The sequence below is a fragment of the Chrysemys picta genome, chromosome 12 (assembly GCF_011386835.1).
Source record: "Chrysemys picta bellii isolate R12L10 chromosome 12, ASM1138683v2, whole genome shotgun sequence".
Taxonomy (NCBI): Eukaryota; Metazoa; Chordata; order Testudines; family Emydidae; genus Chrysemys; species Chrysemys picta.
The window spans coordinates 14,394,750-14,466,311 of NC_088802.1; the positions used below are offsets into that span (position 1 = coordinate 14,394,750).

Below are 71,562 nucleotides of genomic sequence, written 5' to 3' on the forward strand. Positions count from 1 at the left end.
GCTCAGAAGAACTTAGTTCCCATTCAGGCACCAAATTAAATGGTGCCCATGGATGAATTGAATCTGATAATGACATCAGGCTCATGATAGCCTCTAATGGAAGGAACTGTCATAACTCAACTCTATAGATGATCAGGGGAAAAAAGTCCCATTATTCACTGCTCTGTCGATCTAAAGTGTCTATATGGCTGCCATGACTGCAGTATCTGAGCCAGGAGATCTCAAAAACATCCAATCCCCATGTTTTCCAATGTATAAATCGCAGGGTTCACCAAACAACATTTTCACAGAAAGTCTTCACTGTCCTTGAACATTTTCTCTTTTTCATTTAAAGAAATGAAAACTGGAAAAACAAATATTTTTGGCTGAAAATTGTATTTTTAATTTAATTTAATTGAATGGTTTTTTTGACAGTTTTCAGAGAAAAAAGTTCAGTTTTGAGAATGTTGGGGATTTTCATTGACAAAAAAAAAACACAAAAATTTCATGAGGAAACAAAGTTTCCAACCACCTCTGTTTTAATCACTAACTCTTTAATATATTTATCCTCACCCCAACCCTACAAGGCAGGGCAGTACTGTTAGATCCATGTTATAGTTGGGAACTGTTGTCCAGACAGAATGACGTGCCCAGGATCACGAGGGCAAAACAGGTAGGTGAGCTGGGTCTCTCAGGTTCCAGGTTAGCGTCCAAACCACCTGGACCATTCTTCCTCAGTCATTGCTGTCCCGCTGTCTGGAATGGCACACAACCATGAGTGACAATCTCTGGTCAGACTGTCAGAACACGGGGCAGACACCCCAAACTGGTGGTAGAGTCTATCATTAGATTTCACCAAGCCAGTAATAAATGTGAACTCCTGGATCACTATATTAGTATTACCATGGAGTCACAGACAGTCCCCTAGGCTCTCCAGCCAACCTTACCACCCAGATAAACTGGACTTTGTGATAAAAGGTTATTAAAACAAACAATCACATTATATTAGGTTACTCCCAACCCCAAAGGGTCAGTCACTTATCCCAGGTCAATGGATACTCTTGATCTCACATCAAAGGCAACACTGGTAGCAAATGTCTCTAGTAAACTAACTAAAGGTTTATTAGCTAAGAAAAGAAATGAAAGTTATTGAGAGGTTAAATCAGGTAAAACACATTACCAGGTTTGGACAGTCCAAGTTTGTCAGTCCAAAGTGACAGCAGAGATGTGGTGATCTGCTAGTTTTCCATAAGTCTCTCAGGGTTACCCAAGATAACTTTGGGGATCTCTGTCTTGCATCTGGAATGTTCCCTGAAAGTGTCCATACAGCTCAGAGATACAGAACCCTTCCCTGGATCCATTCTTATAGCCATCTTCCCCGGAAAGCAATCTGGCAAGTGTTTCCATTACAGCATGGGTTTTTCCCCTGTTGACTAAACCCAGACAGGGTCAGTGGATTTCCCTTTGTCAAACACAATGACCCGTGCTTTGAAGTTAGCATGTTCTTCATTTACATTTCCAAGGCTCCAATCGCATTTGATGAGCAAACGTAATTACCGGGATACATGGGATGTAAAAATGTAACAGTATACAACAATCCTTCCTTAGTTTTCATGAAGTTCACATATCAAGTAAATTCACACTGTGGATCTAGGGTTAATTAAATACAGGGATATACATAATGTAAAGGGATAGCATTCAACAGGTTACAGATAAATGAAGGCAATATGATTCCCATTTTCTTTGAACTAAATTAACACTCGAGTGAATTAGTACACTTAACATTTCTTTGATATTCACACGTTAGTGATGGTAATATAGTATGTAGGCCTATTTATTTGCCTGAGATAGAATTTTGGGTTTTGTTTGCCCACTTGAATTTTGAAGTTTTTAAAATATAATTGTTTGTGTCTTATACCCTTATCAACATATGTGAAAAAGGGGGAAAAAAACACCGTGTGTTGCTTCTGCCTAGAGCCAGATGGGTTTTTTTTAGTGCAAAGAGAAAAGATAAGAAATAGAATTAAAGTGTTGCTGGATATGGTGGGAGTTTGATATACAGTGTATAATTGCCGGCTGCCTGACTCCTCTCCCAAGACAAGGTCAAGTAACCAGTCGTGAGGAGCCAGGGAGATGGGGGGAAGCTATAAGGAACACTAAAAACCAATAAAAATGGTAACCCTGACCGGTGCATAACTTCACTCCCTACCCCTCCCAGGGGGTACAAAAGAGGTGGTACCGAAGCCTCCAGACTCAAGACCCTCCAAAACGGAATAGGACCATAAATTGCAAGGGTGGTACCAGGGGCGTACACTACAGGTATAATTAAGTCCACTACAAAGAAGGAGGGAGAGGAAGCTCTACCGGTATAAAGAGCTGTGGTTATGCTTGCTTGTTAACCCCAATAAACATCGCACTGCCTGCATTTTGGACTCTCGCTATCTGCTTTCTGTCTGCGTGACAAGACCCAAGGGAGGGTAGGGGAGCCCTAACAACACACAAGTGCATTGGCCTATTGGGGGGACGGATAGCTCAGTGGTTTGAGCATTGGCCTGCTAAACCCAGGGTTGTGAGTTCAATCCTTGAGGGGGCCACTTACAGATCTGGGGCAAAATCAGTACTTGGTCCTGCTAGTGAAGGCAGGGGGCTGGACTTGATGACCTTTCAAGGTCCCTTCCAGTTCTAGGAGATAGGATATCTCCATTATTCTTCTTTCTTTCTTTTCTATTGCTCTGACCTGAGCTGGCCTGTCAGTGTCACAATTGCTACATGATCAGATGGAGCAACATTACTAAGGTCTGTCTTCACAGGGATAAAAAAAACATGGCTGGCCTGGGTCAGCTGACTCAAGCTTATGGGGCTTGGGCTCCGGGGCTGAAAAATTGCTGTGTAGACATTTGGACCCTGGCTGGACCCCGAGCTCTGGGATCCTACACAGCAATTTTTAGCCCCACTCCCCAAGCTCTGCAACCCTGAGTCAGCTGACCCAGGCCTGCCGCAGCCATGCACAGGGCTTTTATCCCTGTGTAGACATATCCTAAGGGACTGGGACTCATGACACCCGGGTTATATTCCTCAGAGCTGCTGTGTGACCTCTGGCCAGTCACTTCCCCTCTCTGTACAATCTAAAAAATGAGGATGATGATACTGACCCGGCTTGATAAATCACTTTGAGATCTACAGCTACGTTGTATTGTTATCTAGATCGACAGGGGAACCAGGCACAGCGCAGGGAGAACACTTGATGAGTGCAGCTGGGTGGGAAATGGGTTTCCCATCCTGCAAGACTTTTCAAGATTTTGAGAGAGACAAAGAAGTTGAGGTAACATTTTTTATTGAACCAACTTCTGTTGGTGGATGGGACAAGCTTTTGTGCTTCACAGAGCTCTTCCTCTGGTCTGGAGAAGAGACCCATAGTGTCCACGATCAGTACAAGGTGGGACAGATTGTTATGTGTAAGGGGATCAAACATGTTGTAGGAGACCAATTAAAATGAAGTGGGCGATTAACACTCTGCAGAACAGGCAGCAGGGCCCATTGACTCCAAAGGAGCTACAGCCAATTTACACCTGCTGGGCGACCAATGTGAACTAAATGTTTTAAAAAGTCATTCAGCATCGCATCTGCCGCCCACTGAGCTTTTTAGTGTAGTGCTGTCTGTAGTAAGAGAAAAATTAATGTAATGGCTGAGAAAGAAAGGTAGATTCTGGGCCATTCATCCCAACAGAAGTTGAAGATCAGATATTTGAAAACCGTGCAACACTGAATTCCTCCAAAGTTCTCTCCCTAGTGGGACTGAACCATTCTCCGTCACCAACAAAAGTTACACTTGTAATTAAACCCATGGGGCAAAGAGCTAAGAAAGTGTGGACCGGTTCAGAACTTTTGAATCTGCTTCAGATCAGATTGGCAGGCAAAAAATCTGGATTTATAGCCGTGTAATGGGCTAGATCCCCAGCTGATGGAAATTGACATCGCTCGATGGAAATCAAAGACCCAGATTCCCAGTTGTCGTAAATAATCCAAACTACCATGAACTCAATGGAAGTGTAACAATTGATACAAGCTCATGACCTGGCCCTTAGTTTTTAGTCTTCACCGCTGGGTACCTCTTGGTGACTGACTTCAAGCAGACAGGGCAGCTCGAGCTGTGGGTTTCTCTAGTGGATGCATCCCAGGAGCTGTTGATACAATGCAGGAGGAAAATATCCCTGTTTTATTTTGCAAATACCTTGGGACATGCTTTGGGTCTCTGCCCTGCTTTGTTTTTAGTCAAGGGTCCTTCCAGCGATGCTGCCATCATGTGAGATCCAGGGCGGGTGCTGTTCTCCCTCTGTGGGGTTAGAGTTGGGCAGGTTGTCAGGGTGGTTTGCTCCAGAGGTGAGATCAGAGCTGGGCTTAAAGCCTGGGAGACTGGATTCAACTATTTAGCCCCAGAGCAGGGACATCCTGGGCTGTGACCATGTCTGAACCCTGCACAAGCCAGGATCAGCTCTAGAGCTGGGAGGAGTTTTCAGTCTCTGATCCCATTTAGTCCTTCGTCTCTCAGCCAAGCCTGTCCAAGGAGGTGAGAAGGGAGCGCCCATCTGTGGAGTGGATCCAGAGGTGAAAGTGTGCTGCACTGGACCGGCTTCGGCGACGGTGATTGAAAGGGCCCAGGGCTCCAGCTACTGCGGGGAGCCCTGGGCCCTTCAAATCCCCGCCGGAGCTCCGGCAGCCGGGCTTGAGCAGAGATTTGAAGGGCCCAGATGCCCACAGGGAGGCAGCATTGCACGTGCCTAGAGATTCAAGCATAGCTGCAAATGGAACTTTTACTTCAAAAAACTTAGGGGCCAAGTGAATTTAGGCACCTACAGGTTTGACAGAGGCTTTGAGCATCACGATGGTGCCAAAACCAGGACTTAGTGCTTAAAATAGGGACTTAGGAACTTGACTCTTTGAAGTGTTCAGCCCTTCATCCATATTTGGCCGAGTTTGAGAGGCTGTGATGGGGTCCCTGGGGTGCAACCTGGACTGTGGGATCACTGAACCCCCTTTCCCACCAACCTGGGGCATCCTTCTCATGCTGTGATACTGACGTCAAGCCACAAAACTCTGGCAGGTGCTGCACTTACACAGACATTCACAGGCAGGGACACACCCAACTGAGTTACATGAATGATCTCCCAGACACTCATGAACTATCAATAGGGAGACTCCAGCCAATTCCCCCCAGCTCCCCAGCCTTGAACCCCAGAACTGTGTTGTCCTGCCCTGGTCAGAAGCCTGGCCAATATAAGGTCATTACCCAGTCTGCCCCCTCCGTTGATGTGGAGAGGACATGCACTCACCTTCATAAACTGAGCTGAGATTTTCCAGGAACTTCAACCAAAACACACACTTTTAGATTAAATATCAAACAGATTTATTGACTACAGAAAGATATATTTTAAGTGGTTATTTGTAGCAAATGTAGAGATCAAAGCTGGTTAACTAAGAAATTAAAATAAATTCACAGGCTAAATTCTACAAACTAAACAGGATTTGAATCAAGTAGTGTCTCACCCTGACAGATGGTCTAGTTCCTCAATACACAGGCTAGGACTCTTTTCCAGCCTGGGACCCCCTTCTGTTATAGTTTCTTCCAGCTTGCTAGAAAGATCTTTTGCTGTGACATGGGGGGGTCAGTCAGTCCCCATTCGTCAAGCAGTCTCCATTGTACACAGTTTCTGAATAGTGGATTCTTTCTTTGGTGGGTGTTGATGAGCCATTAACCGGTGTCTGTCTACTCCATTGTTGTACCTGAAAGGCTAGTTGTGGTGTTCCCAACCTGACAACATATTTTAGTAACACATATAGCAATAATTCATAACTTCACATACAATCCAACAGATCAAGACTTTCAAAATGATACCTCACAAGGCATACTTTGTACAAAACATTTCATAATTATCTGACTGGTGAATATGGGGGTTCCAGGATGCTGCTTTGAGGTACAGAGGCCTTACATTCAACTCAATGCATTTCACCTCTCTGTCTGTAACACAAAAATGGTTCAATGTTGCATCTGATCAATTCCAACACTTCAGCAAATGTTCTAGGCATCAGCGGGTAGAACTGCACTGATTGTGTCAGAAATCTGGAAGCAGGAAGTGGGAGACACTTGGGGCCCCTGGCACTGGGAGCGGTGGGCAAATGTGGGACCTTGATGACAGAGTTGGGGGTAACAGCACCTTTAATCCCCTCTGTGGGCTATTGAGAAGCCACCTACAGAAATGGGGGGACAATAACTCCTCATGGGGAACCCGCTGTCATAGCCAGTTTGGTTCTGGTGAACAGGGCAGGGATTTCGCAGGAGGTCTCCACACACCCTGCCGTGATGGTGGATGGTATTTACACCTGTTGGTGAAAGTCTCCCTCTAACTCCTCCCAGCTGCGAGTGATGCAAATTCAGGAGAAATTTTGCCCAAGTTCAAAATCAAGGCAGACTGGAGAGGTGAGAGCCTCCTAGAGATGGAGCGGGGGTGGGATGGGGGGGCTGCAGCAGCCAGGGCAGCTGGGAGAGGAGCAGGGAGGGGAAATTCAGTCTCATTCATTCATTTCACAACAATGGGCCTCACCTCATGACACTAGCTACAGGCAGAACAGCCCAAAGCCTGGAGCTCTGGCACTCTAGGGCCTGTGCACAATTGATTCTGCTTCCCCCAGGATCTCTCCTTAGACTCTCTCCTGTTGCACTGTGTGTTCGAGTGCGACTCACCAGGGGCTCTTGCTTAGGGGACCTGGCCCTGCAGAGACCTGTCACCAGCAGGGGCAGCTCCTCCTTGGGGGAGGGTGGAGTAACTGCTGTGCAGTGCAGCTGACACACTGTGGGGGGCAGCACCACCTGCTGCCAACTGGGGAATCCTGGAGGCGGCAATACACCAGGCTGCTACCGATGCCTGTGCCTCACTCAGTCTGCAGGCAGCACAGGGAGAGGCCCAGAGCAGGGCACAGAGGTGGCTGTGGGGCTGTTTCAGCTCATACGCACTGAGAGGTCTCGGGGGGCTTGGTGATGCAGGGTTCCCAGAGGCAACATGGAATAATGGGGTGCCCGGGGCTGGCCCTGTGGGGATAGTTCCCCAAAACCACAGATCTCACTGCCGGGATGTTTCCCCAGAGACTCAGCCTCACTTTCCCCTTTGTTAATTTCTCCCCATCCCCCCTGCTCTTTTTGCCCCTAAATTCTTTATGTTTAAAAACAGAACCAGAAACAACAGAAATCCCCAGATAGTGGCCACAGAAAATACTGACCTTAGGACCAGTTCTCCATCCACATCTCACACTCCCCATGAGACCCCCCCTGTTCTCAGACATATCTCTGACCACAGTCCTGCATGTCTGGATGGGTCCCTCCACAGCTGTGATGTGCAAATCCCTAATGCAGCCCCCTCCCCGCACAGCTAGGATGGGGGACTGTCTGTGGAAAGTCTGGAGGATGCAGCCACATTAGCATTGGCCTCCCCCCTCCTCAGATGCAGTTGCTGGGGACAGAAATGAGGACACCCCGGGAGGGGGTTCATACAGGATCTCAGGCCAGGCAAATGTCCTGTTTCGATTGGAATTAACTTTACAACCCCTGCAATGAAGTGAACCTGAGGGGATGGCTCCCTGTTAAATCAAACACTTTGCATCTTTACCCATGTTAAATACATCTGAAGTGTTTTTAAACATTGGCCAAGCTAATTGTTTATCATTATCTGTATTTATTATTGCTGCACAATAAAGCCTTTAATCAGCTATAACAAGTGCCCATGTGAACTAATGATATCATAGTGCAGCAACAACTTCTGTTCACCATTGTGCTGGCAGAGCATCAGGGGCAGCAAGTTTGTATAATTTTTTTGGTGCCCAGAACAGGTCCATGTTCTGGCACCACCCCCTTCCTCCCACACACACCTGTCTTGTAAGCCAATCTATATTTTTAAAAATAATGTAAAAATGGACTGGAAACAGTAAGCGTTTAACACTTTCCCTCTATTGCACAATATCACTATCGTCAGAAAAAAATATTTAATTAAGAATGTCAACTTGATTAATACTCTTTTGAATATGGAAACAACCCAGCACTCTTGGATCAATAACCCTCAAAACAAAAACAAAATGTAGCCCCTTCTTTTGTGATGTTCTTCGGGAGGCAGCAAACACTTTTCATCATTGTTCAGTGGGGGATGGGGCTGCCCCTTGCCCAGCCTGGGGCAGGAGTGGTGACTGCAGGCAGGGGGAAGTGGGGGGGTAGGGTGTCATGACACTCACCCAAGCCCCAGCTGCTCAGGTCCAGGAAGCCCCCTCGCCTCTATTGTGGTGAATGTCGGAGGTGGGGGGCTGCTGTCATGTGTGCACCTCCTCCCCTGCTGCTGCCCCTCACCGTAGCCTCACGGGATGGGGCTGCCCCATGCCAAGCTTGGGGCAGGAGTGGTGACTGCAGGTGGGGAGGGGGCAGGGTGTCATGAGTCCGACACTCACCCAAGTCCCAGCTGCTCAGGTCCAGACTCCAGGAAGCCCCCTCGGAGTTGGAGTCGTCTCCCGGTGGGTGCTGGGGGGAGAGGGGGAACTGCCATAACATGTGTGCCTCCTCCCCTTCTCCCTCTGCAGACGCAATAGCTCCCTCAGCCTGCCACCAGCGCTGGTCCCTTTCCTGTGAGGTAGCGCGGCACGGAGCAGCAGGGCAGTAGGGTGACCAGATGTCCTGATTTTATAGGGACAGTCCCGATTTTTGGGTCTCTCTCTTGTATAGGCTCCTATTACCCCCCACCCCTGTCCCGATTTTTCACACTTGCTGACTGGTCACCCTACAGGTCAGCCTTCTGCTGCACAAGGCGCAGGCAGGGATGCTCCAGGGGAGGCACGTGAGGGTGGCAGGTGGGGCAGTGGGAGAGACCCGGCCTCAAACATTGGTGGAGTTGGGCCCCCAGGCCCTGAGTATTGCTGGAGCCCGGGCACCATGGGCCTATATCACTCATGGCCCCTGCACAGCGTATTTATGCAAGTTTTCAGTTGCAGAAGTTGGGCCTGTATTTATTTACTTCTGAAAAACACCAAAAGTTAGATTCTGACTGTGTGGAGACATCAACTATTATAGAATCCACATGATAACATTTACTTTGCTTACTATATATGGGATTATAACAAAAATGTCACAGGAAAGATCCAAATTATAACTCTAGCCTTTGTTCTTGCACATATGTTGTTAAACTGTGGGAATTGCTGGGAGCAGATTGAATCGGGCTCTATCCAGTACCACAGAAGCGATACCAGTTTGTACTGACAGCTACAGATGATTTTTCAAAATAGGCAGAAGAATTTCCATTTAGATCTATGACAGCACATGAGGTGGAGAAGAAGACATGTAAAATTATATATCAACATGACTGTCCAGAGCAGATACTGGCAGATCTAGGTTCTGAATTGAATAATGAGGTCACAGTTTACATCTGGTGTTATTTTCACTATATGGTCAATCACAGAATGATGGCCGTGTGACGGGAACTGTTAGCAGCTACAAACAGAGCCCTTTGGAAGCCAGCACCCTGGTCACTGAGAACACCCAGGGCACCGGGTGCAGTTAGAGGAGGAGGGACTGAGTAGTTTGGGTTTGGAAGGGCAGAGGGGATCACTGGCACCTGTAGGGAGCCTGAGGAGGTCACTAGCTCAGCGTTGAGAAGAAAGCAGCAGTATGAAAGTCTGAACCAGGGGGCAGGAAGGGGGCTCCTCGTAACTGCTGCTCTGTTGTGATGCACCATAAAAAGTCATAAGGACACTTGGTGGAAGTTCCCTGGCAGACTGCCTGCTGCTTCATTCACAGAGAGGTCTGCCAGCCAGGGGTTGCAGGAACTGATGGAGGAGCCCATTCATAGTTAGAAATTTAAAAATGAACATTGCTGCAATCTCTTCATGACACTTCATGCTGTCAATTGTGAGTGACAACACATTTTTATGTCTTGTCAGATAGTAAAAACCATGTTGTATATTAACCTATTTGCCAACATATTTCCCCATGTAATAACACAATAAGATTGGACAAGAAAGCACAGTAATTACACATAATTCAGTGAGAAATAGGGAAAGGAACGCAGATATTTCTGAAGGAAATTTTAGGGAAAAATTATCTATTTTTAGATTAAAATTTCCCTCTGTTAAAAACTAAGACGAACACTTAGCTTCAGGAGCCCATGCCACCTAGACACCAGTAGATTGGATAAAAAGCACAAATCCATCAAAAGATAATTTTAGGGTATTTATTTTCAAATAATTAATGTAAGTTTAGGGCACTCTGCCATGGATGGCATATTGTGAATAAATCTTCAAACTGAATGATTACATTGAAAATGTTCATAACACATCACGTTTAAAACAGAAAGTAGTCCTAGCAATGCCATGTGATGTGCCGCCCTCAGACTCTGCTCAGCTCGCTCTTCAAGAAATTAGGTTCAATCACTAATTTCAAGGAATTAGATCAATCGGTCACTATTTTTACAGAGCATTAGAGAAGGTGGTGGACAGAACCCAGAGGAATTGTGATGAATTTCCTGGAGCAACTTTCTATTCTTTGCACTCTAAACCTAACATGACAACAAAAATATCACCCTTTCAACTGATTTATTGTCAAAAAGAAAGGTTTGCCAAAAAGCTTCACCAAATTTCATGTTGTGTGTCATTAAGTGCTGGCGTCTTTAACGCAATTAAGTTAATTTGTGATGATTCAGTAAAGGAATACAACCCCTTCTCTATTTCTTTATCAAAGTGCATTTGTTGTGTCCTTATAACCAAGAACATGAAGAGCCCGGCAGTATATTGAAATCAACAGTGGACACTGACAGTACATTGCCTGCAAATACTATGCCTAAAGAAAAATAAACTAAAAAATGGAGATTGTAGAAGAGATTTCTGTGCGTAGAAAGATAGCATTTGAGGTTGGGGACTCGGTTTTGTTAATTGATGTGAGAAAAAGAAAGGAAGGGTCATATCTTGATTACCAATTATATGTAGCTAGAAAGTTAAAAATCACATGAATTAATGCTGACAGAAGTTCAAAGATTATTTTATAATCTTGTGTGAGTTAATTTAAATATATTGCTTAATTAATTCTACCATTTTTTCAACTATTAATTTTCAAAGGTGTAATGCAGGAGGTGGGTGTATGTGCCCTTCCTGCCAGAGCGAACCAGTTAAGACAATCAAAGGGGGGGGGGAGAGAGAGAGAGAGAGAGCAGCTGCACATGTGTGTAGTTGTGATGTTTATGACACATGTACATTGTAACTGAACACCCCAGTCTGACAATTTAATAGTTTATTTTGTTAAGATAAATATTTTGGATTTCTTGAAATTCCACAGTTGAAATACAAATGACTTTATTTAGAGAAGTTAAACTTCACTATAGATTTGAGGGGGGAAAAATGTAAATAATTCCATTTCTACAAATATATTTATATCCTTGTTTTTGAAATACTGTTGAAATGTAAATTAAAATATTCTTGTATTTACACCTTGTTACAATAATATTTTCTAAATTAAAATAATCTTTTTTCTTTCATATTTTATATTGAGATTTCACAGGTGTAGAAAATTCTGACAGAAAACCAGACACCTGGCAACCCCCCAGCCCTCACCTTTCCCCATCCACCACCACCTTCTGCCCCTAGGCAGGGGACGGGGAAAGGTGAGGGCTGGGGGTTCCCAGGTGTCTGGTTTTTGACTGGAACCTCCAGTTGAAAAGGGAAACTGGCAGCGTCCGGTCAGCACAAAAAGTCCAGTTGCTGCAGTAACTGGCCCCCACCACAGGGGAACGGGAAGAGCAGCAGGGCTGGGAGGGGACAGTCTGTGCCGCGGGGTCACTGTCAGGGACAGAGATTCCCTCCGGCCTCAGCTGGGACCGGGCAGATTATCAGGGGAGCCGCGTTTGTACCCCCAGTGTTGAGACCAGGACTGAAATAAGGGCGGAGCGTCCCGGAGAAGGTGTCAGTGAAAGTGAAGAGATGGGACCTGTCAGTCACATTGTAAAATGAGACCTCGCCCGCCTCATAGTCCAGGAAAATCCCCACCCGGCTGGGCCTGACGTTCACGGGGAGGGGGGTCCAGGAGGAGGTGCAGGCCTCGTATCTCCCATACCACAGCCGCATGGCCCAGTATCCATCCTCAGGTGTGAATGTGACCTGCCCCTTCCTGATCACAGATTTCCTACAAACCCCGAGAGCCCATCTCGGCTTGTCTCCCACCTCCACCTCCCAGTAACGCCTCCCGCCCGCGAACTCCTCAGTGCCCAGGACACAGGGACAAGGATCAAATCTCTCAGGGTTGTCGGGCAGATCCTGGCGTGTGTCTCCGCGTCTCACACGTTTCCGATCCTCAGACAGGACGAGTTTGGGATTTGCCGTGTCTGGATCCAGAGTCACGTCCACTGGGGAGACAGTCACAGAGTCAGGGCCGGGGGCTGGGGCTGGTCACTGGGATCAAAGGGAAATTAACCTGCATCCCCGTTAATCGCTGGGGGGGAGGGGACTGTTGCCTGAGGGGAGTCAGGGCCCCTCTACCTGTGAGGAGACAGTGAGGGGAAAGGGCAGAAGGAGCAGGGGAGGGGGTGAGAAGGTGTCAGTGGAGACGGGGGAGGGGACAGGCTGATGCTGGGAGATAAAAGGGGAGGGGGCGGTGACAGGAGCAGAGGGGGTGGAGGGAGGGGCAGAGGGGAGTGGTACAAGGGCAATGGGGGGACAAGAGAAGGGGTGGGCACCAGGAGGAGAGAGGGGGGTGAAGGGCAGGTTCCAGGGAGATGCAGGGGGTGAGGGGAGGGGTGGGCATCAGGGCAGAAGAAGGGCATGGATCCCAGGGGGCACAGGGAAGCAAGGGAAGGGGCTAGCACCAGGGGGCAGAGGGGTGTGAGGGAGCTCCAATGGGGCAGTGGAAATCAAGGGGATCGTGAGCTGATGAGGAGTGGGGTAGGTGGAACCATAGGGGGGGAAGTGAATGGGCAGGCACTGGTGCCATAAGGGCAGAATGGGAGGGTGAAGGAGCAGGTGAGCAGAAGGGGGCAGAGAAAGGGGTGTGGAGAAGGGCAGGCCCTGGGGGGAAGAGGGGTGTGAAGGGAGATGTGGGCACCAGGATGGCAGAGGGAGGATGAAGGGAGGGGTGGGACCCAGAGGTTAGGAGAGGGAGAGGTGAGGGGTGGGGCAGTGCTGAGGTGAGGGGAAGGGCTGAGACCAGGGGTCACAAAGGGGGGCAAGGGAAGGGACTTGCATCAGACAGGCAGAGGGGGCAAAGGAAACAGCAGGCACCAGGAAGGCAGATGGGGCAAGGGTAGAGCTGGGACTTGGGGCAGAGGAGGAGCTGGCACCAGGGGACTGGAGGGGTGGTGAGGGGTACAGGTGTCATGGAACCAGAGGTTGAGGGGAGAGGCAGGGGTGAGAAATAAAGAGAAAGTGGCATGGGTGATGGTGGCAGAGGGGCGAGAGAAGAGCAGGGTCAATGGGGCAGAGGGTGGTGTTGGGGGTGGGCACCAGGGAGTAAGGGGACAAGGGGAGGGTCAGATGTTGGGGGCAGGGGGAGGAAGGGAAGGGGTCGGCACTAGAAGGGTGCGGTGGGTAAGGGAAAGGGCAGGTGCCAGGGGGATTGAGGGGGTTGAGCAGAAGGGCAGACACAGGGAGGGCAGAGAAGGGAGGGATAGGCACCAGGGGGCAGAAAGGGGTGAGGAGAGAGGCAGGTGGGTAGAGGGAGGTGTTAGGAGAGGGGACTGGGGAGAGGCAGGTGCCAGGGGGTCAGAAGGGGGTTAGAGGAGGGTTGGGCACACGGGGGTGAGGGAAGGGGCGGGTGCCAGGGGTCAGAGAGGGTGGGAAGAGGGGCAGGTGCCAGGAGAGCTGAGGGGAGTAAGAAGGGCAAAAGCCAGGACAGCAGAGGAGGGTGAGGGTTGGGGTGGCCATCAGAGGATGGGGAGGTGATGGCAGTGGTAGGCACCAGGGAAGCAGATGGGGGTGAGGGGAGGGGTGGGAGACATGGCAGCAGGGGGGAAAGGGGTGAGGTGGATGCCAGGACACAGCGGGGGTGTGAAGTGATGGATGGGCTCCAGGGTGCAGAGGATGTTTGGGGGAGAGGGGCAGATGCCAGGACAGCGGGGGGAGAAGGGATGGGGTTTCCAGCAGGGCAGAGATGGGTGGAGGGCAGGGGCACGTGCCAGGAGGCAAAGTGGGAGTAGAGGGGCAGGGGCCCAGGGGAGCAGAAAGGGAGTGAGAAGAAAGGGAGGGATGTGGGTGAGGGGGCAGAATAGACGTAGGGTCCAGGTGGTCACAGGTGTGAGGGAAGGGTAATGGAGGGGCAGGAGCCAGAGAGGGGTGAGGGAGAGGCAGACCCCAGGGAATCTCTCTTGCTTTGGGGTCATATGTGGTTGGTTTCTCGCTAAGAGCAGGTTGGTGTTGTCCCCACACACACTGGGGGTGCAGCCCTGCCCCAGGGGGAGCAGCTGGGACTCTCCATGCTGGCAGGCCCCACGGGCCCCACCTTCCAGCCAGGAAAACCCCACAGCCAGCCCCTCCCGTCGCCGGGACCAGCCCCACCCCCACGGGGGCAGTGGTCTGGGTTGGGCTTACTTGCGGGGCATTACAGTGGATGATTCTGGGGGGGGGGGGTATAAATGCATACTAATGGGCTGTTTCTAATGAGGCCAGGGCAGTGGGGATGGGAGGGGGCATTTCCCCACTTCATGCCCCCTCCATCTGGGAGAAGCTGCACCAGGGACCAGTCCCAGTTCACAGGCACAGAGCGTGTCTGCACTAGGGATTTGCACCAGTGCAGCTACATCAGTGCAAGGAAACCCCGGCAGACATGGCCTGAGAGACTGCTGTGCCAGGGGCCGTAACCCGACCTCTCACTGGGGTTATGGATCAATAATTACAGGGTCACTGGAGCAGGGGAGCTGGACTCTGGGCTCCCAAGTGGGGGCCCAACCCACTGGGCTGCAGAGTGGTTCTCACTCCCACGCTCTGGCCCAGTGACCATGGCAATGTTTAGACACAGGGGGACGTCATCAGACACCTGGAGCCCAGCAGTTTAAGCCCTCATGGCATCACATGGGGGGATTGAACTTGGGGCTCCCAGCTGAGGGCCCAGCCACTGGGCTAAAAACTAGAAGGGAAGTGGCAGAACGTTTTTCTCTTAATTGAAACTCGACAGCAAACTCGACGTGGATTCGCAAATAGTTTGTTGACCCGAAATATAATTTTGCAGCAAATAAACTATTTGTCCAAAACATTTCACCCAGTTCCACTGCAAACCTGTCTGAGTAACTTAGGAGCCCGAATCCCAGTGACTTGCAGTGAGTGACTGTCAACATCCCCAGAAACACAGTGTTACAGGCAGGCCAGGTTCAGGACACTCCAGAGCTGCTGTTTAATTTGCTCTTTGCAGACAAATGCCCCCTGGGCCCGTGATCTCACCCCCACAAATCAGGCTGAAAATGGAGACTTGACTCCAACCGAACTCTCTGCCCAGAGCCATTTGTGCCATGGATGCTGTGAGTGGCACAGACCCTCTGCAGCTGCACCTGGGCGTCTCCCAGAGCAGATAATGGTCACAGAGACCGTCTCAGAGCCCGGGGCTCAGGTGTCTCCATCTAACGACCGCGCCAGCCGCCCCCCCACTCTCATTAACCAGCCCTGGGTCAGACACGCTGGCAACTTTCACACCCAGACTCTGGAGACACTTTGGGTCCTACTACACTAGGGTGACCAGATGTCCCGATTTTATAGGGACAATCCCGATATTTGGGTCTTTTTCTTGTATAGGATCCTATTATCCCCACCCCCGCCCCAATTTTTCACACTTGCTGTCTGGTCACCCTATTCTACACAGCCGACAGCAGCGAGTCTTGGAACGGGCTGGACAGATTCAGGCTTGTGGGGCTCCCTCTTTGGAATTAAAAATAGCCGCGTAGACGTTCAGGCTCAGGCTGGAGCTCAGGCTCTGAAGCCCAGGGTGGAGCCAGGTCTGCCCCTCCCAGTGCCAGCCGGGACATTGTCTGTGTCCATGTCCCCTTCACCCCCTTCTTGGGACAGGAAACAGCAGCTCCAGGGCCCCTCCCTTCACCGCTAGGGCAGGGGAGCGAGAGCCCTCAGCCTCCTGGGCATTGGGGCCTCCCAGCATGGACTCCTGGGTGAGTGTGAAAGTGTCTCCACCCAGAGAGCTTTGCACACCTGGCAAATACACAGATGTGCCCGTGGATCAGGATCCAAGATGGTACTCCCCAGGGGTGATGGAAGCTCTCTAAAAGTAGAGGGGTCACCCACTCATGCCAGCCCTTCTCCCCAAGCTCCTGCCCCCGCACCGCCCCTTCTCCCTGAACCCCCGCTCTCACACCGCCCCTTCTCCCCAAGCCTCTGCCTTCACACCACTTCTTCCCCGCAACACCCTGACCCCCTAATTGCTCCTCTCGGCCCCTCCCCTCGTCGCTCACCCTTACAGCTGGTAAAAAGTGGGAGGGAATAGCCCTCCCATTGGTAAAAGTGATTGGCTATGGCCCCTGGCCCCCCTCTTCCAGTGCCCCTTACTCACCCGTTCCCACCCCAGGAGGAGAGCGGTCTTGGGGCAGTGTCAGTGAGTTCAGTGCTGGGGATACGAGTGGGGTTTACACGGCAGCTGTTGGAGCTCTGTGTATCGAGGGTACGAGGACATCACAGCGGCCGTGTGAGCCCCCCACACTGTCCTGCCAACGTGGCTCAGCCCTGATAACTGCAGGAGCCTCTCCCTGGGGAGGAACCGTCCCTGGGGCCCGTTCAGGCCTTGGCCTCCCTGCGGAGGTGGCCAGCGAGGCTGCCGTTAAGGTGAGTTATGATGTGAGCTCCTGTCCGCTGGGAACCGGACTCTGAGCCTGGGCTGAGATCAGTGACTGGGGAGTGAAAGGCTCCAGCTGCCCTCACAGCCCCCCTGAGCCAGCTGGTTTCCCTCCCCCCCACAGTGCGACACCAGCGATGCTCACACTTGGTGACACCCCCAGTGGGCCGGGCGAGGGCCTGTCCAAGGAGCAATGGGCACAATCGGCAGCAAGGGAGGTTGAGGCTGGAGATGAGGAAACACTTTCTAACTCTCAGGGCAGTGACGCTCTGGACTCAGCTCTGAGGGAGGTTGTGGGATCCCCATCACTGGGGTTTGTAAGAACAGGTTGGACAAACCCCTGCCAGGGATAGTCTAGGCCATGCCCCGGTGCAGGAAGCTGGACTAGGCGACCTCTCGAGGTCCCTTCCAGCCCTCCATTGCTATGGTTCTAGGTTACAGCTGTCCTGGGGCTGGGACCACGGGGCTCTAAGCATGGTGTGTGGCATGTGACAGAGTTAACACTGTTAGGGACCCTGGCAGCTCAGCGTCCCTGCCAGGGGCCTGGGCTGGCATGTGGCTACCTGTACCCAGCTCAGCGGGGTGTTATTGGGCCATGTGGACAGGACCTAGGGGTTGCCAGCTGTCCGGTTTTTGATTGGAAGGCCTTGTCGAAAAGGGAGCCTGGTGGCTCCAGTTGGCACCGCTGACTGGAACATTAGAAGTCTGGTCAGTGGCGCAGCAGGGGCCCAGGGCTAAGGCAGGCTCCCTGCCTGCCCTAGCTCCATGCGGCTACTGGAAGAGGCCACCAGGTCCTGGTGGCCCCTAGGCACATGGGCGGCCAGGGAGGCTCCTTGCACTGTCCTCGCCCCAAGTGCCATTTCCGCAGTTCCCGTTGGCCAGCAACTGCGACCAATGGGAGCTGCAGGGGCAGCGTCTGCAGGCGTGAGGGCGGCACGCAGAGTGTCGCTGGCCACTCATTCACCTAGGTGCAGCAGGGACCTGGTGGACACTTCCTGGGACCTATGGTAAGTGCTGCTGGGACCCTGAATCCCATAATGCACCCCCTCCCACATCCCAACCCCCTATCCCAGCCCAGAGTCCCCTCCCGCACCCAACCTCCCTCCCAGATCCTGAACCCCTCACCCATCCCAACCCCCTGCCACAACCCAGAGCTCCTTCCTTCACCCAAACCCCTCATCCGCAGTCCCACTCCAGAGCCCACATCCCCTCCCTCACTCTGAACCCCTCGGCCCCAGCCCAGACCCCCCTCGCACACTCCAACCCCCGCCCCAATCCAGAGCCCTTTACTTCACCCCAAACCCCTCATCCCTGGCCCCACCCCAGAGCCCACACCTCCAGCCGAAACCCTAACTCCCTCCTGCACCCCAAGCCCCTGCCCCAACCCAGTGAAAGTGACTGAGGGTGGGGGAGAGTGAGCAACGGAGGGAGGGGGGATGGAGTGGGTCTTGGAGAAGGGGAAGAGCCACAGGGCAGGCGTGGGGGTTGGTTTTGAGCGATTAGAAAGTTGGCAACCCGACCTGTCCAGGTTTTCCCAGGATTGTCCCTTTATCCAGGTCAAGCTCCTGGGAAATCTGTGAGTCTGCCCAGGACATGACCAGTCCTAGATGTGTCAGTGGCTGTAGCTGGGGAGCTGCCGGGTGGGTGTCTGTGCCTATGCAAAGGGAGCTCTGTGTCTAGATTGCCTGGGAGCTGCAGAGATGGGGCACTTTGAAACAGTGAATGAGATCGGGAGCTCAAAGCCAGTAGGGCCCAGTCACCACTGTGCAGGTACCAGCTGTGGGGGGTCACCACTGGGGGCAGCAGGGTAGATCTGGTGCCATGTCTTGCTTGGTGAGGCTGATACTTGGGGCAGGCCAGGAGCAGGAGCCTCTGATGGCTTGTGCCCTCTGCCAGGATTCGGATGGGGAGACAGTGCCCGGGTGAGGGGACAGGTGGTGTACACGAAGAAGGCAGATTTCCTGTTTTGTTGCACCTCAGAGGTGGTGACACTAACAGGACCCCCAGCGTTGTTTGTGTAACTGCCCTAGGTGCCCTCCTCCCTCCCAACTCTGTGTGGTAGGATACTCCAGAGTCCATGGACCCCTGGGCCAGTGGTGATGCAATGTGTGTGTGTGTGTGCATGTCCCCTGGGCTCTCTGATCCCTCCTGGAGCTGGCTAGACTTTCCCAGCATGCACCAGGGTACACACACACGGTCAGGCAGCAGGCTGGGAGCACACACACACACACACACACACACACACACACACACACACACACACACACACACACAGTTCAGCCACGGCTGTGAGGCCGAAAAGCTGCCGCATGGGCACAATTTGTTGCATCTGGGTCAAGGGAGCGTCACAAGCTGGTTGTAAAAACTTGTCTGCACCTTGCAGTGGGGACAGGGCCTTCCTCACCCCAAATCCAGGGGGACACTGAATAGCTCCTGTTTGGGAATGTCATGCTAGAAGGTAAAATTGTGGGCTAAAGCTTTGTCTGAGTATAGACACCCTGCTGCTGGGAAGAGAGAGCTGAGCAGTTCAATTCAAATGATGGCCAGATAAGAATGTCCAGCCTGCAGAGCCCAGGTACCGCCCTGCAAAGGTGACACCAGGGGGCAGCATTTCATCACTAATCAGCCCTTTCCCAAAGGGGGCATGTCCCTGCTCTGCAATAAACCTGGGGTGTTGCCTGCCCCTTTCCATCCACCCCAGTGACATTGCTTTTTCTAGCCTATTGAATGTCATAGGAAAATGCTTTATGCTGGGAAAGGAGCAGAGAGCTCCCAGGGGGAGGTGGGGCCTCACCATGGATAAAATATCAGTGGTATGTACAGTACCTGCGTAGAGCTGGGCCCTTCTCCACCCTGCAACCAAACACAGACAGAGGAGTGAGAACGCCCCTGAACACTGACACACTGAGCAGGAGACAGTGTCACACAAGGTGATACGGGGGGAAATGGAACTTACTGAGCTCAGCCTGGAGTTTGTCTAAAAATAAAACAAAGAGAAATGAGTCAATATCACATAAAGTGACCAGATGTCCCGATTTTGTAGGCACAGTCCCGATATTTGGGGCTTTGTCTTATATAGGTGCCTATTACCCCTCACCCCCATCCTGATTTTTCACACTTGCTGTCTGGTCACCCTAATATCACATTATCTTTAAGAGAAGTGAGTCAAAAAGACTTTAAAGCAGGGAAGTTAAAATCCTTAGACTCAGCCTGGAGGCTACGTCAGCAACCAGAGCCTGGCACTTCTTGAGCAGCAAAGGAATTAGCAAGGGGAGAAATACAGTAACCCCACCCGGCCAGGCACAAGAGGTTGTTAGAGCCAAACAGGGATCCCTCAGCAAGTGGAAAATATTAACCCTGTGAAGCCAGCAGAAAGGAGCATACAGTACCTCGGGTGAAGTGCATGATGGGAATTAGGAGCTAAAATGGAATTAGCAGAGTGATAAAACAAATACCAGGGAATTATTTCAGTCCATCAGAATCAGGACTCTGAGAATCAATGGGTCTCCTGGATCAGCAGGGGGGGAAAAAGGAGCAATTGGGGAGGGTAAGGACTATGCTGAGAGACTGGCTGATTTCTTTGCATCAGTTTTCACCACAGAGAATGTTGGGGAGAGACCTGCCTGGAGCTGCTCTGTTGATGGAATAAATATCAGGAATTGAGGTGTGAAGACGAGATATTGGAACAACTGATAAGTTAAAGAGCCAGCAGCCACCATGAGCAGCGTAGATCCCTGCCAGGTGCCAAACGCCCAAGAGTTCTGAAATGACGACAGAGCGATATGGCTGAGCTGCTAACAATAATACGCATCTCTCATTAAAATCAGCTACACTTCCGGAGATTCAGACGGTTGGGAATGTTGTCCCCAGCTTTAAAAATTTGGCTGGAGTAATTCTGAGAATTACAGCCCAGTGAGCCTTACCTCAGTGCCTGGTAAACTGGCTGAAACAAGAACTAAACCAGAATTCTAAATCAGCTGTATGAGAATGATGGGAAGAAGTCCAACTAGCACATCTGGAAAAGAAAACTGTGGGTATGTCTACACTTAAACCTCTACGGCAGTGCCGCTGCACCACTGCTGCTGTGGGGCTTCAGCATAGACACTACCTATGCTGAGGGGAGGGATTCTCCTATCATCATAGTAACCCACCTCTCCCAGAGTCAGTAGCTGGGTTGATTCTTCCGTCGACCTAGCACTGTCTACACTAGGGGTTAGCTTGGATCCACACTCCAGAAAAATGTAGCTATACCAATATCAATTCCTAGAATAGACTAGGAATGTGTAGGGTTACCATATTTCAACACTGAAAAAAGAGGACACTCCACGGGGGCTCTGGCCCCACCCCAACTCCACCTCTTCCCCATCCCTGCCTCCGCCCCCTCCCCAGCCCCATTCCAACCCCTTCCCCAAAGTCCCCACCCCAACTCTTCCCCCTCCTCTGAGCATCCTGCATTCCCCCCTTCTCCCTCCTGCTCTGTTCTTAGTTGGGGGTTGCTAAGTGCTTCATAAACTGTAAAACATTTGTAAAACCTACAAAGTGAGGGTGAAACAGAGAAAAGTCTGTGAGCAAAACAAGCTGCTAGTGAGGGAGACATGGTTATCTATATGAGATTTTTTATTTAAGAATTCATGGTAATACAAATAGTAATGATGATGATGGTGGTAATGCTACAAATAAGCAGTTAAGATTGGGACCTTATTCTAAACAAGAAAATAAATCTAAACAATGGAGAATGTAGTGAAAATTAATATTGATTATTAGGAATAATGGCGAGGTAGGAATAGCATCATGATGGTCAAGGAGAAGGGATTCTGCTAGGGCCAGGTAGTAACCATGGTTCTATTTAGTATTTGTGTCAAAGCACATTCACCGCTTAAATACAGTTCTCTCGTTTAGTTATTTGGTACAGTAACTTGCAAACCGTGAAGCCGGTAGCGCTCCGGCAAAAGACGCTCGGGGGACCCCGAGTGCGAGTGGCTGCAGCAAAACTAACAACTCGCACCGAGATGATGTCACAGCGGGCGACCCCCACACACAGACACGCACAAATTCGGAGAGCCTTAATATAGTTGAAATCCAAAAATCTGCAATTCAGTGTATGGACAGAATGGAAAAAATAGTAGCTATTTTGCTAAAAATGAAGGACAGCTGTTAGTGTACAGGACTTCTGGCACTGCATTTCTGACTATACCACTGCCTCATTCGGTGACCCTGGGCAAGTCACTAAGGCCTGCTCTACACACAGATTTTGTGCCAGGGTAACTATTTTGGTTAGGGGTATATATTTTTTTAAACCAATTTAGTTATCCCAGTACAACCCCAGGTGTGGATGTAATTCTATACTGGTACAAGCACTTTGATACCAAGTCCATGCCAGGAAGTTGTCCCACTTTCATTATACTGGTACTGTTAAAATGAGAGATTTTCCTGTGCCACCAAGGCCTTACACTCGATCTGTTTCCACCTATTTATGATTTTCCACTTGCCGCTTTGTGATGCTCACACTGCAGGAGCTCTACAAGCATAAAGTATTTTTATGGCTGTGTATCACGAGTGGGGTGCGTGGCTAGGAGCCTGACCTTTGCCTCGCCTCACAAGATATGGAGGTGCAAGACCTGGGTAACGTTTCCCCTGGGTCATGGTTTACGGACAGGACTCACAGGGCACTCAGCAGCCCGATTGATTTTCACCAGTTCCATTCAGGAAAGTAAACGGAGACACGGGGAGGGGAAGGGCAGGATCCTGCCCCACAGACACACCCCAACAACATCCTCCAGGCAGCTCAACCCGACTAGCGGCTCCTCTCATGCCCCAGGCTCGCCAGCCGCCCCGGACTCTCCAGCTTGCCCTGTGACTGGTGCCCGGGGCCGGGGGCGCAGCTCCAGCCCCAGGGGGACACAAATCCAGACAGTGCCAGCTCCCCGCAATGCGCTGGCATCCACAATCCCCCCCGGGGTGGAAGCTGAAGCTTGAGGGCTTCAGCCCTGGGCACTGGGGCTCAGATTACAGGCCCCATGTCTGGGATGGAAGCCCTTGAGCTTCTGCTTTGGCCCTGGCCCCGGCCCCCCACGGAGGGGGCGGGGCTCAGGCAGGCTCAGGCTTTGGCCCCCCCTCCTGGGATCATTTTTGTTGTCAGAAGGGGGTCGCGGTGCAATGAAGTTTGAGAACCCCTGGGCTATTTATCAGTGACTTGGAACAAAGGATAAGCCCTAAAGTGGCAAAATTTGCCGATGACAATTATTTAGGTTACCAAAGAAGTACCTGTACTGGTCACCCTATCTCAGAAAGGATATTACAGAGACGGGCAATAATAATGATTAGAGCCCTGAAGGCACAGCCATATAAAGAGTGATTGAAAGAGACGGGACATTTTAGTTTCGATAAGAGACTTGACAGAGAAATAGAAAACAGTGAGTGGGAGAGAGAGAAATTGGGTTCTCAGCCCTACCTTCCCTCCTACTACTAGAACAAGAGGATACTCAACTAAATTGAAAGGTAGCAAATTTCAAACTATAAGAGGAAACACTATTGTTTACATGATGCATAATTAGCCTGTGGACCTCCTTGCCACAAGATAGCATTGAGGACAAGAGTTTAACAGAAATAAAACTAAAGAACATTTATATGCTAATGAGAATATGGAGTTTTACAGTGAGTAGGGTTAAAACAAAATGGACAAGCAAAGAAAAACCCCAAATGGACAAAGGATTCAGAAAGGCCCAGGTACTGATAGAGAAATGCAAATATCCAGAGTTGTGATAATTCTCAAAAACACAAGCATATTGGAAGGGAGAGAAACCCCCTCCTGCTTCAGGGCACAAACCAAACACTGACAGGGGTCAGAAGGAATTTGAGGGAACTCTCCCTGGGAGCAGATTAGTCTATCATTGGGGTGAAGGGACTAGGTGGGAGGAGGGTGGAGCCCACAACCAATAGCACAGGAGAACAAATGGGCAGAGTGACACTGTAGCTAACAGCATGACGACATCATCAGCCACCATGTCCCTGGCCACCTTCTGCCTGGCAGGTCACACGAGGGGGTTGTTAATGACTACAGCCAGCTCACAGCCTGGGCACAGTGCTGGCTACACAGAGGGCAGAGTGAGCCAAACATGCTCCTTCCCCCAGCTGCATGGGAGCAATAAACCCCTGTGAGTTCAGTGAGTGGGGTTTGGGTCTGTTCATTCCGTGTGCTGAGTGTGACGGACAAGGGGCCGAGCTTCTCTGTACACTGCACAAGCCAGACTGATTTTCTGTTCACAGTGAGAGCTCTCAATACCTGCCCCAGGGGTCTGAAACTTGTTGCAAAGTTTGAGATTCCCCTCCCCTCCCATTGCAATGAACAAAGGGACCTCACCTTTCTCTGCCCGATGTGCCGCTGGAAGTGAACAACAGGAGAGGTGGGTTACAAGATAGAAGATTTAACTCAATTATTGCAAACTCCTAGGAGTCATTTTTCTACTGGTAGAAAGTAGAACACACACAGGGGCGCTCTGCCGCTAGCTATTTCCACTGCCCGCGTTATACTGGGGACACAAGGCCTCGTGCAGGTAAAACATTAAGTAAACACTGTCTCCTTTCCCTTCTGGCTGAGGCCCCACACTGAACTCAATGGTGTTTCTATCTGTCTGGAACGGGATCACTCTTAATAATCACGTCCCATCAATTGCAGTGTTTCAGGGCATGTTTTAGCTATCAATGGGCAGAACCTTCCTGATGTTGGTGAAAACTGGAGAACTGTAAAAGCAGGATTTCAACTAAACTCACCGTTTGATCCCTCAGGATACAGGGTGAGGCAGTGACCTCAGGGTCAGGGTTTAAGGTGAGGGTGAGGTTAGAGTCAGGGTTAGCAGGCCCCTCACCGCACTCCAATCAGCTCCCCCAGCTACACATCTTGCCTCCTCTTTTCCTCACCCCCATATTCCAGCCAGGCCCCTCAACTCCCCACTCTGGTCAGAACTCTATTGACTGGGGGGAGGGGGGAATCAGAAAAGCCTGATTTTATTGGAAATCAGTTTTTCCAGTTTGCTGCTTTTCACAACAATCAGTAGGGTTATGGCTAGAGTTGAGCAGGGAGGGGATGCATTTGAAGGTGGGGATGGGTTTAAGGAGCCCAGTTGGATGCACCACTGGTACTATGTAAGCAACAAAGTGTGTGACCCTCCAGTTAAAGAATTGCCACATGATTGTGATCTAGGATTTAAACTGTCAGGGTGAGATTCTGTGCTCAGAACCTGCAGCCCAAGGGCAAACGAGGGCAACTTTGGCTTTTACTTCCTCCTGATCCTGGGTGCTTTGGATGCCAAAGCAGCCCCCGCTGTATCTCAGGGCTTGTCTGCATGGGAAGGTTACACCACTACATGGTAAGGTGGGAACTTAAACCACTCTTGTTACACCGGTATAACACCCCATGTCAGCGCTCTTACTCTGTAATGGGAGTAAGAATTTATGGTTTAGCTTTTGGCTTTAGTTCCAGCAGCCTTTCCCTGGGTGCATATGGGCAGCAGCATGGCCCAGAATCTCTGCAGCACTGTGTGCTGTGGCCCAGACCTGACACTCCCCTCTTGGTCCCCAGCCCATCTCCCACACACCCCTACAATAGGGCTTGTGAGTGGGTCCTCGGAGGGCAGCCTGCAGCTGTTCTCTGCAGTGCCTGCACTGGAGGAATACTCCCCCAGCTGGATACAGGCCTTCTGGAGCCTTTTATGCTGCTCTGGTCCTTTTACTAACATAACGGGGTTGAGATGGGAGTGAAAAATCTCACCCTCCATGTATTAAAAAGTGTCCAGCCTTTCTGGGTATGGGTAGCATTGAGCAAGTGACTTGGGTGTGTGTAAGCAGTGCACCAGCCCAGTGCTATCTGCCCGAGTCTGCAGGCAGCACTGTTTGCTGCTCACCCTCAGCACAGTGGTGTTGGGATGGTGACACTAAAACCTAATTGATGACCATTTACAATTCTCTCACTGCAGATTATTTTAGCAGAAACATCCAACTTCTGTGCTTCTCCCACACAGCTGGATGCAAGGACAGATATTGGGGAGAGGGACACTGGGGCAGCTACTTGTCTTCAAAGGTTGTTGGGGTGAGGAACAGTGAATTTGAGCCCCCTCCCTCCTCCATCCAAATACAGCGTGACTTCTGTGTATGCTAAAACAGAGCTGGGAGAGAGAACATACATTCTGCCTCCTTCCCCCCCAGTACCAAATGTCTCCTTTATACCAGAACACAAACACACACATGCAGCACATGGTCACTGAGAGTGAAATCCTGTCCCTTCTCATGTTACATGGCCATGAAAGGCCAGGACACAGGGGAATCCTACGTGAGGTATCCTGTTAAACACTGGACACGTCTAACAGTCCCCAGCAATAACTCTGGTCTCTGGCCCAGCTGGTCTAGGACTACTCAGGGCCTGGGCTCAGGGTGCTGTCTCTCTAACTTCCATGGGGTTTTGGACAATTGGCCCCTTCCCCTTCAGAGCTCATCTGTGTCAGCACGAGCAGCCCTGAGCTCACTGCTTGGGCTCTGATGACAATTTGGAGACATTCCCCATCACCCGTTCAAACACTAGCATGTTATTTGTAATTGTTCCATCCCACGTGTGTTTTCCACTTTCTCCAGCACACACATGTAGCCCCCTCCCACCCCATCAGAATTGTCTCTGTGCAAATACCTTCCCCCCACAACCCCTGCTGAAATGGGGGCTCTGCTCATTTCCCACCCATCTCCCCATTGCTCTGTGTCCCCACTTCAGGTGCTGCAGCCCGCTCAGTTCCATAGCCGCAGCCTGAGCCATCACTCCCTTGCCCGGGGACCCGGCTGTGCCTGGAGGCCCATGGGGAGGGAATCCCCGTCCTGTGATGACCTTTACACTAAGGCTTTGTCTATATACTGGCAACTGAATGACAAAAGTTTTGTCATTCAGAGTTGTTAAAAAAAAACACACACACACACACACACACAAAAGACAAAAGTTTTGCCAGCAAAAAATGCAAACGTGAGCAGCGCTTTGTCTGTGGGAGAGCTCTCCTGTTGACAAAGCTACTGCTTGCCGCGAGGTGGAGGTGGAAGTTTTTTGTCCACTGGAGAGCTCTCCCCCACCAACAAAGAGTGGCTACACTGCGCATCTTTTAGTAGCATGGCTGTAGTAACACAGTTGTGTAGCTAAAAGGTGCTTATTGTAGACAAAGCCTAAGTCACAGCCTCCCTTTGGCTTCATTCCAAATGTCTCGTCTGCTTGGTAATCTCTAGTTTACTGACCCGCCACATTTTTGGGAAGCATTCTCATATAATCTTTATGCCACCCTATTGGCCCCACAGACTGACCTTTCTTGCTCTCCAGTTCAGATCGCAGCGTTTTAGGGCAGTGGTTTTCAACCTTTTTTCATTTGCAGACCCCTACAAAATTTTGAATGGTAGTACAGACCCCTTTGGAAATATTAGACAGAGTCTGGAAACCTGCCGGGGTCTGAGGTCCACAGGTTGAAAACCACTGCTCTAGGGGGAGAAAAGGGGGAAGAGATGAGATTCCCTTGTCGTATTTCTGGGAATAACCCTTACATCAGTTAATGTAACTGGCCCAGACACTGACCTTTCTCCCTCTCCAGTTTAGATCGCAGCGTCTCTAGAGAGAGAAAAGGATGAGAGATGAGATTTCATTGCATCATGTTTATGGTGAAATTCCTATTATTCTTTAATGCAGCTCAGCTCTGGGGGAGGATTAGTCTATCATTGGGGTGATGGGATGGGGTGGAGCTCGCAGACAATAACACAGGAGAGCAAATGGGTAGAGTGACCCTGTAGCAAGCAGCACGATGACATCAGCCACCATGTCCCTGGCCACCTTCTGCCTGGCAGGTCACACCGGGGGTGTTAATGACTACAGCCAGCTCACAGCCTGGGCACAGTGCTGGCTACACAGAGGGCAGAGTGAGCCAAACCCGCTCCCTCCCCCGGCTGTGTGGGAGCAATAAACCCCTGTGAGTTCAGTGAGTGGGGTTTGGGTCTGTTCATTCCATGTGCTGAGTGTGAGGGGCCGAGCTTCTCTGTGCACCGCACAAACCAAATTGACTTAGTTCAGAGTGAGAGCTCTCAATAACTGTCCTGGGGTCTATGAAACTTGTTGCAAAGTCTGAGATTCCCCTCCCCTCCCATTGCAATGAACAAAGGGACCTCACCTTTCTCTGCACAATGTGTGGCTGGAAGGGAATAACAGGAGAGGTGGGTTACAAGGTAGAAGATTTATCTGAAAGTATTGCAAACTCATAGGAGTCATGTTTCTACCAGTAGAAAGTAGAACACACACAGGGGCGCTCTGCCTCTAGCTATTCCCACTGTCCCCCTTATACTGGGGACACAAGGCCTCGTGCAGGTAAAACAGAGTAAATGGCCGTCTCCTTTCCCTTCTGGCTGAGGCCCCACACTGAACTCGATGGTGTTTCTATCTGTCTGGAACGGGATCACTCTTGATAACCACGTCTCATCAATTGCAGCGTTTCAGGGAATGTTCCAGCTATCAATGGGCAGAACCCTCCTGATTTTTGTGAAAACTGGAGAACTGTAACAGCCGGATTTCCACTAAACTCACCGTTTGATCCCTCAGGATACAGGGTGAGGCAATGAGCTCAGGGTTAGGGTTTAAGGTGAGGGTGAGGTTAGAGGGAGCGTTAGCAGGCCCCTCACCGCACTCCAGTCAGCTCCCGCAGCTACACTTCTTGCCTCCTCTTTTCCTCACCCCCATATTCCAGCCAGGCCCCTCGACTCCCCACTCTAGTCAGAATTCTATCGATGTGGGTGAAAATCAGAAAAGCCTGATTTTATTGGAAATCAGTTTTTCCAGTTTTCTGCTTTTCACAACAATCAGTAGGGTTATCATATTTCTGGGATTAACTCTTACATCAGTTAATGTAACTAGCCCAGACACTGACCTTTCTTGTTCTCCAGTTCAGATCGCAGCATCTCTAGAGAGAGAAAAGGGGGAGAGGTGAGATTTCATTCCATCATGCTTATGGTGAAGCTCCTATTGTTGGTTAATGCAGCTCTGCTGTAGTTATGCAATAGAGAGACAAAGATAGGTTCATCTGTGTTGGTCCCTGCACTCCCATCCTAGGCCAACTCCTGAGCTTGTAGGTAGTGCCGGTCCCCTGATCGTAGTGACACATGGGAACAGCTCCCTGTAAGGCCAGATTAGTTGGTAGGTGCCCTATCTAAGAACAGGGTGGAGGTGTCTTTCTTTAGCTGGGTGCTCAGGTCAGCATGAGCCAGGGAGTGAGGTGTCGATGGGCCTCTACAGGCATCACTGCTAAGATCAGCTCTTTCCCATGTGGAGTTCGTCCTTTTGGTGTCAGCCCTGGGGTACCAACACTGCTGGAAATGGAGGTCGCGTCATGTCTGCCAATCACTGCTGAGCACAGCCTGAGCGAGAGCATCTTATGCCCAGTGTGAGCAGCATCTCAGACCAGCCGTGCAAATCCTGAGTGTATTTGTGTTATTACAGCATCCCAGCCACAGCTCACCAGTGCAGCTGGTGCGGAGAATTCTCTGAAAGGCCCAGGGAACAACACAGTGACAGTTGATTGTTTAGTGTTTGGAAATGAGCCCAGCATAGCTCTCTCTGGGCACTGTGACAAAGTTCTGTCCTTGACTCCGTGAGTCCTGCATTTCCTGATGGATTTTGCTAGCCTCAGAGGCTCACTGTGACCCTCCACATAGCCCTTCTCTCTCTAGAGGCAAGGGTCACAGTCTACTGAGCCATTTTCATCATAAGCCAGCAAGGGAGATGAGGAGAAACAACCCTCCCTCACACAGTCTCTATTGTCTCCCAGTATCAGTGATTAATCAGGGAAGGGAGGGAGGAGCCCAGGCCCACCCTCTACTCCGGGCTCCAGCCCAGGGACCCTAAACTTAGCAACTATGGAAGCTGACTTTTTAGAAATAGGGCATGTACAATTCCTTGGGCTACTTCCCCACAGCAGCCCCCACTCAATATCTTCTTCACAATTACCTCAGGGCCTCCTTCCTTGCACCTTCATTCCTCCCACAGCACAGCACACTGACTAACTGGGAGGCTTTTAACTAGTTCCAGCCAGTCCTTGATTGGCTTCAGGTGTCCCAAACAATCTAGCTATTTCCACTGCCTTCTAGTAGGGTTACCATATTTCAACAATCAAAAAAGAGGATGGGAGGACCCCTGCCCCTGTCCTGCCCTAGCCCCACCCCTGCCCCTTCCACTCCCTCCCACTTCCTGCCCCCTCAGAATCCCCAACCCTCCCCCCCACGCCTTGTCCCCTGACTGCCCCCTCCTGGGACCTCTGCCCCTAACTGCCCCCCAGGACTCCACCCCCTACCTAAGCCTCCCTGCTCCTTGTCCCCTGACTGCCCCCTCCTGAGACCTTCCCCACATCCTAACTGGCCCCCTAGGACTCTACCCCCTACCTGTCCCCTAACTGCCCCAACCCTTATCCACAACCCCACCCCCAGACAGACCCCTGGGACTCCCACGCCCCATTCAACCACTCCCCACCCCCTGACAGCCCCCCCCAAAACTCCCGACCCATCTAAACCCCTCTGCTCCCTTTCCCCTGACTGCTCCGATCCCTCTCCCCACTCCTGCCCCCTGACAGCCCCCCCCCAGAACTCCCAAACACCCCCTCGCTCCTTGTCCCCTGACTGCCCCCTCCTGGGACCCCTGCTCCTAACTGTCCTCCAGAACCCCACTCCCTACCTAAGCCTCCCTGTGCCTTGTCCCCTAACTGCCCCCTCCTGAGACCCTCCCCCACCTGTACTCTGACTGCCCAAAACCTTACACCCCCCAACCCCCAGACAGCCCCCTCCGAACTTCTGACCCATCCAACCCTGCTCCCTGTCTCTTGACTACCCCCCCCCCCAGAACCTCCCTGCCGCTTCTCTGACCCCCTGGCCCCCTTACTGTGCTGCAGAGCAGCGCGCTCGACAGCAGGGGAGGGGAGCAGGATCGGTGCTCCAGACTGCCGGAGGCCGAGGCAACGGCCGGCGATCTGTGAATGCAGGGCGGGGGGAGGGAGGGAGAGGAGGGGAGTGGTGTCAAGTTGCAGGGGAGAGGAGGGGGGAAGTGGAGGAAGGGCTCTGGCTGCCGGAGCCCCGTGCGAGTGGCACCATCCGGCCGGCTGCCCTGTAAGCCCCGCACGCTCTGCATGGGGGGTGGGGGAAGTCCGGACATTGACAAATTCCCCCCAGACGCTATTTTTAACTGAAAAAAGCCGGACATGTCCGGGGGAATCCGGACGAATGGTAACCCTACTTCTAGAAGGATCTTAATTGGCCCCAGGTGTCTTGATTAACCTGGAGCAACTGCCTTTTGGTTACCATGGTACCAGGGATTTGTTTAGCCTGGGGCTAACATACCTGTTCCTCACTACTTTACTGTAGCCATCTGGTCTTGCCCCATCACAGCACACAGAGAAACTTTACATACAACTCAAAATGAGCGAATCCCTGTCACCTAAATGTGGACTCGACCCACATAATGTATCTGTTAAAGCCAGGAATTAAACCAGTTCACACCTAGTGGTGACAGTTCTAAAGGTACAATACCCAGTTCCAACTTTCACAAGTAAATAGCACAGTTCCTCTCTGCTTCTCTGAATTACCTGCTTCTGTCCCCACTGGGAAATCATTGTAACAGACATTTCCCCTTCCCAATTCTTCTGACACTTGCAAATTTCTACATAAAGTTCACAGCTCTTCAGGTGAGAAAACCCTCTGGGTGGGACTTTCACAGCAGGCTTGCAGGTTTGCACACTCGGTGCCCATTAATTTAAACAAAAATTGAGTATTCAGACCCTTTAGCCAGCTTTGAAAACCCCAGCTCCCTATAAACTCACAGATCACTGAAGGCCAATTTCTGCCCTTTGTGAGCAGAGGAAAAAAACTACAACTGAGCACTTCTACTACAATAGAGAGTTCACTGCCCTGTTCCTGTAGCAGGATCTCAGGCTGAGCAAATCTTTAGTGTAGCTAAATTGCTAACCTTTCCATTTGCACAGCCACTACTTCGCCCATCCACAGCTCCTATTAGCAAGCAGAGACTGGGGGTGCCCTCTTCTCCTACTTTGCTTTCTGTTTTTCCTGCAAACAGCCAAGTTCCATATGTTGGAGCTCCAAGCCCAGGTCACTGAGTCCCACGTGGGTGTTTCAGACTGAGCCAGGCTGATCCCCATGGAATAGTTCAGGATCACATTCGCTTGGGATCCCTTAGTGAGATCTGATATAGTGAAACCACTTGACACTTCTCAGTTCACATGTGAAGTCATAATTTATTCAGCTCCCCCTTCACCCTCAGCCCAGCTCCCATTGCCTGAAACTCCTCCAAACATTGAATCAAAGCCCCTCAATGCCCGTATCACTACTTTTGGTTTTGTTTTTAAATCTCTCCCTCTCTCTCACCAAGTCCCCCCCCCCACATTATTACTTCACCTTTCGCTCTGTGTTGCCTCCAGAAGCAGTAACTGGCCAGGGCAGTGAGACCAGCCAGGAGAGCCAGGATCACAACCAGAGCCACCATCCAGGGATTGGCCCTCGGGAAAAACAGCTCTGCAAGAGAAAGTGCCATTGACTTGGGAGCAAATGCGCAGAATGAAGGCAGGACACTGTGACAGTGGTGACTCTGTGACTAGTTAAAACAACAAGGAGTCTGGTGGCACCTTAAAGACTAAGAGATTTATTTGGGCATAAGCTTTCGTGGGTAAAAACCTCACTTCTTCAGATGTTGCACGAAAGCTGACTGTGATGGTCACAGCACAGACAGATGTTGCATCTGAAGAAGTGAGGTTTTTACCCACGAAAGCTTATGCCCAAATAAATCTCTTAGTCTTTAAGGTGCCACCAGACTCCCTGTTGTTTTTGTAGATACAGACTAATACGGCTACCCCCTGATACTTGTGACTAGTTAAAAGACTCTCAGAGGGAAATATACAGTGAGATGTGGCTCCTTTGTGCTTTATTATTAAACCAATTAAAGTTCAAGCCTGGTTACTGAACATGGTTAATTAATGAGAGGGGTTGGGTTGGACTCTGCTATGCTACACCTACCTCCCACTGGCATAAGTTCAAGCATTCCCTAGGCCGGGGTAGTCAATAGGTGGACTGCGGCCAAATCTAGACTAGACTACTGGATGCTTTTGAATGGACCCTGGAATCTTTTTATTTGCTTATTATTAGCATTGTTATATTTTTTTATTATTTTCTCTGGAGTCTGGACCTTGACTATACCTTGACCAAGAAATTTGGACCTTGACAAAAAATAATCGATTACCCCTGTCCTAGGCTTCTCTAAATGATGCCAAGGCTGCATCCAGTGCAGATTGGCACTCAGAATCAGAGAGTTGTGACCTGACACCCCCGACTCTCCTGTGCTCACTGGGGTTCAGTTACACAAGAGAGTCGGGCCCAAAATATGTTAATACAGAATTTTAATAAAAACAAAACACGAGCCTGGAGATTCAGAGTAAAAATTCCTCTAGAGTCCTCTTCCCTGGGCCTTGGAGCAATGGCTGACTAGAGGGTCCTTGTTAAGTGATTGGTGTATAGAAAACTTTAAAATTATGAACTGACACTTTAAATACAGAGGAGTTTCTTGATGCTGCTTGCAGGCTAGGGGGCTCTGTAGGCAGCATGCATCTGGGTCCTCTGAAGTCACTCTGCAAAGAGCCAGCCTAGAGGAAGGTGCGCTGAGTTCTGGTTCTCTGCCTTAGGGAGCAGCCTGCTTTTTCTCTCTCTGTATTTGGCTCTGGTGTGTTAGAGTTCTGGATTCTTAGAAATAAAGCAGTGTTACATTGCAGCCTTACAGGAAGAGTATTTATGTTTTGTTTTCAACTCTCGGTGTGTATGCCGTGAACATAACAGTCAGGTAGGGTGACCAGATCACCAAAGACAAATATCGGGACGCGGGGGGGGGGGGGTGACGTGGAGGGGGGCGGGGCGGGGGGCGGGGCCAAAAAAAAAAAAAAAAAAACCTTCCTCCGCAAGTGCTGGAGGGAGGCCCGGGAGACTCAGGGGAAGCGCGGGGCCGGGGTGAGTAAGAGTCCGGCCTGGCCCCGAGCAGGCAGGACTCAGTCGGGTGGTAGGGCGAGGAGGGGGGCGGCCCGCGGGGCCAGGCGGTGGCTGTTCTCACCCCCGGGCAGCGGGACTCGGAAGCAGCCGCTGCTGCAGCTCCCACTGCCGCGGGGGGAGAAAGCGGCCATGGCACTTGGCGGCTGCGGCTCTGGCGCCCCCGAACCCCCCGAGCCGGGGCCTGCTGCGGGGACCCAGCAGCGGGCACGCTGCGCCCAGCCCCTGGCCAGTCGCGTCTGGGCTGCTGCCCAGCTAGTGCTATCCCGCGGCGGCCCCGGAGCGGGGGCAGCAGGCCCCAGCCCCCCCGTCCCGCAGGGGAACGAACGGGGCTGGGCTGCCGATGCCTCCGCCCCGGGGCCGCCGCGCGATAGCACCAGCTGGGCAGCCCAGACGTGCCTAGCCAGGGGCTGGGCCCAGCGTACGCGCTGCTGCAGGCCCCGGCTCGGGGGGTTCGGGGGCGCCGCAGCCGCCGAGCGCCATGGCCGCTTCCTCCCCCGCCGCCTGGCCCCGCGGGTCGCCCCCCTCCTCTCCCAACCACCCGAGTCCTGCCTGCACTGGGCCAGGCCGGACTGTTACTCACCCCGGCCCCGCGCTGCCTCTGAGTCTCCCGGGCCTCCCTCCAGCACTTGTGGAGGGAGGGGGAATGGTGAGCCCGGGGAAGAGGCGGGGATTCGGGGAGGGAGCCAATCGGGGGAGGAGGGGGCGGAGTCGGGGCAGGGGGGGGGGGGGGGGCGCGAGCACTTCCGGGCTCGAGGCTCGGGGCATTTCCTTGTTTGTCCGGTTGTCCCGACCGCACGTCGGTCGGGACGCGGGACAAACAAGGAAATATCGGGACGGTCCCGATAAAATCGGGACATCTGGTCACCCTACAGTCAGGTAATACTGGGCATATCATAGACTAACCAGCACTTTGAGACCTCAGATGAACAGTGCTTTACAAATGCAACATTTTTATTATTATGTAAATGAAATATTCATTCAGTATTAACCAAGTTATTTGGCAGATAATAATACATAAAATCAGGACCTTTTTTCCCTAAAAATTAAGATGCTCTTAGGTAAGACTTTGTTTCTGCATATTTTGGGCTTGAACTTTTATTGCTGGTATTTTCAGATGTAATCTAAATAGCAACACTCAGACCATACCCAGGGGTCTCTTCTGCTGTTTGGGAAAAATGACTTTTTTAGCCAGATTTTCATAAACACTCAGCACCCAGCAGCTCTCACTGAGAAAAGAGGAGAATTCCGTCCCCTACCCCTGCTGACTGTGATGGTCACAGCACACACAGAGAAGTTAGATACAAAGAAATACTCCTGCTTGGAGGTTGCAGCATAACACGACTTTATCTCTTAGAATCCAGAATATTAACACACAAGAACCCACAACAGAGAGAGGGGCTGCTCCCTAAGGCAGGGGGCACAACTCACCTCACCCTGCTTTAACTTGGCTCGTCTATAGGAACAGTTAGTGCGCAGCAGGCTGTGGTGTAAAATTACCTTGCTCTTGCTTGCTGCGCACTAACAGGCTCTGTGGATCCTAAAAGTTCCCTGGTGCACTTTGAATTGTTCCCATTTCAAAGCAGGACAGATGAAAGCGCACTACAGAATTGTTAGTGCATGTAGCAGGGTCCACACAGACAGTGCGCGCCAGGCTAGAGTGAGGCAGATTTACACCTTGCCACAAACTAACTGTTCCTGTAGACAAACTCTGATTCTGCTCGCTTTGCTTCAGAGCCCACTAGCCTGCAAACAGGACCTGGAAAACCTGCACCCCAACCCCCACTCTTAAACTGGTAGTGATAGCTTGCAGTTCCAACACAGTCCTCACTACAGCACAAGAACAAAGGAGAATTCCCTCCTCTCCCTGCCACACCCCCAATTGAGAAGAATGATGTTTGCTGGGTGCTGAGCTCTTATGAAAATCTAGCAATTGGCGTCCCAGCTTGTAAGGTGCTAAACACCTTCAGCTCCTACTGGAGTCAAAGAGACTTGAGAGGTTACTCAGGACTTTCCAAGACGTGCTCAGCACATTGAAGGTCCAGGCCAATAAACAGGAGACACAATAATAAATACTCTCTGCCCATGTCTGCAGCGTCTCAGTCTATCCATGTGCGGCTGGGACGGGCACTCACCTGCTATGGAAATCGCTGACTCTCTCTCCTGGTTGAGTCGGGGGTTCCTGACACAGCAGGACACTTTCTGGTTGGATTCTTCTGTTATAACAGTGGCAACCACTGTTTGAAACAGGCCATTGGCCTCTTGGGATATGTTTTCAGAGACTGATGGTAAGTTCTGACCTTGGAGATCTCTCAACAGCACCTCGGGCTTTGGGTACCATCCGGCTGATCGACAGACAACCCGGATCCCTCCGTCCTGATGTCCCTCCACAGAGATGACAGGAGCAGAGCCCAAACCTACAGAAGAAAAAAATGAACTTGTGATAATCCTACAGTGCCCCATAATGAGCCAAAAGTTTTATTAAACTGTTATCAAAAGCCATTTCCTATTAAATTAATAATTGAATGTGAGTCCACGAGTGCGGCTGGTAAGTTAAGCTGGTCAGATTCCCATTTAATGTACAGCAAGTAAAGTTAATGTTAATGTCAGGGCTGTTCTGTGCTCAAACTTGCTCCAATTTAGTTAAAGTAATTTGATTAAACCAGTGCACATGCCTGTGTGGACATTCTTAAATCAAGAAGGAATTGACTCAAGCTACATTAATATAAGCCATTTCCAAACCATTTAAGAGTGTCCATATAGGGTTTTGCACTACTTCATGGTAACCAGTGCATGTGTATGTATAGACAAACCTTCAATTTATTCACTACCAACAAACTTTGTTACTGGGCAATTCAGGTTGCCTCAGCTGTGCCTTGTACCCTCGTAGAGTGCAGAAGTTGGCAGCAGAAAACTGGATTCCTCTGAGAGCCAGGAAACACACCCACAAAATGCAGACATTAGATAACAAAGAAATGCAGGGTTAAGGTAATGCCTTCTGCCCCAGATCACACTTTTACTGATGAGCTAAACTGAAATAAAATGATCTTAATCTGAAATAAGAGGCTTCAATTTACCCAAAGGTGTGAATTCAAACCGATTTATTTATTTTGGTTGCAGCTGGTGTGCAGAGAAGACCTTACGCTGTTTAGAAATTTCACACAGAAGATCTTCCACGGAGAGGTAGAGAAGGGATGTATGTCTGGAGCCTTCCCTGCTCAGGAGTCTCTCTTTTAATACTTTATTTTTATTGTTTTTATATAAAATGTAAACACATAATGACCAAAACTTATATATACAAATAACGCAAAAACATGCACTAGATCAGTGGTTCTCAAACGACTGTACTGGTGACCCTGTCACATAGCAAGCCTCTGAGTGCGACCCCCCTTATACATTAAAAACACTTGTTTATATATTTAACACCATTATAAATGCTGGAGGCAAAGCGGTGTTTGGGGTGGAGGCTGACAGCTCGTGACCCCCCATGTAATAACCTCGTGACTCCCTGAGGTGTTCTGACCCCCCAGATTGAGAACCCCTGCACTAGATGGAAATAGCATATAAATAATAAAATACTACCTTCATTATTTGCAAAATCTGGGGAAAAACAAAGCAAAAACAAACAAAAAATTTTAACCCATAGAGGTCATGCAGGGCATCAGTTATGAAAGTGACTTGTATCGAGGGGTGTGGCCTCCCTCCAGGCCTGATAGGGAGAAACCACCATCCTCCCCCGGTGGGTGGAGCCTGGCAAGACACAACCACCCTGCTGGAAGCAGAGGGGCTGGACAGGAAGTTTAAAAGGTGGGCGCTTCAGCTCAGTTGGGCTGGAGATGGTGAAGGAGATGGATGCCTCCCACCCACTGCTGGGTCTTGCAACCAAGAGGAACCTCTGCAGCACTGAGGACTCGCAGGGGCTGCCACAGATATCAACTAACAAGGACACTGAAGAGCTGCTGGGACTGCCACTAGCTGTGTACCCTGGGGAGAGGGAGGACACCCCACAAGATAAAGGTGCATGACAAGGTGCTCGTAGGAAGTATCTGAGGGACACCATACAATAGTATGGTGGTGGTATCAGAGTGCTGATCAGTGTCTTGTAGTGGGATCCCCACTGATCCAGTGGTGGAGCCCTCTGCCACTGCTAGGCTCAGACCCAGTGGAGTAGGTTGCTCCCGGGTCCCTCTACCCCCTGTGGCTGCCCTACCCCTGGGGTGGCCACCTACCCACCTTAGGCCAAGAGGCCTGCGTTTGTCTGCCATCTGCCTGAGCCATGTCATTAGGTGATAGACTGTTCAGTGCTCCTCCCTGCTTGAGCGCCCGAGCTCCCTAGACTGTCTGGTGCTCTGCCCTGACCAGAGGGCCTGAGCCCCAAAACAGTATATTGTTCTGTCCTACCCAGAGGGACTGAGCTCCAGTAACTGCTAATTCCCCACTAAGGATTGCCTTTACAGAAATGTGGTAGCAAGGGGGTGTGGCCTCACTCAAGGTTGATGGGAAGGGATGGCCACAGATGCCTACATGACTAAACAGATAAATAAGTGAGAATATAAGTGTATTGGGCACTAATATATACTAAACTGCATCTTCAGGAACACTGGCCTGTACGGAAAGCTTAAAACAGGGACTTTCTTTCCAGACCAGATGATTCCAGTGGGGGATGTTGAAATGCCCATAGTGATCCTGGGAGACCCAGCCTACCCCTTACTGCCATGGCTCATGAAATCTTACATGGGAAACCTGGACAGCAGCAAGCATTGCTTCAATAATAGGCTTAGCAGGTGCAGCATGACCGCAGAATATGCCTTCAGCAGATTAAAGGTGCGCTGGTGCTACCTTTAGGGCAGGTTGGACATAAACGAAGAAAATATTCCCATGGTCTTAGCAGCCTGCTGTGTGCACAATAATATCTGTGAGGGGAAGTGTGAAAAGTTTCCAGAGGGGTGGAGCACTGAGGCAGATCGCCTGGGTGCTGAATTAGAGCACCAGATGCCAGGGCTACTAGAGGGGCACAACGGGGGGCTGTGAGAATCAAGGAGGCTTTGAGGCAATATTTTGATAATGAGCAACAGTAATCTGTATTTTTATACATCAATCTGCCATGCTTGACTAACTTCAGTTACCTCATTTTGCTTAACCATTGTGATTAAACTACTTCTGTGTATTTCTACCAGCATCAATCACTCAGTGTAGGACACTAATAAAGATTGGTTATCTCTCAGAGACTTTGTTTTTATCAAATACCAATTAACACATACATAAGGCTTGGTGGGAAGGGAGATAACAGTGAAGAGCAGTGGAGGCTCTCAGAACTGTGCATAAGTCTAGCTGTAATTCTGGAAGCTGTCTGAAGGGGTGGAATGAACAGGGTACCAAGATGTGCTGGGAAGTTGCAAGGAATGTATGAGTGGAGTTTGTGGAGAGCATGGAAAACAGTTTTGTATCAGCTGCAAGGGGAGGTGAGCATGCATTTGCTCTGACTGAAGCGTGATTAGGAGTTTCATCATCTCTGTTTGCTCCTCCATCACTTTAATCATTTGGTCCTGTCCCTCTAGAATGTGCTCCTCACTCTTTTTGTCCAGCCTTTCCTTTCTCTCCACTTCCTGTATTCTCTTTTCTCTCTGAGATTTGGAGCACCTCTCGGAATTTGTCCTCCTTGCTATGCCTTGGTTGCTTCCATAGCTGGCGAAGGTGCTTGGCCAGTGTGCAGGGAGTTCCCCTGAAGGCAACATTTTCATTAGCACAAGAAACAACACACAGAAGCATCATTGTTAGTTCACACACAGCATTCAATCCTTACAGAAAAATTCACCTCCTGTAACATGCCAATCACTTTCTCTATGAACCCTGGCAAGCACACATCTCCACGAACACCCAAAGCATGATGAGTGAGGCCCGGACGGGTGGTGGGCATTCAAGATGAGGAAAGGGTATAGGTTATGTTTTCAGGGAATCATTGAGGGTGACCATGGGCAATAATGAAAATTCTGCCCCCATTTTCCATAGGCAGGGGTCATTGAAGTTGATATCTCACTCTTGAGCATAACCAAGGGTGCGTCTACTGCATGCATGCAGGTTCAGAAACAGTCCCTATGCTGCTCACGTGTGTGCCTCTTTGGTCCCAGCACAAGTGATTGCCGAGTTGCGCGGAAAAGTGTCCTACAATGGCAGAAGGAACAAAGCAGCTCTGACAGGAAACCTTTGGTAGAGGATTGGTGAGTACCTCCTGTAAAGTTTGCTAGATCTCTCTGGAGGATTCCTCTGAAATGTCAGTGTGCATTAAGTATCAGAGGGGTAGCCGTGTTCGTCTGAATCTGGAAAAAGCAACAGAGGGTCCTGTGGCACCTTTAAGACTAACAGAAGTATTGGAGCATAAGCTTTCGTGGGTGAATGCCCACTTCATCAGACGCAAGTAATGGAAATTTCCAGAGGCAGGTATAAATCAGTATGGAGATAAAGAGGTTAGTTCAATCAGGGAGGGTGAGGTGCTCTGCTAGCAGTTGAGTTGTGAACACCAAGGGAGGAGAAACTGCTTCTGTAGTTGGATAGCCATTCACAGTCTTTGCTTGGTGAAGATCTTGTAGGTGTTGGTCTCTGTCTGAAGGGTTGGAGCAGATGCGGTTGTACCTCAGCGCTTGGCTGTAGACGATGGATTGTGTGGTTCCACCCCGGACACACCACACAATCCATCGTCTACAGCCAAGCGCTGAGGTACAACCGCATCTGCTCCAACTCCTCAGACAGAGACCAACACCTACAAGATCTTCACCAAGCATTCTCAAAACTATGATACCCACACAAGGAAATAAGGAAACAAATGAACAGAGCCAGACGTGTACCCAGAAGCCTCCTGCTACAAGACAAGCCCAAAAAAGAAAAAAAACAGAACTCCTCTGACTATCACCTACAGTCCTCAGCTTAAACCTCTCCAACGCATCATCATTGATCTACAACCCATCCTGGACAATGATCCCTCACTTTCACAGACCTTGGGAGGCAGGCCCGTCCTCGCCCACAGACAACCCGCCAACCTTAAGCATATTCTCATCAGCAACCACGCACCACACCATAACAATTCTAACTCAGGAACCAATCAATGCAACAAACCTCGATGCCAACTCTGCCCACATATCTACACCAGCAACACCATCACAGGACCTAACCAGATCAGCTACAACATCACCAGCTCATTCACCTGCACGTCCACCAATGTTATATATGCCATCATGTGCCAGCAATTCCCCTCTGCTATGTACATTGGCCAAACTGGACAGTCACTACGCAAGAGGATAAATGGACACAAGTCAGATATCAGGAATGGCAATATATCCTCTTGCGTAGTGAATTTCATTTCCTGTTTGCTCTACGTGGAGAGCACAGGTGACCACGCAGAGCTCATCAGCACAGGTAACCGTTAAGGAGTCCCAGGATCGCAAAAGAGCTCCATCATGGACCGAATGGGAGGTACAGAATCTGCTCACCATATGAGGAGATGAATCAGTGCTAGCTGAACTCCGTAGCAGTAAACAAAATGACAAAATATTAGAAAAGGTCTCCAAGGCCATGAAGGACAGAGGCCATAACAGGGACGCACAGCAGTGCCGCGTGAAAATTAAGGAGCTAAGGCAAGCCTACCACAAAGCCAGAGAAGCAAATGGAAGGTCCGGGGCAGAGCCGCAAACATGCCGCTTCTACGCGGAGCTGCATGCCATTCTAGGGGGTGCAGCCACCACTACCCCAACCGTGTGCTATGACTCCCTCATTGGAGAAACACACAGGGAAGCGGGTTCGGGGTATGAGGAAGATGAGTATGGAGATAATGTAGATAGCAAACAGCAGCAAGGAAGCAGAGAAACCGGTTTCCCCAACAACCAGGATATGTTTATCACTCTGGACCTGGAACCAGTAACCCCCGAGGCATGCTCCCAGACCCTGAGGGCACATAAGGGATCTCTGGTGAGTGTACCTTTGTAAATATTACACATGGTTTAAAAGCAAACGTGTTTAATGATTAATGATTAATTTGCCCTGGCAATCGTGGACAGTACAGCTACTGGAAAAGTCTGTTAACGTGTATGGGGATGGAGCGGAAATCCTCCAGGGACATCTCCAGAAAGCTCTCCTTCATGTACTCCCAAAGCCTTTGCAAAAGGTTTCTGGGGAGGGCTGCCTTATCCCGTCTGCCATGGTAGGACACTTTACCACGCCAGGCCGGTAGCACATAGTCTGGAATCATTGCATAACAAAACATGGCAGCGTATGGTCCCAGTGTTTGCTGGCATGCAGACAACATCCATTCCTTATCGCTCTTTGTTCTCCTCAGGAGAGTGATATCATTCACGGTCACCTGGTTGAAATCGGGCGATTTTATTAAGGGGACATTCAGAGGTGCCCCTTCTTGCTCTGCTGAACAGAAATGTTCCCCGCTGTTAGCCACGCATTGGGGGGAGGGGTGAAGTGATCATCCCCGGGAATTGGGTGTGGGAGGGGAGGGGGTTAGTTGGGTTTGTGCTGCATGTTAACCCGGAAACCGCAGCCCCTCCTTTTACATTGAAAACCCATTTTAAGTGGCCAACCCAATAGGTGCTTGATATGGGAAATGAGGGCGCTGCTGTTTGAAACCATTCCCACATGTTAAGAAGGTTAAAAAAGCCAAAAGACTGTGGCTTACCATGGCTGCCTGCAAGCCGAAATCTGTTGCCTGGCACTGCGTGAGTGATCTCTCACACCAAACCGGCAGGCCCTCAATATAAGAGGAGAAATGCAACCTTGTAAGGAAAGCACATGTGCAGTGTAATGTGAACAGCAAAATTTAATGTGAAAGAGTGTACCCATTGTTCTCTAAAATGTGTCTTTTTTAACCACCTCTCCCTTCTCCTCCATCAGCTGCAAATTTTTCTCCTTCACAGAGGCTAGTGAAGATTAGAAGGAGAAAACGGCGGACGCGGGACGATATGTTCACGGAGCTCCAGATGTCCTCCCACGCTGACAGAGCACAGCAGAATGCGTGGAGGCAGTCAATGTCAGAATACAGAAAAGCACATTATGAACGAGAGGAAAGGTGGCGGGCTGAATCCTGGGATGAACAGAGTAAGTGGTGGGCTGAAGATGATAGGTGGCGTCAGATTGCTGACAGAAGGCAAGAGTCGATGCTCCGGCTGCTGGAGCATCAAACTGATATGCTCCAGCACATGGCTGAGCTGCAGGAAAGGCAGCAGGAGCAGTGACCGCCGCTACAGCCCCTGTGTAACCAACAGCCCTCCTCCCCAAGTTCCATAGCCTCCTCACCCAGACGCCCAAGAACACGGTGGGGGGGCCTCTGGCCACCCAGTCACTCCACCCCAGATGATTGCCTGAGCATCAGAAGGCTGGCCTTCAATAAGAGTTAAAGTTTTAAACTGCAGTGTGTCCTTTTCCATCCCTCCTCCCCCACCCATCCCAGGCTACCTTGGCAATTATCCCCCTAGTTGTGTGATGAATTAATAAAGAATGCATGAATGTGAAGTAACAACGATTTTATTGCCTCTGCAAGTGGTGCTCAAACGGGGGAATGGAGGGTGGGGTGGTAGGTTTACAGGGAAGTAGAGTGAACCGGGGAGGGGTTCATCAAGGAGAAACAAACAGAAGTTTTACACCATAGCCTGGCCAGTCACAAAACTCATTTTCAAAGCTTCTCTGATGCGCACCGTGCCCTGCTGTGCTCCTCTAACCGCCCTGGTGTCTGGCTGCGCGTAATCAGCGGCCAGGCGATTTGCCTCAACCTCCCACCCCACCATAAATGTCTCCCCCTTACTCTCACAGATATTGTGGAGCGCACAGCAAGCAGCAATAACAATGGGGATATTCTTTTCACTGATGTCTGAGCGAGTCAGTAAGCTGCGCCAGCATGCTTTTAAACGTCAAAATGCACATTCCACCACCATTCAGCACTTGCTCAGCCTGTAGTTGAACAGGTCCTGACTCCTGTCCAGGCTGCCTGTGTACGGCTTCATTAGCCATGGCATTAAGGAGGAGGCTGGGTACCCAAGGATCACGATAGGCATTTGAACATCCCCAACGGTTACTTTCTGGTCCGGGAAGAAAGTCCCTTCCTCCAGCTTTCAAAACAGACCAGAGTCCCTGAAGACGCGAGCATCACGTACCTTTCCCGGCCATCCCACGTTGATGTTTGTGAAATGTCCCTTGTGATCCACCAGGGCTTGCAGCAGCATTGAAAAGTACCCCTTGCGGTTTTTGTACTTGGTGGCTTGGTGCTCCGGTGCCAAGATAGGGATATGGGTTCTGTCTATGGCCCCACCACAGTTAGGGAATCCCATTGCTGCAAAGCCATCCACTATGGCCTGCACGTTTCCCAGAGTCACTACCCTTGATATCACCAGGTCTTTCATTGCCCTGGCAACTTGGATCACAGCAGCCCCCACAGTAGATTTGCCCACTCCAAATTGATTCTGGTGTTGCAAGCTTCCGCAGGGCTATCGCCACTCACTTCTCAACTGTGAGTGCTGCTCTCATCCTGGTATTCTGGCACTTCAGGGCAGGGGAAAGCAAGACACAAAGTTCCATGAAAGTACCCTTATGCATGCGAAAGTTTCGCAGCCACTGGGAATCGTCCCACACCTGCAGCACTATGCGGTCCCACCAGTCTGTGCTTGTTTCCCGGGCCCAGAATCGGTGTTCCATGGCATGAACCTGCCCCAGTAACACCATGATTTGCACATTGCTGGGGCCTGTGCCTTGTGATAGGTCTATGTCCATGTCAATTTCCTCATCACTCTCGTTGCCGCGCTGCAATCACCTCCTCGGCTGGTCCTGGTTTTGCTTTGGTTGTCCTGGCTCTGCATATACTCCAGGACAATGTGTGTGGTGTTCATAGTGCTCATAATTGCCGCGGTGATCTGAGCGGGCTCCATGATCCCAGTGCTAGCTATGGCGTCTGGTCTGAAAAAAGGCGCGAAACTAGTATCTGACGGAGGGAGGGAGGGAGGGAAGGGTGAGTGACGACATGGCGTACAGGTACAGGGAATTAAAATCAACAAAGGTGGCTGTGCATCAGGAAGAAACACAAACAACTGTCACACAGAATGGCCCCCCAATGATTGAACTCAAAACCCTTGGTTTAGCAGGCCGTTGATTTCACAGAGGGAGGGGGAAGCAAATGAATACAGAACAAATCTATTTTTTACATCTTAAGCTGGCAGATGACGGTGCAGCATGACTGATAGCCCTCGGCATTTTCTGGGTGCTTGGCAGAAAATACTGGGCGCTTGGCAGAAAATAGCATACTACGACTGGTAGCTTTCATCGTCATTGGGAAGGCTGAGTCTCCAGGAGACAAAATGAAGAATCAGATGCCCAGAGTGGAAGGGTGCCTCTGATCGACCTGGAATATGACGAAGATGGATACCAGTCGTAATATACCATCTTCTACCAAAAGGCAAGGGGCTGCTGCTGTGTAGCAATGCAGCCCCATGTCTGCCAGCCCCACATCTGCCAGCACCCAGATCACCCTTGGCCTCTTCTGGGTGCTTAGCAGAAAATACTGGGAGCTTGGCAGAAAATGGCATACTACGACTGATAGCCATCATCGTCGTGAAGGAAGTAGAATATGACTGGGGGGATGGTGGACTGGGGGACATATGGAGTTCCAGCCACTGCTGTACGATGACGACCGTTACCAGTCATAATACACCATCTACTGCCAAAAGGCAAAAGGCTGGTTCAATGCAGCCCCACGGCTGCCAGCACCCAGATCACCGATGAAGGCTACCAGTCATACTGCACCATCTACCGCCAAAAGGCAGTGAGATGCTGCTGCTGTGTAGCAATGCAGTACCACGTCTGCCGGCACCCAGATGACATATGGTGACAGTGAGCTGAGCTGAGCGGGCTCCATGCTTGCCGTGGTATGTTTTTTGCACAGCTAACCCAGGTAAAAAGGCGTGAATCTATTGTCTGCCGCTGCTCTGACGGAGGGGGAGGGGTCTGACGACATGTACCCAGAACCCCCCACGACACTGTTTTGCATCATTCAGGCATTGGGATCTCAACCCAGAATTCCAAGGGGCGGCAGAGACTGCGGGAACTGTGAGATAGCTACCCATAGTGCAATGCTCCGGAAGTCGACGCTAGCCTCGGTACTGTGGACGCGCTCCGCCGACTAGAGCGCTTCCATCATTTTATGTGGGGACACACACAATCGGCTTTATACAACCAATTTCTATAAAACCGGCTTCTGTAAATTCGACCTAATTTCGTAGTGTAGACATACCCTTAGCTTCACAGGGAAATGTGGAGCACATTTAAACACAGGTAGTCTTGCAGATTTTTATCCCTTCACCCACTTCGATAATACTCAGACGAAAGGACAGCTGAACTTCATATAACTGAGCAGCATCAACTCAAAAAGATCACTTACTGGGGCTCTCCTCTTCTGCATCCTGCACACCAGAGATGGACTGCTGGGAGCAGCTAGACCCCACTGGAGTGGAAAAGAGGTCTTGACTCCTCACACCACCGGCGACCCTGCCATGTGCTCCAAATCATCCTCCAACTCGACCTCCTCATCCACGACTTCATCATCAGGGTTGAGTCTGCTGTCCACTGTCTCCAGCCCCACCAAAGTACCCACAGGGCTCTTGGCGGTGGAGGTGGGGTACCGCCAACGAAGGCATCCGGCTTCTAATAGAAGCAGCAGTTCTTCGGTGCAGCACCAGAGTGACGGTTTGCCTCCCTTGCCTTCTGGCATGTCTGTCTCATCTCTTTTATTCACTATGTTCTGTTCATAGTCATGGAGAGAGCCGGGCTCGTTCTGATGTCCTTGCACCACAATGCTGGGGCAAGCTCCTCACACAGTTCCAGGAAGGTGGCTTTCTGCATCCGAAAGTTCTGCAGCCACTACTCATCATCCCAGACCTGCATAACAATGCAATCCCACCACTGAGGGCTTGTTTCCCGAGCCCAAAAGTGATGGTCCACCATGTGTAGCTGCTCCATGAATGCCAACAGTTATCTGGTGTTGTTTCTTTAAATGGGACATAGAAGGTCGGGCAGCTCTTATTCCTGTTCAGATTGGGAGTTCATGATATACTGCATGACCATCCATGATGTGTTCATAACAGCGACCACAACAGTAGAGAGCAGTGTGGGGCCATCCTTTCAGGTAAAGATGGTGGATGCATAGTAAACAGGGGCAGTTAAAAAATGCAGCAAAACGCAGTCCGAGTCTCATGGAATGCTGGGATGGAAAAATGCATCATGGGATGCTGAACCCACACCCACGATGCACTGCAATCCACTCTGCCTTTCCCCAACACCTAGCTGCAGATGGTGGTGAATAGCACAGTGGGATAGCTACCCACAGTGACAGGTTTCAGAGTGGTAGCCGTGTTAGTCTGTATCAGCAAAAACAACAAGGGGTCCTTGTGGCACCTTAGAGACTAACATTTATTTGGGCATAAGTTTTTATGGGCTAAAACCCACTTCATTAGCTGCATGGAGTGGAAAATACAGGAGAGAGGTATAAATACACAGCATATGAAAAGATGGGAGTTGTCTTACCAAGTGGGAGGTCAGTACTAACGAGCCAATTCAATTAAGGTGGAAGTGGGCTATTCTCAACAGTTGACAAGAAGGGAGGGAAAAATCACTTTGCAGTGCTAATGAGTTCAATGTAATCAAGATGGCCTATATCAAACAGTTGACATGAAGGTGTGAATATCAGCAGGGGGAAATTTAGTTTTTGTAGTGACCCATCCATTCCCAGTCTTTATTAAGGCTTAATTTGATGGTATCCAGTTTGCAAATTAATTCCAGTTCTGCAGTTTCTCATTGGAGTCTGTTTTTGAAGTTTTTTTGTTGAAGAATTGCCACTTTTAAGTCTCTTATTGAGTGTCCAGGGAGATTGAAGTGCTCGCCTACTGGTTTTTGAATGTTATAATTCTTGATGTCAGATTTTTGTCCGTTCATTCTTTTGCACAGAGACTGTCCAATTTGGCCAATGTACATGGCAGAGCGGCGTTGCTGGCACATGATGGCATATATCACATTGGTAGATGTGCAGGTGAACGAGCCCTTGATGGTGTGGCTGATGTGGTTAAGTCCTATGACGGTGTCCCTTGAATAGATATGTGGACAGAGTTGGCACTGCAGGGTTTGGTTCCTGGGTTAGTGTTTTTGTTGTGTGGTGTGTAGTTGCTGGTGAGTATTTGCTTCAGGTTAGGGGGCTGTCTATAAGTGAGGACTGGCCTGTCTCCCAAGGTCTGTGAGAGTGAGGGATCGCCTTTCAGGATAGGTTGAAGACCCTTGATGATGCGCTGGAGAGGTTTTAGTTGGGGGCTGTAGTTGACTGCTTGTGGCGTTCTGATACTTTCTTTGTTGGACATGTTCTGTAGTAGGTGACTTCTGGGTACCCTTTTGGCGTACCTACATGCCTCCAGCTTTCATCCAGACCACATCCCATGATTCATTGTCTATAGCCAAACTCTAAGATACAACCGCATTTGCTCCAATCCCTCAGGCAGAGACAAACACCTACAGGATCTCTATCAAGCATTCTTAAAACTACAATACCCACCTGGTGTAGTGAAGAAACAGATAGAGCCAGAAGGGTACCCAGAAGTCACTTACTACAGGATAGGCTTGCCTGTAGTAGGGAGGGAAAGAAGGGTTGAGGCCTCCTCAGATAAGGGTAAGGAGTGGGATAGGAGGGATTTGGTATGGTGAGGGGTGGTGTAAAAGTTGTGGGTTTCGGGGCAGGGAGTCCTGTCAGCCCCAAGTTCTCCCCTTCCCCATGCTGGGATATGGGGGAGGCCTACCCCTCTGCAGGGCTCTGAACTCCTTTTTTTGCCCCCATATGGCCTGGGATCTGGGAGGCTCTGCCACTCTTGGGGTGTCTAACCCCCTTATGTAATCTGTGATCAAGGGGAAGTGAGGTGGGGGCTGAATGTGATGAAAATGTAAACACCTGAAACGCAGGAAATGAATAGTTAAAATACACATCACCCCTGTTTGGGGTTGCCAGAGTGTGTGGGGAAGGGGGAGTTGGATTGGGTGGGCCTGCAACATGGCTGGGTAAGTCTGGCTGGACCAAGGCTGGGTGGCCCAGCTCGGCGTGGTGGCTGGGGAGAGGAGCCCAGCTCAGTGTGCAGCTCATGTAACCAAGCTACTGTGTGGCCCACCAGTAAGCTGCTTCCTGTTATGTGGGCTTCCAGAAACGTAGGGCAGAGGGGAGCTACATGTTGTGGGGGATGGTGGAGAAGGAAACAGACATAACAGTCTCCTCTCACATGCTTAAATTAGCTGCTGTATAATAAAACTGTCAAGGTGTTGGGGCAGGGACCTGGGATGAGATTTCTCTCACCAGCCCTGTTACAAGCTACACACTGCAAACATTGCAGAGCATGACCATTATCCCCACTGCACTAACAGAGTGCACAGTGGGAGGGACACTGAGCAACCACGGGGCAACCAGCCCCAGCGCCGGGCTGAGCAGCCGGCCTCCCCACCCCAGCCAAGTCGGGATGTCCTAACACCAGGCCGAGCCACCGGCCCCTGAGCCCCAGTGCTGGGCTGAGGTGCTGAACCCCCAAGCAGTAGGCCAGCCCCACCGCTGGGCTGAGCCACCAGCCACCTGGGCACCAGGCCAAAGCACTGCCCCCCACCCCAAGCCACCAACCCCCACAGCGCCAGGCAGCACATGACCAAGCTGCCTCACTCCCCTGCCAGATGCCCCCGGTCGGCCACCTGCTGGCTTGCCGCATTCCCTCCTCACTCTCCCTCTCAAGAGGAGGAGGGACGCAGTGAGCAGCGGGGATTTCTGGAGGGGTGGTGGTGGTGGTGAAGTGGCAGAGCCACTGTGGCACAGGCATCCAGCGGCAGGTCGGCGGCAGGGAAGGCTTAGCCTTCCCACGCCTATTATACCCATCGCCCATGACTACAACCACCTAAATGGCCACTAACTCCTACAACAAATGTTTCCCTTTCTGTTAAAAAAAAAACTAGAAAATTCAGTGACAAAACCTTGGCTAGCACAGAGTTCAGGCTGCCTGGTGATATTATCTCCTGCCCTTTCATAGCACAGTGACAGCTCTGAAACCCTGTCCACACTAATCTCTCCACTGGTCAGTACAGCTACACTGAACTGAGGCAATGCAGCTGCAGTGGAGGCAGATACATGCTGCAATTCAAATCTGTGGAACACAGCGCTACACAAACAATGGCACCTTCCTGTAATCCTTCCTCATGTCTATTCACTGACAAAAGACTTAGAGTAGGTCTATACTATCGCAGTAAGTTGACCTAAAGTATGCAACTCCAGCTACATGAATAATACTTATTATTCAGACAGTCTCCTGTTGACTTACCTTACTCTTCTCATCCGGGGTAGAGTACATGGGTTGACTGGAGAGCAATCTGCAGTCGATTTGGTGTGTCTTCACCAGACCCGCTAAATCAACTGCCGGTGCATCGATCTCCTCTGTCAATCCCGGCTGTAGTGTAGATGTAGCCTTAGTTACCTTCATGCAACCTTAACTCTGTATTATCTCATGCCCTTCCAGAACGCTGAATTCACCAATACTCAGACCTATACAACTAGGAAATCTATCGGGAAGGTAAACACCCAAACAACCTTAACTCTGTCCTTTTGGAGTTGGCAATAACCACTGGGAATTGGTTGCATGCACTAAAGCTGCATCCACTGTGCTTGGTGTAGCTGTAATGACCAGTGGAGTGATTATTTGGAGCATATTGGCAAAGCTGTCACAGTGACATCAGGAGAGGTGCAGGTATATCTTGAGGGATCAATCATGCCTCATTTCAACACTGAGCAGTGCAGGCTGTCAGTAGCAGGGCACAGACTCCTTGCCGTGGGGATTGTCAGCAGTCTAGTGTCAGATATGCCAGTGATCACCAAGGCTCGGTGAGGGGTAAATGAAAGCAACCAAGCTGCCTCACTCCCCTGCCAGATGCCCCCGGCCGGCCACCTGCTGGCTTGCCGCATTCCCTCCAGAAGAAATCCACACCCACAGGGTAAGGGTGACGAGGCAATAACATTTTGCAAATTGGGGGTGGTTTGTGTGGAGCAGGTTCAGTGTTTGAGTGTAGACCCAGGTGTTCACTACACGTGGCCTAAACTTCATGTCCTCATTACAGAACTAGCTGCACCATTGTCCCCTTGCTGTTCTCTCTGACAGCACCTTCAGGGGTCAGGCCTCCTGCCTCTACCTGTCCTGGGGGCAGGGAATTCCTCAATTCTTCCACTCTTAGATCAGGCTCTGGGCTATAGGGCCCTGTGTATCAATCACTGTTACCCTGAAGGGGCCAGACACGTGCTGAGATCAATTCCAGGTGGTGGCATCAGTCTGGGGAGGATCAGCCATTTTTTCCCCTTATGCACAAAATAATTGTAATAACCACAACACGTTAATGTCACCTGAATATTTAGGGGTATTAGTGTGTCTCATTAACCCCTTGCTCTAATGCCCTCAGACTTGGGTCACTAGCCCCACCCCAGATTCCAATGAATCACAGCAATTTACAAGACAATCTGAATATGCGTCCAGGTTTTAGAGAACTTAGAAAAAACAGATATTAAACAGCAAACTAGAATCAACGTTATCCAGAGCAGAACTGCAGACCTACAATAATGAAAAAAATTGTGTAATCTCACAATGAACCTTCTGACTCCACTTATTACCCTGTTGAAGATATTAAAATATCAGAACAAGTTACTGACCTGCCACCTGCACTTCCAATATAGCATCTTCATAAGAGACACTGGAGTGAAAAAACATTTATACTGTCCATCATCGGAGGGTTGGATATCGCGTATTCTCAGGGCACCACTCCCATTGGTGATGTCGTCTTTCAAGAGCTCAGTTCTTCATAAGCCATAACATTAAGGGGTAGGCGGGGTCTCCCAGGATCACAATGGACATTTTGACTTCTCCTACAGTGATCTTCTAGTCTGGGTAGAAAGTCCCTGCTTCCAGCTTCCTGAGCAGGCAAGTGTTCTGACAGTTGCATGAGTCAAGCACCTTTCAGGACCAGCCCGCGTTAATGTCTGTCAAACACCCATGGTGATCCACAAGCAGCTGGAGAACCATAAAGAAATACCCGTTGTGACTAATGTACTTGGAGGCTAGGTGGGCTGGTGCCAGAATTGGAATATGAGTGCCATCTATCACCCCTCTGCAGTCAGGGAAACCCATTTGTGCAAAGCCACCCACAATGTTGCGCACGTTGCCAAGAGTCATGGTATTTCGCAGCAGGATGCGATTAATGGCCCTGCACATTTCTGTCAACATGAGTCCAACGGTTGACTTTCCCACTCCAAACTGGTTAGCGAATGATCGGTAGCTGTCTGGAGTTGCCAGCTTCTACAATGCAATCGCCACGCGCTTCTCCAATGACAGGGCAGCTCTCATTTTTGTGTCTTTTCACCTCAGGGCTAGTCCCATGAAAGTGGCTTTCCTCATTTGAAAGTTCTGCAGCCACTGCTCGTCATCCCAGACTTGCATGATGATGTGATCCCACCACTCAGTGCTTGTTTCCTGAGCTCAAAACCAGTGTTCCACTGTGGTCAACACCTCCATGAATGCCACAGGCCTGGTCTACACTACGAGTTTAGGTCAACTTTAGCAGCGTTAAATCGAATTAAGCCTGGACACATTCACACGACGAAGCCCTTTCTTTCGACTTAAAGGGCCCTTTAAATCGGTTTCTTTACTCCACCTCCGACGAGGGGATTAGCGATAAAATCGGCCTTAGCGGGTCGGAATTGGGGTAGTGTGGACAGAATTCGACGTTATTGGCCTCCGGGAGCTATCCCACAGTGCTTCATTGTGACCGCTCTGGACAGCACTCTAAACTCAGATGCACTGACCAGGTAGACAGGAAAAGGCCCGCAAATGTTTGAATTTCATTTCCTGTTTGCTCAGCGTGGAGAGCACAGGTGATCACTCAGAGCTCATCAGCACAGGTAACCGTGATGGAGTCCCAGGATCGCAAAAGAGCTCCAGCATGGACCGAACGGGAGGTACAGGATCTGCTCGCCATAGGGGGAGATGAATCAGTGCTAGCTGAACTCCGAAGCAGTAAACGAAATGGCGAAATATTAGAAAAGGTCTCCAAGGCCATGAAAGACAGAGGCCATAACTAGGACGCACAACAGTGCCGCGTGAAAATTAAGGAGCTACGGCAAGCCTACCACAAAGCCAGAGAAGCAAACGGAAGGTCCGGGGCAGAGCCGCAAACATGCTGCTTCTACACGGAGCTGCATGCCATTCTAGGGGGTGCAGCCACCACTACCCCAACCGTGTGCTATGACTCCCTCATTGGAGAAACACACAGGGAAGCGGGTTCGGGGAATGAGGAAGATGAAGATGGAGATAATGTAGATAGCAAACAGCAGCAAGGAAGCAGAGAAACCGGTTTCCCCAACAGCCAGGATATGTTTATCACCCTGGAATTGGAACCAGTAACCCCCAAACTCACCCAAGGCATGCTCCCAGACCCTGAGGGCACACAGGGAACCTCTGGTGAATGTACCTTTGCAAATATTGCACATGGTTTAAAAGCAAACGTGTTTAATGATTAATGATTAATTTGCCCTGGCAATAGCAAGCCAGTACAGCTACTGGAAGAGTCTGTTAATGTGTATGGGGATGCAGTGGAAATCCTCCAGGGACATGTCCAGAAAGCTCTCCTTCATGTACTCCCAAAGCCTTTGCAAAAGGTTTCTGGAGAGGGCTGCCTTATCCCGTCTGCCATGGTAGGACACTTTACCACGCCAGGCCAGTAGCACGTAGTCTGGAATCATTGCATAACAAAGCATGGCAGCGTATGGTCCCGGTGTTTAATGGCATGCAGACAACATCCATTCCTAATCGCTCTTTGTTATCCTCAAGAGAGTGATATCATTCATGGTCACCTGGTTGAAATGGGGTGATTTTTATTAAGGGAACATTGAGAGGTGCCCCTTCCTGCTCTGCTGAACAGAAATGTTCCCCGCTGTTAGCCACGCGTTGGGGGGAGGGGTGAAGTGATCATCCCAGATAATTCGGTGTGTGGGGGGGAGGGGGGTTAGTTGGGTTTGTCCTGCATGTTAACCCAGAAACCGCAGCCCCTCCTTTTACATTGAAAACCCATTTTAAATGGCCAACCCAATAGGTGCTTGATATGGAAAATGAGGGCGCTGCTGTTTGAAACCATTCCCACATGTTAAGAAGGTTAAAAAAGCCAAAAGACTGTGGCTTACCATGGCTGCCTGCAAGCCGAAATCTGTTGCCTGGCACTGCGTGAGTGATCTCTCACACCAAACCGGCAGGCCCTCAATATAAGAGGGAAAATGAGACCTTGTAACAAAAGCACATGTGCTGTGCAATGTGAACAGCAAAATTTAACGTGAAAGAGTGTACCCATTGTTCTCTAAAATGTGTCTTTTTTAACCACCTCTCCCTTCTCCTCCACCAGCCTCCTTCACAGAGGCTAGTGAAGATTAGAAAGAGAAAACAGAGGACGCTGGATGATATGTTCACGGAGCTCCAGATGTCCTCCCACGCTGACAGAGCACAACAGAATGCGTGGAGGTAGTCAATGTCAGAATACAGAAAAGCACATTATGAACGAGAGGAAAGGTGGCGGGCTGAATCCTGGGATGAACAGAGTAAGTGGTGGGCTGAAGATGATAGGTGGCGTCAGATTGCTGACAGAAGGCAAGAGTCGATGCTCCGGCTGCTGGAGCATCAAACTGATATGCTGCAACATATGGCTGAGCTGCAGGAAAGGCAGCAGGAGCAGAGACCGCCGCTACCGCCCCTGTGTAACCAACAGCCCTCCTCCCCAAGTTCCATAGCCTCCTCACCCAGACGCCCAAGAACACGGTGGGGGGGCCTCCGGCCACCCAGCCACTCCACCCCAGATGATTGCCCGAGCATCAGAAGGCTGGCCTTCAGTAAGAGTTAAAGTATTAAACTGCAGTGTGTCCTTTTCCTTCCCTCCTTCCTCACCCATCCAGGGCTACCTTGGCAATTATCCCCCTAGTTGTGTGATGAATTAATAAAGAATGCATGAATGTGAAGTAACAATGACTTTATTGCCTCTGCAAGTGGTGCTCGAAGGGGGGAGGGGAGGGCGGGGTGGTTGATTTACAGGGAAGTAGAGTGAACCGGGGGGGGTGAGGGGGCGGAGGGTTCATCCAGGAGAAACAAACAGAAGTTTCACACCATAGCCTGGCCAGTCACAAAACTTGTTCTCAACGCTTCTCTGATGCGCACCGCGCCCTGCTGTGCTCCTCTAAACGCCTTGGTGTCTGGCTGCACGAAATCAGTGGCCAGGCGATTTGCCTCAACTTCCCACTCCGCCATAAATGTCTCCCCGTTACTCTTACAGATATTGTGGAGCGCACAGCAAGCAGCAATAACAATGGGGATATTCTTTTCGCTGAGGTCTGAGCGAGTCAATAAGCTGCACCAGCGCACTTTTAAACATCCAAATGCACATTCCACCACCATTCGGCACTTGCTCAGCCTATAGTTGAACAGGTCCTGACTCCTGTCCAGGCTGCCTGTGTACGGCTTCATGAGCCATGGCATTAAGGAGGAGGCTGGGTCCCCAAGGATCACGATAGGCATTTGAACATCCCCAACGGTTACTTTCTGGTCCAGGAAGAAAGTCCCTTCCTCCAGCTTTCGAAACAGACCAGAGTCCCTGAAGACGCGAGCATCACGTACCTTTCCCGGCCATCCCACGTTGATGTTGGTGAAACATCCCTTGTGATCCACCAGGGCTTGCAGCACCATTGAAAAGTACCCCTTGCGGTTTATGTACTCGGTGGCTTGGTGCTCCGGTGCCAAGATAGGGATATGGGTTCCATCTATGCCCCACCACAGTTTGGGAATCCCATTGGAGCAAAGCCATCCACTATGGCCTGCACGTTTCCCAGAGTCACTACCCTTGATATCACCAGGTCTTTCATTGCCCTGGCAACTTGGATCACAGCAGCCCCCACAGTAGATTTGCCCACTCCAAATTGATTCCCGACTGACCGGTAGCTGTCTGGCGTTGCAAGCTTCCACAGGGCTATCGCCACTCGCTTCTCAATTGTGAGTGCTGCTCTCATCCTGGTATTCTGGCACTTCAGGGCAGGGGAAAGCAAGTCACAAAGTTCCATGAAAGTGCCCTCACGCATGCGAAAGTTTCGCAGCCACTGGGAATCGTCCCACACCTGCAGCACAATGCGGTCCCACCAGTCTGTGCTTGTTTCCCGGGCCCAGAATTGGCATTCCATGGCATGAACCTGCCCCAGTAATACCATGATTTGCACATTGCTGGGGCCTGTGCCTTGTGAGAGGTCTATTTCCATGTCAATTTCCTCATCACTCTTGTCGCTGCGCTGCAATCGCCTCATCGGCTGGTCCTGGTTTTGCTTTGGCATGTCCTGGCTCTGCATATACTCCAGGACAATGCGCGTGGTGTTCATAGTGCTCATAATTGCCACGGTGATCTGAGCGGGCTCTACGATCCCAGTGCTAGCTATGGCGTCTGGTATGAAAAAAGGCACGAAACTAGTATCTGACGGAGGGAGGGAGGGAGGGGCAAGTGACGACATGGCGTACAGGTACAGGGAATTAAAATCAACAAAGGTGGCTGTGCATCAGGAAGAAACACAAACAACTGTCACACGGAATGGGCCCCCAAAGATTGAACTCAAAACCCTGGGTTTAGCAGGCCATTGATTTCACGGAGGGAGGGGGAAGCAAATGAATACAGAACAAATCTATTTTTTACATCTTAAGCTGGCAGATGACGGTGCAGCAGGACTGATAGCCCTCGGCATTTTCTGGGCGCTTGGCAGAAAATAGCATACTACGACTGATAGCTATCATCGTCATTGGGAAGGCTGAGTCTCCAGGAGACAAAATGAAGAATCAGATGCCCAGAGTGGAAGGGTGCCTCTGATCGACCTGGAATATGTCAAAGAGGATACCAGTCATAATATACCATCTTCTACCAAAAGGCAAGGGGCTGCTGCTGTGTAGCAATGCAGCCCCACGTCTACCAGCCCCACGTCTGCCAGCACCCAGACGCCCTTGGTCTCTTCTGGGTGCTTAGCAGAAAATACTGGGTGCTTGGCAGAAAATAGCATACTATCACTGATAGCCATCATCGTCAAGACAGTTCAATAGGACTGAGCATGTCTGCCCAGGTGCCTCTGATCAAACCGCAATATGACAACGATGGATACCAGTCGCAATATGCCATCTACTGCCAAAAGGCAAGGGGCTGGTGCAATGCAGCCCTACGGCTGCCAGCCCCACGGCTACCAGTCATGCTGCACTGTCTACCAGCAAAAGGCAGTTAGCTGCTGCTGCTGTGTAGCAATGCAGTACCACGTCTGCCGGCACCCAGATGACATATGGTGACGGTGAGCTGAGCTGAGCGGGCTCCATGCTTGCCGTGGTATGTTGTTTGCACAGGTAACCCAGGTAAAAAGGCGTGAATCTATTGTCTGCCATTGCTTTGACGGAGGGGGAGGGGCCTGATGACATTTACCCAGAACCCCCCGCGACACTGTTTTGCATCATTCAGGCATTGAGATCTCAACCCAGAATTCCAATGGGCGGTGGAGTCTGCGGGAACTGTGGGATAGCTACCCATAGTGCAATGCTCCAGAAGTTGACGCTAGCCTTGGTACTGTGGACACGGTCCGCCGACTAGAGCACTTAGAGCATTTTATGTGGGGACACACACAATTGGCTGTATACAACCGATTTCTATAAAACCGGCTTCTATAAATTCGACCTAATTTAGTAGTGTAGACATACCCACAAGCAATCTCATGTCATAGCTACTACATGTGATGAGATCAATGTTTGAGACCTCTTGCCTCTGTAGTTTAAGGAACAACTTCCCTGCACTTGTAATATGTTAGTCAAGGCGAGCAGCATATTGGTCAACAGTGCGGGATCCATTCCTGCAGACTGAAGAGGCAGAGTGCACACTACGCAAACCATTGAAAGATGGCACCAAATATGGAAGGAAGCACAGGGATTGCTGGGATGCAAAGCAATGCATCATAGGGCATTGGGACAGGGCCCAGGATGCCTTGCAACCCCCTCTGCCTTCCCACAACACTTAGTGGCAGAAGAGGAAGACATGCTCTGTGGGATAGCTGCCCAGAGTGCACCGCTCTGAATGACGATGCAAATGCTGCAAGTGTGAACACACTATTGTGCAGGCAGCTGACAGTGTGAACTCACAACAGCATTTTCACTTTAGCACTCGCTGAGTGGTGCTGTAACTGCCGGTGAAGGAAGTCTGTCAGTGTAGACATACCCTGAGTATGCGTCTGGGTTTTAGAGAACTTAGAAAAAATGGATATTACACAGCAGATTAGACTCGACCTTATCCAGAGCAGAGCTGCTGCCCCACTATAATGAGAAAAATTGTGTCATCTCACAATGAACCCTCTGACTCCACTTATTACCCTGTTGAAGACATTAAAACATCAGAAGAAGTTACTGACCTGCCACCTGTAGTTCCAATATAGCATCTTCATAAGAGACACCAGACTGAAAAAAACACTTGTACTGCCCATTGTCAGAGAGTTGGACATTGCGTATTCTCAGGGAAACTCTCCCATTGGTGATTTCGTCTCTTAAGAGCTCAGTTCTTTCTCGATATTCCGGCATCTGCTCTCCGTACTGATCCTGCCCATCACGGTACAGGTGCACAGCTGGAGAGAACTGGGATCGGAACCATCTCACCTCCATGTTCTCAGCGCTCATCCTGGGGGAGAGGTGGCAGGGCAGGATGGCCTCCCCACCTAGGGAGGCAATGACTGGATGGTCAGGTCCAGCCACTGTGAACTGTGCTGTGAAATGTACAATGAAAAAAGGAAATTAAATTGGCGAGGGACTGGGGTTTGGCATTAATTGAGCAGTAAGACACACAGTAAGAGTGTGCCCTGCATTAGAAGTGAAAGACCATTTAACGACAAAAGCTTGACAGAGCAAACTTACCATCAACCAATAAAAGGTCTGAACACGTTACACTTATCCCAAAAAATTCTCATCTGGCACATGGGACTCTTTGGTAGGTTCCAAAGTCTTTCAAACCTTTCTCTTAGGGTTTGTCCTCTTGGTTAACAGGCCCTGTCACTTTACAGCCCAAGATCTCGGGCCCCTGGTCAGTTCAAATCCAGCTTTTATAACAAACATCTTTGTTTTCTTGGGCTTCTGGGACCTGGTCTAACCCAGTTTATGCAATTCTCCCTGGGTGGGGTGAGGGGGATTCTCTGGAGCTGTTACCTGTCCCACAAGTAATTACCCCTCATGGTTTGAAAATTCTGAAGGAGATGGGGTAACCCTTCCCGTGGCATAGATTACAATCCCAAACCCACAAAGATACATATAACATATATAGATACCATTGATAAAGGGGGTACAAAAATAAACAGAACATTCATAAAGTGAATTTGATAGTCCCCAAAATGCCACATGTGGCTGCAATATCTGTCACACAGAGTTCACATGAGAGTGTTATACACTGTCCCTATTATCTCTGAATAAAGCTCTAACTTCTCATAGACACCCTAGGGCCTGGTTCTCTGATACACCAAGGCCTTTTTGTGCTGCTGCAGCACAGGGGCCACCTCATCTGCAGGAGGGGGGTGTAAAGGCTGACAAGGTGTAAAGATATGAAAACAGATCATCGCTATGCAGGCAATGGCTTTAAAGGTAAAGTCAGAGGTTAGATAATGGAGGAAGGAGAGGAGGCAGATAGAAAAGTGCAAGAAACAGAGAACCGGTCACTGTGGAACTGCACAGGATGTGGGAGTCTCGGTGCAGAGACTCAGCATCAGGAAAGACAGAGAGAGATGGTTAAATTAACAGGATGGAAACCACAGCAGGAGGGAACCAAAATGCCAAAGTAGCTATGGAGCCATCCCGAGGGTGGAGTGGGTCACTATCAGGGCTTCACTGAAGCACAGAATGAAGAAGCCAGAAAATATCTTCACAGCCTCACTGTGAGATGAGGTCTAGCTCTGAGCCCTAGTCAGATGTGGCTGGTGTAGCATGAATGACTTGTGGGTTGTTACGTCTAAACTGGAGAGCCTAGGATTCAGGAATCAGAGGGGTAGCCGTGTTAGTCTGAATCTGGAAAAAGCAACAGAGGGTCCTTTGGCACCTTTTAAGACTAACAGAAGTATTGGGAGCATAAGCTTTCGTGGGTAAGAACCTCACTTCTTCAGATGCAAGTAATGGAAATCTCCAGAGGCAGGTATAAATCAGTATGGAGATAACGAGGTTAGTTCAATCAGGGAGGGTGAGGTGCTCTGCTAGCAGTTGAGGTGTGAACACCAACGGAGGAGAAACTGCTTCTGCAGTTGGATAGCCATTCACAGTCTTTGTTCGATCCTGATCTGATGGTGTCAAATTTGCAAATGAATTGGAGCTCAGCAGTTTCTCTTTGGAGTCTGGTCCTGAAGTTTTTTTGCTGTAAGATGGCTACCTTGACATCTGCTATTGTGCGGCCAGGGAGGTTGAAGTGTTCTCCTACAGGTTTTTGTATATTGCCATTCCTGATATCTGACTTGTGTCCATTTATCCTCTTGCGTAGTGACTGTCCAGTTTGGCCAATGTACATAGCAGAGGGGCATTGCTGGCATATGATGGCATATATAACATTGGTGGACGTGCAGGTGAATGAGCCGGTGATGTTGTAGCTGATCTGGTTAGGTCCTGTGATGGTGTTGCTGGTGTAGATATGTGGGCAGAGCTGGCATCGAGGTTTGTTGCATGGGTTGGTTCCTGAGTTAGAGTTGTTATGGTGCGGTGCGTGGTTGCTGGTGAGGATCTGCTTAAGGTTGGCAGGTTGTCTGTGGGTGAGGACTGGCCTGCCTCCCAAGGTCTGTGAAAGTGAGGGATCATTGTCCAGGATGGGTTGTAGATCACTGATGATGCGTTGGAGAGGTTTAAGCTGAGGACTGTAGGTGATGGCCAGTGGAGTTCTGTTGGTTTCTCTTCTGGGCCTGTCTTGTAGCAGGAGGCTTCTGGGTATACGTCTGGCTCTGTTGATTTGTTTCTTTATTTCCTTGTGTGGGAATCGTAGTTTTGAGAATGCTTGGTGAAGAACTTGTAGGTGTTGGTCTCTGTCTGAGGGGTTGGAGCAGATGCGATTGTACCTCAGTGCTTGGCTGTAGACGATGGATCGTGTGGTGTGACCGGGGTGGAAGCTGGAGGCATGAAGGTAGGCGTAGCGGTCGGTGGGTTTTCGGTATAGGGTGGTGTTAATGTGGCCATCGCTTATTTGTACGGTGGTGTCTAAGAAGTGGACCTCCCGTGTAGGCTGAGGTTGATGGTGGGGTGGAAGCTGTTGAAATCATGGTGGAATTCTTCCAGGGTCTCCTTCCCATGGGTCCAGATGATGAAGATGTCATCAATGTAGCGTAGGTAGAGAAGGGGCATGAATGGATGAGAGCTGAGGAAGCGTTGTTCCAGATCGGCCATAAAAATGTTGGCATATTGTGGGGCCATGCGGGTGCCCATAGCGGTGCCACTGGTCTGGAGGTATATATTGTCACCAAATTTGAAATAATTGTGTATGAGGATAAAGTCACAGAGCTCAGCAATAAGTTGTGCTGTGTCATCATCAGGGATACTGTTCCTGACAGCTTGTATTCCATCTGTGTGTGGGATGTTGGTGTAGAGGGCCTCTACATCCATGGTGGCTAGGATGGTGTTTTCTGGGAGGTCACCAATGCATTGTAGTTTTCTCAGGAAATCTGTGGTGTCACGGAGATAGCTGGGAGTGCTGGTGGCGTAGGGTCTGAGTAGGGAGTCCACATATCCAGACAGTCCTTCAGTGAGAGTGCCAGTGCCCGAGATGATGGGGTGTCCAGGATTTCCAGGTTTGTAGATCTTAGGTAGTAGATAGAATAACCCCGGTCGGGGCTCTGAGGGTATGATGATTTGTTCCTGTGTTGGTGTAGGGAGTGTCCTGAGTAGATGGTGCAGTTTCTTAGTGTATTCTTCAGTGGGATCTGAGGAAAGTGGCCTGTAGATTTTGGTATTGGAGAGTTGTCTGGCAGCCTCCTTCTGGTAGTCAGGTTACCCACGAAAGCTTATGCTCCCAATACTTCTGTTAGTCTTAAAAGGTGCCACAGGACCCTCTGTTGCTTTTTAGGATTCAGGACTCCTTCATGGCTGAAGAGTCTAATTTGTGATGTATTCGGTCTGTCAGTGCAGTGTATAGGAATTGGATAGTGTCCTTTTAAATAGTTTGTGAGCCCTGTAGTGGTGTTCACTGTGTTCTGTGTTTTAGAAGCTGCCAGAAATCAGCCAGAGCAGTAGGAAGGATGTAGTGTCAAGGCCTGACAAGATGGTGTATAGATAGTAACCATGGTTACTGGGGACCCAGGTGTAGCCTGTGATTTCTCCATGTTCCTGGTTGTGGGCAGGTTGAGCAGACGTGATTTACAAGACGAGGCAGTGATGTGAGATGTACGATGATGACCAGCAATAGCAACAGCAGCAAACCCAGTGAGGAGGCCGGAGCTCCTACCTGACGCCAGCCTGAGAACCTGTAGAGTGAGGCAGAGAGCGACGTAGCCGGGCAGAGCGGAGCTCACTGTGGAGCCGGGGGAGAACAAGGGAACCTTCCCCGTCATCGTAGCTTGTTCTAGGAAACAGGGGAAATAACACACCAGACAATGAGTGAGAGGGATGCAGTGCCAGTGCCAGGTTGTCTGACTTTCATAGCCCTGGTCCATGGATCATTTATGTTTACATTAGAACACTTCCCAATATTCATAGACTAAGGTCAGAGAGGACCATTAGGTCATCTAGTCCAGTGGTTCCCAAACTGGGGTTCGTGAACCCCTTGGGGTTCGCAAAATGTTACAGGGGGTTCTCAGGAAAAAATTCCCTAATGGCGGACAGAGCTGTCCTTAGGGACCCCAGGCAGCACAGGGCCAGCGGCCCGGAGCCCCTGGACTTCCAAGAGCTAAGCAGATCAAAGCAAGCATATCTATCACACTGAGGAGATTTAAACTTCAAGACTCCTTATAAGAAATGGCAGCTAGTATTGTTTTTAAAATTATTATGAAGAACAAGTTTAAGCTTTGTTGTAACGTGCGTTGTGTGCCTGGACTGCTGAAGACCTGAATGCTTGTGGAGGAGGAACTCTTTGGATTGGCTTCTTAAATACCTTCATGCTGTTTCATCTGATACTCCTTGATGAAACATAGGAGCCTTGTCTTATAAGAGGCTTCTTCAAAGTGATACAAGCTACGAAAGTGAGATCTTGGAAGAGTGTTGCAGTTTTCATAATGTAATAAAAATACTGTAATGATAAATAATAATTAATAATGAATAGTGTGTAATAAACAGTGTCTCATAAAAACAAATTTTATATTCCCAAGATCACTGCTTTTATAATTTATACTCAGGTAAAGGAAAAAATCCCTGGAAATATTCATTTTTAGGAGGGGGTTCACAAGACTTGACATTTTAGTGAAAGGGGTTCACAGCTTCTTAAAGTTTGGGAACCACTGATCTAGTCTGATCTGTGCCACAGGCCAAAGACTCTCAACCATTTACTCCTGTAGTGAGCCCAAACTTGTGTCTGACTGAAGCATCTTCCAGAAAAACACCAAGTCTTTATCTGAAGAGAGCAAGAGATCGACAATTCACCACTTCCCTGGGTAGTTTGTTCCAGTGATTAATCACCCTCAATGTTACAATTCTGTGCCTTATTTCTAATTAGAATTTGTCCAGTTTTAACTTCCAGCCATTGGTTCTTGTTATGCCTTTCTCCACTATATTAAAAAGACCGTTAGTATGGTGTGTTTTCTCCATGAAGGTGTGACAGGTGGGGAATTTTACTGAAATATTTTTATGAACTATCAGTAGAACTCTGTACTGATCCCCTTGGCATCGCTACTGCTTTGGGGGAAAGAATTGCTTCTCTCGCTGGGATGTGGCTGAACAGGCTAGGTATTGGAGATGTAGAGCCACTTGGACTGTCTGGGCTGGAATCAACACATATCAATGGAGGATCTTGAAAAGACAATGGGAAGCCTCAACGATTAAGCATCAACTCCTACACCAAGTTTCTTCCCCCCACCTCTCTACAGGGAAGAGGAGCAATAGCCGGGAGCTGGAGCACAAAGGGCGAAGGTGCCAGGTGTCTGTGTTAAAGGACTGGGCTGACAGAGACACAGGAACTCACTTGGGACTGAGAGACAAAAAAGGGACAGGGAGAGAGCGAGCCAAGCGGGACCCTCCAGGAGCACGGCTCGGCAGAGCCCCAGCTCTGGCCAGGCTGAACCCTCTCTTAAACTGTGCTTCTCTGTGCTGACCTAAGGACTTTCAGACTCCATAGGCCAGGTGACTAACACATGGTTAGTTGGTGTGGAAAAGGTGCCTGGTGTCTCTGCAGATACTCACTGAGAACACTGAGCCCTGAAGGGGTAGAACAAGTCTCCTGCAGGAGTCTGGCTTGGTTGGACTTGCTGCAGGGAGCCATGGAGAAAGCCAGGGATTACTGGTGCTCAAAGTCCCAATTTCTGAGTCACTGAAGCCAGGGACTTGCCTCTGTGGAACTTTGTGGATCGTGGGGTCCAGCACAATCAAGGGGTCACTCCCAAGGGCCTGGCTGAAGGTCAGGGCACAGACCAGGCCTTGTGAATCTATGACAGAACTTCACCTCTCAGTCTTTTCTTTGTTAAACTGAACAGATTGATCTCCTTCAGTCTCCAACTGTGAGTTGTTTGCTTCAGCCCCCAAATCATGTTTGTGAATCTTTTCTGCAGCAGCTGTGATAGTTTGGGGTGCAATCCAGACCTGTAAGGGGTTGCATCACTTCCCGCCCTGCCCTTCCGAGTGCGGCTGCTCAGAGCCCCCGGAAACCTGCCCAGGTCACACAGGCGCCTGCCTGGGAGCAGTTCAGAGCTGAGCTCTCTTGGAAACATGGCCCTAGGCCCCTATGGCCGCTGGCGCCCGCAAAAGGCTGCATGGCTCTGAAAGGCGGTGGTGGGGGGAAGAGCTTCCCACAAGTGCTGACTTGACTTGGGGCTCACACCACATAGCACTGGTGGAAGCTCTGACTCGGTCTGGGCTGTGGCAGGGTGAAGTGGCTGCAACCTGCCTTAGGCCAGGACAGCAGCAGGGGCTGGCACGGCTCAAGGAGCAACCGCCCTGGGGAGGAAGTAGGTGAGCGCAGGACTGGCAGGTGAGTCACTCACCGAGCACCTGCATTCGGTGGTGAATGCTGATACCCTGCCAGTGAGGGGTAAAGCTCCCCCCTCCCTGCCAGAAACCCCCCTGAGGGAAACAGCAGCCTCCCCTGCCCTCCCTTGGGGTGAGTGTCTCCCCTCCCACCTCTGGAATCCAAAGGTCCTCGAAGGCACACACTGGTGCAATTTACACTCAGAGGGGGAGATTTTCACAAACACATGAGAGTTAGGATCAACGGGGCTTGTGCTCCTGAATCCCTTAGGAGCTTTAGAAATTCTCCCCCTCCCTGCATCAGTTGCACCCAATCTGGCCCCAGGTGTTTCCCTTCCATCTTTCACCCTCTCACTCTGGAAGTTCAAGGTGGTGAGCTGATGATGAAAATACCTGCACACTCCCAACAGCGCCCCACAGGAGAATTACAGCTGCTGATCAGTTCCTACAGCTGTCAGTAAATAGAACAGAACAGCAAACAAACATGAACCTGGCAGTGGAGAAGTGACTGGACAGGTCTCTGAATCTGTGTGGGCATCTCTACAGCCACAGCTGAGTTCCCCGTGGGAAACTGACACTTTATCCCCCAAATCCCAGGAGTGAGGCCCTTTGATAGCAGCAGCTCCTCTGATTAATCAGCACCATGAGCCAGGAAATGCCAAGGGAGCAATTCAGCTGGGGTTGCAGTGAGTGACCCCCCTACCTGCGGAGTCCTGTGGAGTCGTTTCTGAGCTGTTCCAATCTCCCAGCTTCGCTAGCCCCCAGAGCCATTCTCTCTAGGGAGAGCTCCTGCTCCCAGTGACTGCGCCACTTTCCCAGGCTGTGACATCCATCCCGCTGGAGGGGTCAGGGGTTAACTCCAGCCTGCCCCATAGCTTTTCATTAAGTTAATACATTTTATATGTAATGGAAGCACCGTCCTCTCTTGACACATCCACCAGCTTCAAAACTGAAAGAAGGATGGAGGCTGGAACGTGACTGTGACTGGCTCCTCCTCAGGATGGTTATGGCACAAAGATCAAATTCCTCTGACACACCCATGGCGCTAGTGAGAGGGCAGCTTTGGTGCCAGCAGCCTCAGCTCTTAACTTCGACTGGTGACACAGTCAGTTCTGCAGGCTGCTTTCTTGTGCTCCAGGAGTCGCCATAATTACCTCAGTGCTGTGTAAACAATGGGTCCAAAGTCTGCTTCAGCAGCCACTAGACTCAGTGGCCAGGTTAATTTACTCTAGTGCCCTGGAGTATTCCTCATTCCCAGCCCCACCCTCCAAACGCATGCAGGACTCGTGACTGAAAATACTCATTGATGCAAAATTAACCAATGACTATTTGGAGGATAGGGTTTGTTGCTATACTCTCCAGTGGCCCAGCCCCATCCTTTGGGCCTCAGCTCCTGTAGGGTTACCATATTTTGTGCCTCCAAATGGAGGACAGTCCACGGGGCCCCGGCCCCGCCCCCAGCCCCGCCCACGCCCCCGCCCCAACTCCGCCCCCGCCCCAAGTCTCCGCCCCCTCCCCTGCTTCCCGCGAACATTTAATTCGCGGGAAGCCTGAAGCAGGTAAGGGGGGGGAAGATGGGGGGAGGAGGTGCGGCCCAGGCTGGCCCCCCCGGCGGCTCCAGCCTGGGTGGGCTCGGGCCCTGGGGTGCCAGCCCCGGCCGACCACCCCCGGCCCGCCCAGCACTGCCGGCCGGCCCCCAGCGGCCCGGCGCACCCCCCAGCCCTGCGACCTTGGACCGGCTCCCGGACCGGCCCCCTGGCCCGGCGCACCCCCGCGGCTCCGCGGCCCGGCGCACCCCCGGCCCCCCGGCCCGGCGCACCCCCCGGCCCCGCGGCCCCGGACCGGCTCCTGGACCGGCCCCCCCGGCCCGGCGCACCCCCGCGGCTCTCGGCCCGGCGCACCCCCGCGGCCCCGGACCGGCTCCGCGGCCCGGCGCGGCTCCGCGGCCCGGCGCACCCCCCCGGCCCGGCGCACCCCGCGGCCCCGGACCGGCTCCCGGCCCGGCCCCCCGGCCCGGCGCACCCCCGCGGACCCCCCCAGCGGCCCGGCCCGGCGCACCCCCAAGCGGCCCGGCCCCGCGGGCCCGGACCGGCTCCCGGCACCAGGCCCCCTGCTCCCCGCCCGGCCCCGCGCCCAGCCCGGCCCGGCACTGCGACCCCGGCCCGGCCCCGCACCGGCCCCGGCCAAAGAGGCCCCGGCCGAGCCCTCCCTCCCTCCCGATTTTCCCGGACATGCCCGGCTTTTGGGGATTTCCCCCCGGACGGGGATTTGAGCCCCCAAAAGCCGGACATGTCCGGGAAAATCCGGACGTATGGTAACCCTAAGCTCCTGCAATGTTGTTCAGACAGCCTGGGTCAGACACTCCTCTCCTGGGCCCCAGCTGCTCTGCTCTTCTCCAACACACAGGTGCCAGCAAGCCAAGGAAACAAAAAAACAAGATGGTGCCTGGCTGCATGCAACAAACCTGCTGAATTCTCTGGAATCTTGGAAAAATTCTGAATTCCATCACCGGGGAATGTTGTGATAATCGGGGTAAAAATGTCCCTGAATTGTGAGCTGGGCTGTGAGAAGGGAGCAAACATTAATAAAATATCACAATAGCCTGTAACAATAAATGCTGATAGGAAGAACTGCAAACAGAGCCGGAGCTACCCCATTGGGGGCGCTAAGCAGGAGTAATGGGGGGTGGCCGTGACCGACCCCATAGAATTCTAACTTCATTATTTGCACAAATCATGGTCCTGAGCTGCTTGGGGCCCTAAGCTACTGCTTAGTCTGCTTATGCCTAGTGCCAGCTCTGGTGAGAGACAGGCCGACTGAATCAATCCCAACAGACAGGCTCCTGGTTTAACCCCAGGACTGTGTTAAAATCATGCCTGGTAAACATGAGAAGTGTGGGATGGGAACTCAATGGACAACAATGGGTGTGTCTGAAATTATGCCTAGCTGTGAACATAATACTGAGAGGATGGGCTATTCCACCCACCGCTCCCCCTTGGGGACCTCTACAAGAGAATTTTTGGGGAAATTAACTGCTGGCTGACTGGGAGACAGGTGAGCTGGAAAGAGTGAGCTTCATCATCATGGCTGCCACCCCCACCATCTCTTGGGACTTTAGAATCCTCCATTACATGGTTGGGCCTTCATAGTCCTGATCCAGAGGGATGCACTGACCAGACCGAGCCAGGGAGGGACCCAAGTGACATCACCACCTCCACTGACTCTGGCTACATCCCAGAAACCACCTGGGATAAGAGACTTTGTCACACACACACACACACACACACACACACACACACACACACACACACACACACACACAGTTTGTCCTTTTCTTTCCTTTCCTTACCTGTCCTATCCCTCTCTTTTTGCCTTCTGTATATTTTGCAACACAACTTTAAGCCTGTGGCCAGAAAGAGGCAGCTACAAGCAATGCCCTAAGCAGCCCGATGCTGGTAAAAGTTTGCTCTGTCCTCAGAGTGGCTGATCAGACCGTGTGCTGTGATTCTCCAGCACCGAGGCTACAAGTCAGAGTCAGACTCACAGACAGAAGCTGCATTTTCTCTCTTTGCTGTTTTTTTTCTCTCTCCTCCTGGGCTTGTCTTGTTTGGTTGTCTAGGAAACGGGATTGGACTTTCACAGAAGTAATGGCAGCTCCAGCCCATCTCAACTAACTTCTTCCCTTTTTCTCAAAAGGAAAGTATTACCATTTGTGATACCAGCTAACTACTGTCATATGGCGGGGGCGGAGGGGGGGTTCCTTCTAAAATGTCTCCACAGCTAAAGGGAATGGGAACAGGGGATTTTGTCAAAAAAAGAGCCTGACTCAATACTTTAAATTTCAAAGGTTTTAGCTGTTTGGCCTTCTTTTCTGTATCTTTAATAAAAGGTTAAAGGGATGTTTCATGGTGTGTTTGCCATGGGACTCAGCAGGCTGAGGTCTCTGAAAACCAAACCCTGAACCTTGCTTGAAAGTGTTTAATGTTAGACAGTGACAGGGTCATGTTAACACCTTTGTTTCTTTGGGCCCATTTATTCCATCCAAATTAATATAACACACAATATAACATACCAGCATAAACTCCATGGGACCTTGACTCAGATGCCTGGGGCAATTGTCTCTTTTCAGAGCTACTGTTTCAGGCTGTCTGCAGACTTTGGCTGTCATTGCCTGTTCTCATTTTCAAAGTTATCTTTGCAACCATAAAGCTAGAAGCATAGGCTGAGGTTTCACAGCCACCTAGTGGATGGTATGATGACATTGACTACAGTGCCATGTATCCAGGGCCGGCTCCAGGCACCAGCCCTCCAAGCATGTGCTTGGGGTGGCACCTGGAGGGGGGCGGCGCTCACCCGGGGAGAGCGGGGCCGCGGCCGGGCTCGCCACCCTCCCCTGGCGCTCCTGCCAGCCGGGGAGAGCGGAGCCCCGGCTGGGCTCGCCACCCTCCCGCCAGCGCTCTGGCTGGGTGGGCAGAACGGGGCCGTGGCCGGGCTCAGCGTCCTCCCTTGCTGCGCTCCTGGCCGGCCAGGGAGAGTGGGGCCCCGGCCGGGCTCGGCGCCCTTCCCTGCCGCGCTCCTGGCTGGCCGGGCAGAGCGGGGCCGCAGCCGGGCTCGGCGCCATCCCCTGCTGTGCTCCCCGCCGGGGAGCGGCGGGAGGCTTTTTTGCCTGGGGTGGCAAAAAAGCCAGAGCCGGCCCTGCATGTACCCCATCTGTGACTGTTAGTTAAAAATATCACCAATGGCCAGAGATGGGACATTAGATAGGGAGGGCTCTGAGTTGCTACAGAGAATTCTTTCTCAGGTGTCTGGCTGGTGGGTCTTGCTGACATGCTCAGAGTCTAAGTGATCACCATTTTGGGGGTCAGGAAGGAATGTTAGGTCAGATTGGCAGAGACCCTGGGTTTTTTGTCTTCCTCTGCACATTGGGGCATGTGTCACTTTCTGATTTAAACTAGAGTAAACAGTGGATTCTCTATTGCTTAAAGTCTTTCTGTCATGACTTGAGAACTTCAGTAGCTCAGCCAGAGGCTAGGGGTCTATTACAGGAGTGGGTGGATGAGGTTCTGTAGCCTGCAATGTGCAGGAGGTCAGACTAGATGATCATGATGACCCCTTCTGCCCTTGATGTCCATATGAATTGGGTGCCCAATTCCCATTAATTTCAAATGGGAATTGGGCATCCAAATGTTTTATGTGGTTTTGAAAATCCCCCCTGTGATTTCTGAAGATGCAGATGGAGATTCTGGAGCTCAATATCTGCAGCAAGAGGTGAATTCTGCAGCCTAAGAACTGAGGAATACACTGGGCCCAACCGTAATAAGGGAAATAATATTTATTTACCACCCACCTGCCCAGGCTTCCCTCTGCACTAGAGAGACACCCCGACAGAGTTCTGGTTGTGAGGAGTGTGACAAGGGCAGGCAGCTGGACAGAAGCTCAGCAGCAGCCCAAGATCAGCAGAGAAAACCCTCTGCACAGTGTCAGTTTCCTTCACAGGTTTCCTGGTACAAGTAAAATAAAACAACGTAGCAGAGTCTGTGGCCACGTTCACTTCATGCAGCGGCACAGACTGAGACCCCAAGGGCAGGGCCCCCTCTAGAGATCTGAATCAGTCACTCCATGTCCAGTGGATGTTTCACCTCTGTGCTGAGACTCCCAACAGCATCTGCATCGGTGCCTATTGCGATGGTGGATGAGGTGATGTGGGCTCCAGTTCCCTAGGAAATAGACGAAGACCCAACAGCTCACGTCACAGGTCACCAGACATCGTCCTTGTATCATTGTCCTGTGCTATTACTGACCGACTGTACCAGTGCCTCAGCAGTAAAAGCCAGGTGTGCGCCAATGTCCAGCCACTTCTCTGCAACAGACACCTTTTGAAGCAGGATCATTGAATTATATTTGTCCTTTCAGCTGCTTTGATTTCTGGGTTTGATACCTCAATATCTCCCCTGGATTTCCCCTAGAATCTTTTACACAAATTATTGCTGGGAACATTGATATTCTACTTTCCTGTCAGGTTGCCTTCTTTTCCTTTATTAAACTCTTTCAAAATTCATGAAGGAATAAATATATGAATAATAAGGGCCCACAGACACGGTGATGGGTGAGGTATAAGAACCTGAATAGAGCAGAAGGGATCACCCCCGTTGTGGTAAAACCTGCTGGAGGGGTTGTAGCTGGAGGAAGTCTCCATGGGGGCCCATAGGGGATCTCCCATAGCTCTGTGAATGGGTGGGGTTTGCTCTCCCACAGAGTGAGCCAGAGATGTGCCCAAAACTGGCTGGTGCTGGAAGATCAGCAGGAAGTCAGGACCTTCTGCGTGGAGGCCCCAAGTCCCAGGCAGTCCCCATGGTCACTCCTTGGAAACACAGCTCCTAGGGAGCAGCACTTGCAGTGAATCCCCTGTGATCACAGCTGTCCCTGGGG

General features: G+C 50.6%; 1 protein-coding gene across 1 annotated transcript; it reads right to left on the reverse strand.

Moving 5' to 3' along the window:
• Positions 1–11,647: 11,647 nt before the first annotated feature.
• LOC135972180 (butyrophilin subfamily 1 member A1-like) lies at positions 11,648–58,772 on the reverse strand. Its single transcript, XM_065565102.1, has 9 exons — positions 58,428–58,772; positions 36,034–36,315; positions 32,267–32,383; positions 28,741–28,773; positions 27,405–27,437; positions 24,171–24,191; positions 19,767–19,787; positions 19,637–19,663; positions 11,648–12,395 (listed from the first exon to the last, which is right to left on the reverse strand). Exons 1-9 carry the CDS (start codon positions 58,687–58,689, stop codon positions 11,836–11,838), a joined length of 1,356 nt encoding a protein of 451 aa, XP_065421174.1. The 5' UTR covers positions 58,690–58,772; the 3' UTR covers positions 11,648–11,835.
• Positions 58,773–71,562: the final 12,790 nt, after the last annotated feature.

What these genes read in the sequence shown, in the direction of transcription:
- LOC135972180 (XM_065565102.1), bottom strand. Translation starts at nt 58,689, where the DNA reads ATGAGCGCTGAGAACATGGAGGTGAGATGGTTCCGATCCCAGTTCTCT. An exon ending in TGAACTGGAGAACAAGAAAG is followed by an intron (nt 27,438 to 28,740) that starts GTCAGTGTCTGG and finishes TTCTCTCTCTAG; the next exon opens with AGACGCTGCGATCTAAACTG. An exon ending in TAAACTGGAGAGGGAGAAAG is followed by an intron (nt 24,192 to 27,404) that starts GTCAGTGTCTGG and finishes GTTCACTTCCAG; the next exon opens with CGGCACATCGGGCAGAGAAA.